This window comes from Thunnus thynnus, chromosome 22 (assembly GCF_963924715.1).
Source record: "Thunnus thynnus chromosome 22, fThuThy2.1, whole genome shotgun sequence".
Classification (NCBI taxonomy): Eukaryota; Metazoa; Chordata; class Actinopteri; order Scombriformes; family Scombridae; genus Thunnus; species Thunnus thynnus.
Window position 1 is genome coordinate 21409794 of NC_089538.1, and position 61162 is coordinate 21470955.

Sequence of the window (61162 nt, forward strand, 5' to 3'; positions counted from 1 at the left end):
ACACAGTTAGCTGTAGACTAGCACTAGTGCTGTGCATTGGTGGTGTGTTGGTTTTTTGAGGGAAAACTTTGTACACAACAAGTTCATTCCATAGTTAGAAACTTTTGAAAAAGCAAATGTGATTCAAAGCAGGTTTGCCATTATTTTGGGTGCTTATTGGGTTGCAACCAGTAGGGGGAAGAGGAAGAACAAGAAGAAGACAGTATGTGGTTGTAAATAGGCACAAATAGGAGGTTCCTTATTTGATTTGTGTTACTCCTCTGAAAACAAAATGCTGTTCAAGACACTGTTGCAAACTGTGAAATAAACAGCGTGACGATTGTATGATGTAGCATAAATGTAATGTCCATAAATGACTCAAATAAGTAAAAGTAAAGAAAGGTTCCCCCTATTGAAAAAAACAGCAGTGTAGATTTAACAGAGACTCACAGACCAGTTTGTTTTGATGCTTCAGCCTTTTACTTTTAAACAAGACAAGAAAGACAAGATCACTCTCTAGAATAAGGTGCTAAAAGCATTATTTCCAAAACACATTCAGTCTGCTCTTTAGGTACAAGACCTGACAGACAAACCAGCTCCTGTTTATGTCACTTGTCACTTCGTTAGCGTTACAGCGTTACAGCGATAGTAAAGAAATAAAGATATCAAAGCGACTTCAGGTTATACATGTTTATGAGACTGATAAAGCAAAGATGATTTTGCAAATATAAACACACATCCATCAGTGATTTTGAGTTACTTCATGCCTCAACGTTAATCCAGGAATCCATCGATATCCTTGCCACAGACAAACGGGAGATGACGGCTACACCTCGTGTCATCCCAGCAGTTGTTTTCTGTAAACACCATAAACACAGGAGCGTTTGTTCTTGTTCTGTATACCAACATCACCAGATAGAAAACTACTGAATGTTAAAACAACATTATGGTAACTGTGGAAAACATTCATAAGAGACCAATCTTTCTCTTACTTATTTATCAGAAACCATTTACAATGTAATTCTTATTTAATTAAACCAAGGAATATTTTATTCAGAGAGCTTTTGCAAAAAAATTAATCCTTTCGGCAAATTCCAAAACATTATGCTTTTTCCCCTGTTTTTTTCCTTTAACCCATTATAATTTATACCACTCATAAATTAAAGTTATAATCCTTAAGATTTTTATGAAATCAAAACCAGTTTTTGATCTAATCTATGGTCTGCATTTTCAGCACTTTATGTTTTTACATTCTGTAAATGCCTTTCTATGTAGTAGTTTTCATTGCCAGTGTCGGGATCCCACCCAGGATTCAGATTGCCTTCACAGGCTCGAGGGATTCACAGGACACGATGCAGCATCTAATCCAACATTACTGGTTTTAATTTCATTTTTATTGATATCAGCCTCATTGTTTACTGTTCAATCTGTTACAGTAGTATCAGAGCTCTCTGAGCCTCTTAACATGCACCCTTTTCTTTTTTTTTTTTTTTTTGTATTTTCGCCTATTTGGCATACCCAAATGGAAAAGCTTATAACAGAAGAACCATGAGGCCAAAATGCATGTATTATGCTTTATTTGAAAGGTAATATCTTCTAGTTTCTGGAAATGTGTTGTTTAGCATGTGGCTAAGACACAACCAAAACTACATCAGTTCAAATAAGGCTCAAAAAAGTGTTTTTGGTCCTCATCTATATTGAGTCATATTTTGAATAACAATAACTAGGACATGCTTTATGCTAGAACTATGCAAATCACCACATACCTTCTACATCTTGTCAAGCACTCATATATAAAATTCCAGACCTCTAGGTCTAACCTTATCAGATCTAGGGAGTTTTTAGTTTGTGGTGTCACTGGTGTCCCCAAACCTCTTCAAACGTCTCCAAGTGGCCAAATTGTGCCAATTGCTTTTACTCATTACTGTGATGCTAAGCTGCTTAAAACTGGCATAAGCGGGTTGCCAGTGACCCAGTGGATGTAAAGAGATCAAATTATTGCTAATAAAAAGACATTTCCTACTGCTCCAGCTTCACAATAAAACCATTCATCTGGTGGGACCTGGGGCGGCTTTAACTGTGAAGCAGTCACAGGAAACACAATTTGTTTGTTACTGAGGATAGCACTAAATGCTTCAAAATTGTTTATCGAAAGTGATTTGAGTCCAAAAAACTGAACATTTTCAATGTTTTTAGCAAAGAAAAACTAGCATAAAATAAGATTGCATTTGCAATTATTGTTGACTGACTTCTTTATTAAAACAACCTGAGTTTGTTTACCTGCACTGCTAATAGATACACAAGTTGCCCTTCTATTGTATTTCTGACAAAGTAGCTGTAACTTTACACTCTCACTGGAAATAATGTGCTTTGATTCACCTCCATGGTTCATCTGTAAACAGTCCTGGCCAAAATAGTTGTTGTCAGGCTGTCCAAAACACCAGTTCAGATATGTGAGACGTGAACCGTCACTCCACTGCCAATCGTCCTCCTAGACAAGAAAACAGAATAGAATATGAGACATGATTTTAAAAAATGAATTAAACAATGTGTTATAATGAATAAAACCTATACCATTTGTGCATCAGAGCCTCCAATCCATGCTTCTTTATACCCATGAGTGGCTGTCCGTATCAGCTGCTGAATCATACGGTACTCCCCTATGTTATGTACTGATGCGAGGTTTGCATTCATGGATTGGCACTCTTTCTACAATAAATAAAATGGAGAGAAACAAATAAATAGAGGATTTGAAGGAAACCAAATCAGAATATCAATGGCCAAAGTGCAAAACCTCCTATCTGCAGAATTTTCTGATTGGCGGATTTCACTTTAGATGATGAGAATAAGGAAGGCTGCTCATATTCAGTCTGTCTGCAAGATAATCTCGCCCTTTGTTGTGACAGAAAAGTCACCTGGTGAAAACCTCCAATCAGGTTCGCTGGGAACATGTTGAGGCACAAAACCTCTGGCCCTAGTATACTACAATGTATTACATTTACTACACTGGCCCATCTTTTTACCTGAAAACAAACTTAATTTTATTTTTAATTTAATTTGAATTATTAACTTAATTTAGAGCATTGTTATGTAGAACCTCTTCCAACTTGCACCAAGTGCAAAAGCTCCTGTCTGCAAAAAGATCCAGGAAAAGTGGGGAAAAACCTCCTATCTGCACTTTGCTAGGTACTAATACCTAGTCGGTATTGTTAACACATAATATATTATGTACTGAGCAACCTTGACAAATAGCATTCTGGAAGAAAAGTCTGGAAGAAGTTTTTTTTAGTTCTCTCAAAAAAGTGCATTGTTCAGATAGAAGGTTTTGCTCTTCGGCCATCGATATGTCAATTAACCATTTATCTTATATGCAAGCAAAATAAACAAGAAGACTGAGGTGAAATTATCCTGATTACCTCAGCTTCAGCCCATTTCATGGCTCTTGGCATGTACCGAAAACAGCGACCTCTGAACCGACTCCAACCACTGGGACAATATATTGGCCTTTTGACCAGCTGTCTCTGATCTGAGAACAAATAAGAGAATACTGGGGAATCTTAAATCATCAAAAAGACAAGACCCTATCACCCCTTTTCTGGTCTCTCTTTACTGGTCAGTTTTAGAGGTAATTTTAAAGAAATGGTTTGACATTTTGAAAAATACTCTTATTTGCTTTCTTGATACTTGGTATTTAAAGAGTGTGGCATGCTTTATTTTTACCCTTTCCAAAGCCAAAAATACAAAAGCAAAGGAGTAAGGAATGCACCAAATTATATGTTTATCTGCTCTTACGTAAGCTGTTATCGTTAGCATGTCTGGCCACCTAGCTTACTACCAACAACGTTACTTCTGAGGCCAAAGAGCACATCATTAACTAACTTAGTTTGTGAAGTTACAGATTTCATTTTAAAAAATGCCCTGTTCACAACTAGCACAACCACCGTGCAGTGTTTCCCACTGGTCCTGGATACTATCAGAGTTTAAGCTAACGTTAGTGGCTTTGTTCTGATCTTTATTTGATTTAGGGAAAGTTTACACTCCAGCATTTTCTGAGATAACGTTACGTTTGACAGACATATCCAGTCTGTTTAGTACTCAAACTAAAAATGGTTTCTCTTGTAACTAGGGTTGCAATGATTAGTCTATCAATCAATTAGCTGGTCACAAGAAAATTGATCTGCATCTATTTTAATAATCAGTTAATTGTTAAAGTCCTTTTTCAAGCAAAACTGCCAAACATGTACTCACCTTCTTAAATGAGAGAATTTGCTGCTTATTCTTGTCTTAACATCATAGTCACTTAAATATCTTTGGTTTTGTTGAACAAGACATTTGGTAATATCACCATGGCCTCTAGGAAATTGTGATGGACATTTTAGCAGCTTTTGAGAATCAAGAAATTAATCAGTAGTTGCATCCCTACTTGCAACTTTAAAAAGTGAAAACATACACTTTGAAAATACAAAGATGTATGTAAGCAAAGCAGCTAATTATCATAATATCAGAACTAACTTGCGCTACCCGCAAGCCTCTCCCTTTCTCAGGTAAAAACTGGTAAATTAACACGAAATCTTGGCGTGGTAAGGACAATGTTAAAGAGATATCTACAGGAATACACACTGACCTGTTTGATCCTTTGTAGCCTTTGCCTCTTGAACAGCTGCACAGTTTGACATAGAAGTTATTGACTTGGTTAATCTCTTCTTGTTATATATAGACAAATAAAATTCCCGTTCATCCTACATAACACCATTGCTATATAATATTTACCATCAGCTGTGGTCAGAGCCATCAAGGCACAAACAAGTGCAGACACAGTCAGAATCTTCATGTTGGAGATGTGATGGTGATGACGAGCTTCAATAATGTTGCTCAAGACAAGCAGCTCTTAGGTACAGTTACTTATCTTGACATCTCACACAAAACAGGGAACTCACGAACACTCATAAAGAAACACTATTACAAGGTAAAATATACTCACATTCTGTAACCTAAATGTAAACAAAAGGATATATTTAGTGTATCTTAAATGTTTGTTCTCATCAGTAATGTCTGTAAACTCAGGATTAGAACAAACCTTTATCATCAATTATAATCAGTTAACAAAATGTTCAATTCAAACTGCAATTTAAATTTGCTGTTTTTTACAGTGTAGGCTTGTAACCATTGTCTTTTGGTATTTGTCAAGAGATTGTATTTGCTGAGGACACAGGAATTTGTGCTACATTACTGTAGACAATTTCCTAAAAATTAAAGTTAGATGTGGTTTTAATTTATGTTGTATTGCCATGTTCTTGGTGCAATTTCAAACTCACTTCATAATTGTTCATAATTATAGCTAAGTTTAAAATATGCATACAAATATATGACAGAGAAATGTTGAAACAACTCAATACATAGATGTGACACCTGTTGTGGTGCATGTTAAATTACAACATTAAAAGTAATAATCTCAAAGTTTTACATTAAAATAAATGTTTGCTAAGTCAGTATCTATCACCTAATGAGGTAACACAATTGATTAGCCTATGGCCCACTGATGAAAGCTCTTGCATTTGCAGTATTACAAACTGGGTGTCGGTGGCGACATGCCTGGGAAAAATCATCACCCAGCAGTGGTTGGCTTACTTGAGTGTGAAGTGCCATACTGTTTTTCCAACTGCCAATATGTATGACATCACACTGGCAACACTGTTGGGATCTCTGGGAAGTGAACAACAGTCACACAGCAGCTATTTTTAGGAGTGTGTTGGTTTGTATGTCAAACAATATGTTAACATAATAGTTTTTTTCAGTAATTTCTTAAAAGTAGCTGCAGTAAGTATTAATTCTTAGGATGTTTCTTTGTAAGGGTTATGTCATTTGGTAGTATACGTGAAATGTATCTAACATGCTAATATGTAGTTTGACACAATAACTACACACTGAAAACTAAGTATTTTCTGTCCGTCAAAGAATTGTTAAGAATCTAATTTATTAAGAATTTTTGCTAATTAACAACTACATATGAATCTGCATATAATGAATTAGCACTTCCCAAATAAATCAACATAACACTTTTTTCTGTTCTTCTTATGATTTGTACCAAATTGCACCATCCACTCTGTAAGATGTTATACAAATTAATTGTTAAATACCAGAAATTACTCCAGGAAATTAGCATAATATTTAAGAACCTGTAATAGTAAAAACTTAAAAGTAAAAAAATAATACTACAAATTATGCACCATTTAAGCTTACATAGCTTGCAAAATGTTATGGTGACTTTTAACTAACTAGTAAATAATTTCAGCTGAGGACAAGAAAATTACACTGAAATGTCACAGTTATTACCTCCCTGAAGCAAGTAGAAACACATTTCAACATTATAGTATATTTCATGCACAGATTTAATTGACAAAACAAGCTGTATATTAGCCAATATAAATCAACAGTCCCTAAAACATTCAAATTACACCACATGGCCTGATTTTATATCTGTAATGTTTCTATATTCATGTAACATATTGTATTGTAAAACACAGACACTGGTATATTTTGGGGAGTTCTTCATACACTGATGTTGTGCAAAAGGCAAAGAAAGCCTTCACGGATGATTTAGCATTAAATGAGATGTTCCTCATTCCTCATCACTCTTAGTGCTACAGTGGAAATTCTGATGAAATAATTTCTCAACGTCTCTTTTGAATTTGTGGGAAAAATGTATTGTGGCGATGACATATCAGGGTTATTGGTGGCTGATAGTTTCTCATGAGTATGAGAGCATATACATATATATAAACTTATCATGTGGTTTTATTTAAATAAAACCACATGATAAGTTTAGGAGTGAAAAGTATCTTTAATGGAACTGCAAACAACTCATGACAAGGAGCTCCAGCTAGAGACTGCTTCTTTCTAAGAAATGAAATGTAGTGGAGTGGAAGTATGAAGTAGCATCAAATGGAAATGTTCAAGTAAAGTACAAGTACTTTAAATCAGTGGTTTTCAACCTTTTTTGGGTTTTGACGTCTTACAATAAGCAGTGTGTAGTAGGGGTCATACTTCAGATGTCTATGAGTTGTTAACAGCTTCATCAAACAGTGGTTTTTCCCTCTAAACTTCTGACATGGTTTCATTTCAATAAATGTTCAAATGATCCAATATTTCATCAAAAATCAAAGATTTGTGTATCAGAACTTTGTTTTTTCTTCTTTCCTCTCCCATTAATCATCTCACGACCCCTCAGATTTATCTGCTGACCCTTTGGAGGGACCCAACCCCTAGGTTGGGAACCACTAGACTAAACTAGCTAACTGTATATAAAGTAGTTGAAACTAGCTCCACCTCCAGCAGCTACAACAGTAACATGCTGCTCTAACACTGATGCTTCACTATTAATAATCTAATGATGTCATATATAATAATATATCAGTCAGAGGGACCAAACCACTACTTTTACTGCAATACTTTAACTACATCAAGCTACCAATATTTTTATTTAAGTAAGATTTTCTATGCATGACTTTTACTTGTAATATTTTTACATTGCTGTATTGGTACTTTTACTTCTTCTTCACTGGTTTCATCACTGGTTCAAAGTCTCTTGTAATGGAACAGAAATTGTATCTCTGACAATTGTTTCATATATTTTCAGGTATAATATTGGACCAGTCACTCTCCTGTAAGTCTGTTGCTGCTAAGATATTATCTAAGTGTGCCAGAAAACTCAAGTTCCTGTTTAGCAGAACGAGGCTTGGTAGTGTGGTTTGACAGCTAAATTTAGGAACAAACTGCAGGTGATGCAAGATAATATTATTCAGTATTTATTAAATGCATCTCCTCCAGCTCATGTTGGTAGTGATGAATTCAGAATGGTAGGACTGTACAATATTATCAGTGGGTATGCTCCACAGTGCTTGTGTACTCAGATAACAATGGTTCATACTCAGCATAACTATAATACCCGGGCCATTGTGTGTTCATGTTAAGTGTCTCAAGTAGATAATGAAGCCAGAAGTTCCTTTTTTCTTTGCACTGGTGCCATGTTGTGGAGCAGTCTTTTGCTACACATCCAGCTGTTAAAAATGAGAGGGGCTTATAGAAGTCAGGTAATAGGACTCATCTATGGAACAGGGTCACAGATTTATAATGAAATCTGCAATGACATTGTTACTTCAGCTATCAAATTGTCCTTGTACTTTGATGAAGGAGTTAACTTTTTATTTCTTAAATTGTGGTGATGTCTTTGCATTTCATGATTGTTTAGTTTTAATGTTAAATATCATGTGTTTCTTTGTTTCTTTGTCTTTTAACATCTTGGGACCATGGTGGAAATAAGTGTTTTCACTTTAACATGTTATCCCTCCGATTTTTGTTTTTGTATCCATTATCCACAAATAAATCATATCAACTTTCCATTTTAGCAAGGCTCATGAAAAGTTAAAGTCAGCTGTTAAACGTTAGCTTTAATACATTAAAGGTAGACTATGCAGGATTTTTCAGTTGGCGTTTGTAAACACACAGCATTCAAAGTTGGCCCCTCCTCCCCAGAGAGTGAATGAAGAGAGCGAACAAAGCTGTGAATCAGATAAATAAAGTGTTATTTTCTGATTGTTTCACATTGGTTACGTTCTAAAGTGCAAATAAACACACCCACACCTTCGCACAACCCTGCGGGAGGGAAGGAAAGCCAAGCCAAGTTGTTTTTGTACCAAAACCTAACCGGACCTTAACCACAGCGTTGTCACATCATAAAACATCATTATATTTTAATAATGATTTGTAACAGTTTTATAAAGCGCAGTCAAATTATGTTGTCCTGCCAATTACTGCTGATAGAGGCACCATATTAGAGAACGCTCCTAACGTACATGTGTGCACTTTTCAAACCTTGGCGAGGCAAAAATCAACACTGACATGGTGGACCAGCGGATGTGTTACACTCTTTCACGTGATACCGTGTTGCACACAGAGACAGAGAGCAGAGCGGAGCAGAGGAGAGAGACAGTGATGGCGATGTAACCTGGTCCCTACGCTACAAGTCCCGACCTCACACCCTGCACGCTGTTATTGTCTGGGGGCTACACACCCACTGCCCAAAGGTTGACGCCCAGAAGCGTCCCAAACACAGCAAAATAATAAGAACATACAGGCAGAAAGCAGGGTCTCTGCAGATAAACACACCATCGCACACTTCTAGTGAGTCATAAGTGATGATTGAGAGTCTATACATTGTTTTTCAGGAAAATCCTGCATAGTGTACCTTTAACCTACATGCTGGGACATTATAAAACACACACACAATGCCGCTGATAAATGTTTGATAGATGATTTATCTTTAAAAAAAAAGATAGATGCTGATATGAGATAACTGATGCAGTAACTTTTCAACTTCTATCTTCTTGTTCAAGTATTTTTGTAGCTATTTTGTCTTATTTGATAATGATTTGGTAAAGAATATGTTCCCTCCTTCGTCACTCATTTAATTCTTCCATCAGTACTCAACAAGAATCTTAATATTCATCAGGTTCCTGTTCAATCATTATTTTATCCATTAACCCTTCATACAGAAGTGAAGCTCTACAACACCAGGATGAATTGTAAACTTGTTCAAATGTATTTATCAGACTGTAGAATGAACCATGATCAGAAATCCTGTAACTTACTCAAGTTTTAATTAATATTTTATAGAAACAGAACAAAACAAAGTGCACAACAGAAATAAGTCAACATATTGGACCCTCGTTTAAGGAAACAGCACCCAACGACGCCCCTTAGTAAGAGAAATGTGAGTAATAAGACAATCAAAATAGTGACCTTTCTTTGTCTGCTACCATTTATGACTTTACCATGAATCAGTAACTCAAAATAATAGCTTGTTTTTGTAACACACACACACATTTTTTCCTTTAAAAAAAAACAAACATATTTGTTCTGACTCACTGCTGATTTATAATTACAGAGCAGTAAAAGTGGCATAGTCTGAATGCATGTGCAGAAACTGAAAAACAGCTGATTTTGTAGCATGAAAGATGCCATTTCACATACATTTTCAAAGTAAAGAAAAACATAACATAATCTATGATTTGTACTGACTTGACAGAAACAATAGGAAACTCTCTTCACATTGTCATCGACAGACAAGATTATATTACTCTCATAAAATTCTCATTATTCTTAACCTTGCTAATGCTCGTTAAGACACCTGATCTGACAGTGATGGAAATTTGCACTAGCAAAGCTAATAAAACTAGAGCAGTTAACAGTTTATTTATGACCTTTTTACATCATGTGCAAGATTAAATTGTGTTCATACAGCTTTAAAAAATAAAAGGGGTCCCGGAGTAACAGTTAATCTTTCTAAAGATGCTACATGTTGTATAACATCACATTATACTACTTTATGTAAATGAGATCAGGGCGAAGCTGATTGTCAGAGTCTGTTTCTCTACTTTGTGCAACGGATCACATTTCCCGTCAGTACCATCGCTTCCTCTTCTGGCATCTTTACTTCAAGAGGATGAACAAATAATTTCCCCCCAAGCTTTGTGCTGCCGTCAACAGACACTGAAGGCTGGAGCTCAGTTCGATGTGGAGGAACAGCGCCCTCTTCCTGTTTTGCGCCGTATAGCAAAGAAACACATCGATCACAGGCTATTAAAATGATGAAAATATTCATATATTCACAACATTTACATGAAAGAAGGCTCCAGACAGCAATCGGTCCGTCAAGCTGCAGACGTTTCACTTGCTCATCTTCACATTTTTAAATAAAAAAAAGGGGGAAAAAAATCAGTAGTTTGAGTCAAAATTAATCCGAAATGGAGCCGTGAGAGCTTTGTGTTGAATTTCTTGATGGTTTCCGTTGAAGCTTCTGGTAATGTGTCTGGGAAAAAAAACAGAGGAAAACACACAATATGATGTTAAAGTGTGTTTAGTTTTGTTATGTGTGTGTTTAGTATTGTGTGTGTGTGTGTGTACCTGCAGGTTGTTGTAGTGTTTCTGGCTGCTGCAGTGGAGATCCTTGGCTGTGGTCTCATTCAGGTAGAAAACAGAGCAGAGATTACAGAAATACCCCGATTTAGGGACGACAAACTCCTGACCTGAAGAGAGAGAGAGAGAGAAATAGGTAAAAAAAATATAACAAAACATTTTAATTTAAAATAATCAAACAAAACTACTGTGTCCTTGTCTTACCGAGCGGGTTGTTCGGTTTGAATGGCGGCAGTTTGAAGTCAGCGGCAACGCACGGAGACTGAGAACGAGATCGCTTCGCTTCAGGTCCGACGAGCTCGCTCTTCCGTTTACTCACAACTAGAGAAGAGGAGGAAAGAACAATCTGTAAATCATTTGAGCTCCATCAACACTGTAACTAGAGCTAAAAATATATCATTTGGTGATAGAGAAGTTAATGGGCTCATAGCCTTAATCCATCATTCTGTCTGCCCTGCTCCATCCTTCCTCCTCCTCCTCCTCCTCACCTGCTTCCAGGTTCTGGTTCTCAGGATGCTCCAGTTGCAGTTCCTGCCCAGCAGATGCAGCTTGGTTCGCTTCCTCCACGTCTGTCTTCTGAATCTCCACCTGGCTGTCGGTCGAGGACTGTTTGTCTGATGACGAGGAGGCGTCGAGTGAAGAGGGAGGCGGAGCATCAGTGCCAGCCGGTTCGTTTTCTTCCTCTTTCTCGCTGCTCTCTTTTTTCGCTCTGGTAGATTTTCTCACTGTGGTGAAACAAAACGAAGCAGATGAGGCAAAGGGAAGTAGAAAAATAACGCAGTAGATTAAATTTCATGTTTCTTTAAATATAAAGATGCGTGTATATGTGTGTTACCAGGAGTCTGTCTGGTTCTCTTCTTGGCTCTGCTTTGTGTCCTGGTTGTTACTGCTTCCTTTTCCTCCTCTTCAACTTCTCCCACCTCGTCCACTGTCACAAAGTGCATATTCTCTTCTAAAACATGACAAGACAAAAAAAGAACGATTCAGAAAATGATGTTGAAGGGATTCATTTTAAATTTTTAAAACTGTTCATTTTAAGTTGGAAAGTGGAAGGACCATCATCACCATCTGATATTGCATTTCAAGATCTTCTTTTTGTGTGTTTTGCACTGACATTGCTGAATAAAATTCATTAACTAGTGCTTTATAGAAACTACGATTCTACGTGATGAGTAAATAATATTAAACAGACCTTTTAAGCTGAGCTAAATCGTAAGCTAAATCTTTTTAAGCTAAGCATTTCAGAATTAATTCAGTCCCCCACTCATGTTTTCCCATTACAAATTATCCTTCAAACAAGAACCAGAGACAAGACCTATAACGATCCTACAGGTTTAAGTTATGGCCACCAGTTTTATTTTAACTGTTTCTGAAAAATCATGTTTTGTCCATCATTTTGGCAGATGGTTAAAAATACAACAAAAGTTGAAGAAGCCAGTCAGAGACGCAAATTCAAAATATAGCACTATAATTGTTGAATTCACACACAATTGACACAAAATTTGCGTGTGAATGTATTCAAGCTGCAGGTTATCTTTTCAGTTTTCTCAACATCATAATCTGTAGCTTCCAGCCACAGTTAGTGGTGGATCTGACAGAACTTTAAGCTCTTGATTGGATGTTTTTTTGCCAAAATGCACCTTGGAAGTCGTAGTTGACTTCTACCTCCCAAGTTTTTGTTCACAGTCTTGTACCTTTGACCCTTGTCAAAGAACCCGTTATGTTCTAACACACTTGTTTATCTTTTATACTGATGATTTAACCGGGCAATTTCACGTCAATCCAAGCAACAGAAAAGCTCCAACTGCGAGTCATGTAAAATGTTGTCTTCTGGAAAAATCAAAGACTTTTACTTCCAGCACCTCTATAAACACAGCATACACACCTGTGTCGTCATCGTGTTTGCGTTTAGCAGATCTTGATGTTTCCTCATCTTTCTCTTTGTCCGCCTTCTCCTCCTCATCATCGCCTGCTTCATCTAAAGTCACCAAAGTCTGACAGGAGAGATGAGAGATATTTAGCATCAATGTTTCTGTTTGCTTGTGTTTCTAACACATGAAAGAAATGGCTTTAAATCTTAACCTCACCTCTGGGTTTAAGGAGTCCACTGATTCGTCTTCCTGGTTGGCTGGAAGGGACGCCGGCGTGTTTTGCTCTGCCTTTCCCTCCTCCTCTTCCTCTACGATCTCATCCAGAGTGACCAGCGCCTGCAGCTCTGCCTCTGTGATCTCTCCGTCGCACTCTTGGCTCTCCGGTACTCTTTCCTCTACAGCCTCATCTGCTCCCACCTCATCCAGAGTTACCAGCTCTTTGGCGTCTACCTCCACAGTCTCCTCCTTTTCCCTCCCTTTCTCCTTCGTCCTCCTCGTGCTTCCTCCTCTGCTGCTGCTCCGGCTCCTTCGCTCCCTCTCCCTCTCCCTCTCCCTCTCCTCCGTCTCCCTGGTCTTCCTCTCTTTGCGGTGCTTGGCGAGCTGCTTCTCTTTTGCGGCCGCTTGCCTTTTCCTCACTTCTTCCTCCTCAGCTGTGTCATCAGGGTAATCCTCTTCTTCCTCGCTTACTTCGTCCAGGTTCACCAGAGCGCTGGCAGCAGCTGTTGCGCGGTATTTCTTGGGTGATTTTTGTTTGGTCTTCCCTTCCCCGTTTCTCTGGGACTTTGTTGGTGATTTGTCTTTTTTAGGTGAACTTTCCTGCTTCGCTTCCCCTTCTGCAGCAGATGGATCATTGTTCGCCTTTTCTAAATCATCAACTATCTGATATATAGTCTCTTGCTTGACAACCACCCTTTCAGACTCATCTGCTGCAGTGGTACTACATGTTGATATGTCATCTTTTGCAGGTTTTGCTTCCTCTTTAGGGCGAGTTTCATCTTCTGCCTTACTTCTGTGGTCTTCTGTGGTCGTCAGCTCCTCTTGAACTTGATCGTCTTCCAAAGAATCTACTATCTGATACATAGGTTCTTCCTCCTCGTCCTCATTCTTGGGAGATTTGCTGTTGTTTTCTGCAAGTGTCTCCTTTTTCACACTCTTGGACTGCTCTGTGGGGGGCTGATCATCACCCGCCTCGTCCTCCACAGAATCCAGAATTTCGTATGTTGCCTCTTCTTCTGATACTTTTTCAGAGGAGTCTTTGTCACCCTTCTTTGATGTTGCGCTGTCATTTTTGGCCGTTTTAACCTCTTTCTTTGGTCTTCCCCTTTTTCCTTTTCTTTCTGTAGCGGGTGGATCATCCTTAATGACCTCATCCTCTACAGAGTCTACAATTTCATAGGTAGCCTCCTCCTCACTTACCTCTTTTATGACAGTGTCACTCTTCTTTGTTGGCGTGCTCTCTTTTGGAGGTACTCTCTCTTGCTTCGTTGGTGTTCTTTCCTGGTTTCTTTCCTGTGAATCTCTGGCAGGAGTGTGCCTCCTTCTTGTTGGTGTGTCCTCTTTCTTAATTGTTCTTTCCCTTTTTCCTCTGGTAGATCTTGTTGTGATGGTCGGTTCGTCTTTGCCAGTCTCGTCCTCCACAGAATCTAAAATCTCGTATGTTACCTCCTCATCCCCGTCTGGTTTTTCAGACATTTCTGTGAGATTCAGTGTCAGTTTATCCTCTTTCTTTCCTCTTGCACTCCTTCTTCTACCAGGCCTTTCTGTGCTGGCAGCATCTTGAACCGGTTCATCTTCAACAGAATCTACAATCTCATACACCGTCTCCTCAGGGACTTCGCTGATCTCTTTGTCTTTTTTAGAAACTCCTGCAGTGGTGTCCTTCCTTGTTCTTGTCTCATATTTTCTAACTGTCTTATCATGTTTCTTTGGTGATTTCTCCTTCTCTTCACTTTTGGATGTTCTGGTTGCGGGACCACTCCTTGTTGGTTTCTCGTCTTTTCGAGCAGTTGTCTCCCCTTTCCTGGTTCTTCTGTCCTTGTCAGTCTCTGACTCCGTCTCAGTAGTCATTGGCTGATCTTCCACAGAATCAATTACCTGATATGCATCTTCCTCTTCTTCTATGTCTTCTTTAGATATCCGGTCACTGGGAGTTTCAGGCGTTTGGGTCACATGTGGGCTAAGTTTTTGACTGTCATCTTCTGTTGCAATTTGATCATCAATTGAATCCAATACCTCAAAGGTTTCTTGCTCAGTAACATCACTGTCAGGGTCTTTTAAAGTGTCTTTGTTGTCATGGTCTTCATTTATGATTTGGCCATCAGGACTTTCAACACCTTTGGAAACTTTCGAGATTTCCACTGAAAGCAGTTGGTCTTTGACCTCTTCCTCTTTCAGTTTTCTCTTTTGTCCATCTCCCCTGCCTTTTAGAGGTTGCTTGCTCTCTGTATCCAACACTTGGAAACTTCTATTGTCATTTGTCTCCTTCGCTTCATCTGCTGTATTTTCAACTGCAGATTTAACATCCAATTTGTTGACTACTGGAATCACATCTTCCTCAGAGAGCTGCTTTACTGTGGAATCGTCATCTTCAACCAGGTGACTGTCCTCTTGACCTTTAGCTGCTTGGTCTTCAGTAACGCTGTCTAACACTTGGAAAGAACCGTCCATTTCCATTTCGCTGTACTCCTCTGGGCAGACTTTCCCTTCATCGTTGACACTATCTAAGACCTGATAGCTTTCCTCGTGCAAAGTCTGGCCTTCCCCGGGGCCAGTTAGCTGGGTTTCAGAGCTGCCATCTTGGCCCACATCGTCCATCTGTTCGTCTGTTTGGTCATCGAGTGAATCAAGGATTTCGTAGTTTTCATCCTCCTCCTCTTCCTCTTCTGTATGTTTTTCAACATAACCTTCCTTCTCTCCCTCTTTGATTTTCTTCACGTCTTTCAGTGTGTCATCATTAAAATCAATCTCCAGACTTTGGGGATCCTTCCCCATGAAAGGTGAGCCTTTTTGGGTTTGGCTTGTCAAGTCTACCCCCTGTCCCTGTGGAGGTGGATGCATCTCTGATGATGTTTCTATTTTTATCTCTGACTCAACAGATTTTACAGGAATTCCCTCTGCTGACACTTTGTGGTCAGATTTTGCCACTGCGCTCTCTCCAGCTTTGGATTCTCTAAATGGCTCTATTGATGCCTCGACAGTTACTGCTGCTGTTATCTTTTCCCTTTCATGTGCAGTCGAGGACAACCGGGTCCTACAACTCGGGGATGCAGCGTTTGATGCTGCGGCTGGAGATTTTGCCTTGCTCTGTGTTTTCTGACTAGGGGAGGAAAGGGTTTCAGCAGACAGTGAAGAAGAGGAAGAGGGAGAGGCCTTACTGACACTGGCAGAAGATGAGGGTTTGGTAGGGGATTTGGTGGGCTCAGATGAGTCCTTTGACTTATTTGGTGACACAACGGGCAAGGTAGAGGATGGGCTGCTTTTCAAGGAGCCTCTAGTCGACCTGGATGAGTAGGATGAAGAGGATGAGGAATAGGCTGAGCTCTTAGAGTCTTTTGAGGACCTTGTTGAGGTATGTTTGGCAGCAGATGACACGTCAGAGATTTGTCTTTCACTTTTTTCTCTGGAGGACTGCTTGGATGTGGAGGCGGGCTCGGCTGAGATTTGTGGATCAGGGCTTGTGTCTCCGATGTCATCACCAACTTCATCAACAGTGACAAAGTCATCCATGTTGAAATTTTGCTCATCAAACAGGTAGGCATCTGAAGAAATGATATCATCTGTAAAATCATCTTGATCCTGGAAGAAGAACAAAGAAGAAATGAATCTCTGAAACAATGAATCAGCTCATTAATCAATATATAACTGACAGATGCACTAATTGCTTTTAACAAGAACTGGTGAAAAAAAGGACTGGAGAATTGTCCGTGGCAAATTCTGAGAAAATCATATCATCAGGGTTGAAGGTCTTATTTCCTGTTTAGATGAAAGGTTGAAGTATGGCACAAAGAGGGAATAAGAGGTTTGTGTGAATAAAAAACATGTTTACCTTTCCTTCCGATGTGTCTTCATCCTTTGAGCTTGTGATGCTTTTGCTTGGACTCTGCTTGGAAAACAAATACATATATTAAATCAAGTTTTTCCGGATTAGTAGAATAAACTGGAAGACACGTGAACAATTATAACCATTGTCTTTTCAAAATTTCATAGCAAATTTGCCTGACCATGTTATAACACAAAGCAACCCTTCTAAATGGCACAACACTAAACTTTCTCTTCTATTTGCAGACCTGCCGCTACGACTTTTTCGTCACATTTTTCTGATCTAATTCTGTTTACAGTAGTTTATAAAAAATATTTACTATTTGTAAATGTTTGATAGTTCGCAAAACACTTGTAGCACATTGTCATTTGTGTTCGTCTCCGTTTTGGACCCGCCTGCTGACAGCAATTGATTCCAGCAGTCAATTTGCCTGACATTAAGGTCCACACAACGCGTTGTTGAGATTTGGATGGTGTCTACACTGGCTCTTCTGCGAGCTACGGTTACCCATAACACCCTTCTCTTGGTAGGTTCATAGATCTTCCCAGAACCATAATTATTATGTACTATAATATCCAATATTATTCAAAAAGGCTTTTGATTGACTATATTCAGCTGTGGATTAATACACATTTTGTGCTCTAGTGATTTTTATGGCATCCATACGCTATTAGCTAAATGTATATGTTGAAAGAGATTTAAAGCTAAGCCTCACCTCTTTCCCCTTGCTCTCGAACCTGCTCCCTTGTGTGAGTCTGTGCTGCCGAACTGCTGCTGTAAGGGCCTTGAACATTTCTGCGCTAATCTGAGGAAGTCCTACGATGTTTTCTTCAGGCATGACCTCTGTGGCTGAGAGGGCGGGGCTGGAAGCAGCAGGGACTGCCTTTTCACTGCTGATTGCAGAGGTAGAGGTCACATCATCGGTAGTCACTGAAGTTGTCGGTGATCCCACCTCCTCCCCCCTCTTTTCCTCTGTTTTCTCTACTTCTTCATTTGACTTGGGACCAACAGCAGAGTCCATGGCAATCTCAGTTCCTGGATCCTTATCATCCTCCTTCATTGCAATGTCACTTACGGTGGTAGCGCTTGGTCCTTCTGTGACCAACGTGGAAATGGTGGATCCCGCAGGGTCATCTAGTTTAGCAGGAGCAGGGCTACTCGTTTGCAGAGCAAGGTGAGACTCATCATTCAAAAGTTCAGGAGGAGGAGGTTGGGTTTGACATGTCACAGTTGGTGACTTGGCTTCGACACTGTCGCTGTCCAATTTGAGGTCTATTGTGATCTCACTGGAATCTTCTAGACGCTGTTTTAGGCTCTTCAAACTAAAATGAAAAACAGAGATGGGCTCTTAATTGTCAATGTTCCCACAAAATGTGTGACAAAAGACCAGTGACACATTCCAAATACTGTAAATGTCAATGAATTTAGTGTTTTTGTATCAAAATCCCTCTTTTCTCCTGTAAAACCTTACAATATTTTGTCTTGAACCTGAGGGGCATGTACATACATTTATCTAATGAAATATGATTTGGGACCCCCAGCTAACCTCTGGCTATCATATAAAGTTGCAGTTGACTGTTAGCATGTGGGTCATAGCAGTCATCAAAATGATTCTTTTCTTGATTTTAGCACCAAAAATATGAATCTGTTCTTCTCTTAACCTGACGGGAATCAATTATAAAGTGATATACTTACGATTCAAAACGCTGAACTTTACTCCTGGGTAGAGAGAAAAAAAGTTGGTCAGTTTGGATGTGAAGATGAGGGATTAAAAAATAAAAAAAATACATAAATGTGTAGAGAGTAATTAACCTCTTTTTTTCCACCCCCAATTTTTCAAAGAAGCACACATACCAAACTGTGGGCCGAATCGGACGTGTTTGTGACATCGTGTTGTGTTTATTCAGCACCTGCGTTACACCGCCGGAGTCAGCCATCTCAACGCATATCTGAGGGAGAAGGAAAGTCATGGGCAAAGAGCAAAAAGACGGAGAGGGAGAGATGAGGACAGTGACAAAGACAAAAGCAGCAAACAGAAAGGGAACAACAACTAGCCGTAAGAACCCCTTGTATATGAAGTTTTAGTATATTCGAGCAAAAATGTTGACTATAACATTTTTTGCTTGACTGCTCTGTCCTATCGACTACACTGCTAATACATCTCAAACATTTTCCACAAAATTTTCGCAGGTCAACTTGCTGGAGAACTGAAAATTTTGCATCTCAAATCTCTGGTTTAGAGTCACTATATTCACTCACACAGTGTTTTTTTTTACTAAACAGTGTTGGTAACCTGTCATCCAAACATCCAGATTAAAAAAAACCCTAAAAGTCTTAAGTACATTTTTTCTTTGTTTATAAAAATACAAAAAGAACCCCATTGAGAAACATGTCAATATGACCATTAGGCTTAAGTATTAAACCTCAATACTTTCTAGGCACCGACCGAAATGTGTACAAAGCTGTCAAGTACTGAAAAACTGCAATGTGATGTCTAGCCAGATTCTTACATTTGTCAGATTTTGTCACATTTGCAACTTTAACTCTTAGTAGAAAACTATGTTTATGTTTCAGTATTAAAAAAACAACAACTTTAGGTAGATAAACTCAAGTATTATATTGGCACTAGTATCGAAAAATTATATATAACCGACCCTAATGAGCACCATTTGAAACTTCAGATTTTTGAGCTTGGCCTTCCAAACACAAGGAACTATTTGCTAGCAGAATGGCAACACCTGTGCCCTTCAACCAATAAACTTTGTCTTATTGTAACCAACATATATTCCATTTTCACTAATACATTATCAGGCAGTTCCCTCAGTTTTTAAATGTGAAAAGTGCAGATGTTTGTGTTCTTGTACCCTGTTGGCAAGTGGCAGGAAGCTGAGAAAAGTTGCACACGATGCCACCACTTCCACGACCGCTCTGACAACAAGAGTTGTCGTCTCAGAGATCTCCACACACAGCAACCGCTCCGCGAGAGACTCTGGGTCTGGACCACACTGAGAAACAAGAAACAGTTGTTGTTAAGTACCAGGAATCCAAAGAATGCTACTTAGACACTACATTTAAAGAAATACATTAATGACTTACAGCGTTGTTCAATTTCATCAGAGTTTGGTACATGGTCTCCTGTGAAAAGAGTCACAGATTGTCATAGATGTTGATAAAACACAACCCAGCCTGCCATTGGGTGCTTTCCCGTTGTGCGTACCTCTGTGGATTCAGGATACATGTGCTGCAGGAGGAAGTGGACGCAGAGTTTGTGGCCTTTGACAGAAACAGGATTTCTTAAGTGATCTTGGACAAAATCGCAGCACGCAGTCCAATCCTCAAAATACACAAACGCCTGGAGGTAAGCAGAGAAAACAAAAAAAACGTACATTTCAAATAACACAGCTACATTTGATTAACAAGAGTGTAACAGTCTGCAGTGTGTTGTCCTTACCCTCCTCTGTAGTGTTAAGACTGTCACGTTGTAGTAGAGGGAGTGAAGGTTCCGTTTTGTAAAATACGGCCAGACCAGCTTGGCGACGTCCTCCTGTGTGTAGCAGTCCACTGGCAAACCGGTCAACATGATTGTTGGGGACATGTCACCCTGATGGTTGGCCTTCTACAGGACACAAGACTTAAAGTTAAAAGTTTCACTCATGCTTGCATTTTGAGATTAAGTGACCAGAAAAGCCCCAATACCTTGCTGACACTGTGTCAGACAGATGTTGATCCAACTTTATGGTACATTTGGAATTTTTCACGTCAAATATAGTACGTTTTTTATGTTGTTGGACAGATGCATGAAGGTGGAGACTACCACTCCTGCTCTAAATTTCTACAGTATGTTATTTTGGATTAATGACAATCAAATGTAAATAAAAACTAGCAGCAAATAAAAGCAGCAAAATTGTGTGTGGCTATGAGGAGAAATGGGCTTACCTCAATGTCTTCCTTTTCTTTGACTGTCAGGTAATCTAGGAGTTAAAAATAATAATAATAATAAGCAAACACGCTTTTATTTACATATGTTAAATTTGGCAATTTCAAACTATTAAATCTCATTTCGACCCTAAACTCATCGATATGACGATTTCTTACCCGGGATGGTGAACCAGGGAGACATGGTAGGGAACAGGAAGGGATAAGTTGTCAAAGGGACCCAAAATGGTGAAATGCTACCCTGTGGAACGCCAAATTTTATTGATGGGATAGACAAAACAGCATCGCTGCTGTCCGGCAGAGCTTTCTCAGGAAGTCTTGGCGCTGCAGAAAAAAAGCAAGCAACGGTCAGTGCGTCTTGTCTATATATTTACAAAGGCTTCATGTTTTCTTTTTAGGATTTTATGTTGTTGTATCTGTATGCAAATAAAAAGAAAAATTCTCAGAGACTTACGTAGTGATGTACAGCCGCTGTGTGGTACTTTCAGCCTGTGGATTTCATAGCCAGGAGGTTGTTTCAGGAGGCTGTACCAAATTCCTATCCGATCTGCATCACGAATGGACTCAAATTCTACAAATACCTGGAAAACACACACACACGGGTGTGTTCTGTTATTTATATACCGATGATGCTGGATATCTATGATAAAGATGGTCAAAGTCAGGAGGCGAACGTGGGTGTCAGCGTCATCGTTTCTCAGTCTCCGTTTCCGCCTGTCCAGACTAAAACGCAATCCCAGAGTTTTCAAACTAAAACGGGGTCAGCAGCCTTTTCAAAAGTCTCCATTTCCGAAACCGTACTGACTATGTAGGGTGAATGAGGAGTTTTCTGAACTGTAAATCATGTAAAGATATTCCAGTAGAGACCCAGATTAAAAATAGCCTCAACAAACACTCTTTTTTAGAGTCACTAACACATATCTATTGTGTGTGTGTGTGTTTATACCTTGTTGAGAAGAGGCAGGTAGTTTATGACAAAATCCATTTTTTTCAAAGCTTCTCTGAGTTTCCGGGCCTCAACTGGTGAAATGTTCTTGATGAAGACTGTTCTCGCTCCGTCATCAAACGAAGGCTGCATAAAGAACAGAGGGTGAAAATCCAGAGCAAAAGTTAACAAGAGGATAGAGAGACACTCATAAAATGTACTGCATGGCTGCAATTAATACATTTGGGAAAAAAGTGAATCATTTAGCATCACTGTTGATTGTTCACAGACTTTAATCACATTATTGATATATTTTTAAGATAATAGCACAGAAGATGACCCCTAAAACTCAAACTGAGACGAGGGGGAGCTTTGACTTTGCTATGTATCTAAAACAGTTAAATGAAGGACTGTATTTAAAGTGAAAATTGAGATAAATTACATTTACCAACAAAATGAAAAGCCACTGAGTCCTTTAAAGAATGATGAGTAATTAAATGTGTGTGTTACTTACAGAATTCATCAGCTTCATCAATGATTTATAAAATCCAATCTGAAACAGAAACATCAGAGAAGCCAGTGTCAAAAATACTTCACCAGTACAACATACTCACACATATTAAAATCTGAGTGAAAATCAGTTTAAGTCTCAGGGAAATCAGGCAGCCACTGCAGTAAACTGGCTACTGTAAATCACTAAGTGTAATGATCTCGATGTCATACACATACTCAGATGTAAAAGCCAATTAGAAACCCAGTTATACATTCTTCAGGAACAAGAAAGTCTGGTTTCTGGTTTCTAATCTCCTACCCTGATTTACATAACGAGGAAGAAATCAGCATCCAGGAGAAAGCCTTTGAAAGCCTTTTCCTCCCTTGTTTCCTACTGTGCAAGAAACACACTTAATTTTGGTTTTATCATATTATAATTTTGTTTTCTATTTTTAACAGTGTAACTTTGTTTTTTTCTTTCATATTTATGTGTGTATATGATTTAGGTAATCGATAAGGCCCTCTTGGTTTTATTCCTCTCCCTGCACATTTATTTTCTTCTTGCTTGTCTGTTTGATTCTTATTTGTGCAACAATAAATTAACTCATACAATAAAACAACTACGATAAAAATGTAGGTTTGTGTACGTGCTTACCCTTGTCGTCGTGATGCCACTGTCCACGACATACAGACGGATTGCACATCGCTTGAAAATGAAAGGCTTCCCTCTGGTGGCTTTCATAATGTTTTGCACGTTCTCCGCTGATGGCATGGCGATAAAGGCCTGAAAGGAAACCCAGAAACACATTTATTAGTGCCATTTATACTAATTGCTATTGGACAGCAGTAGTACTGTTACTGTGTTAATGGTCAAATATTTTTAGTTTCAGTAGAAATTATTTTGCCATTAGAATTTCACATCTTTTCACGTGGTAAAAATAATAATGGTACTCATATAGCCATCCCAATATGTATGGAAAAATGTAATGTCATGTCTAAAATGAGCCAATGAATGTTTACCACATTGAACTGCAAGTTACGAGTTTGGTGGGATTTTCCATATTAGCCTCAAAAAATGTCTCAAAATTTTTTTAAATTAAAAAAAAAATGAAAAAAAAAATGCATTAGACACTGAACTTTGGAAAAAGTGATCCCCACAAGGAAGGACTGAAGAGCAAAAGCAGAAACATGGGATTCATAAACACAACTGATGCAGATTTTTAACCCTGGTGCCTACCATGCGCGTCTGAGGAACAATATAGATGTTGGGTTCTTTATATTGAAATCCATAAGGCATGAGTACTTTGGCGAGGTCTTCCTCCGTGTAGCAGCCATCGTAATATTTAGGCAGGTTGGTTATGAACAACTGCTTCTTTGAAAGTGAGAGAAACTACACAAATAGAGAGAGACAGAAAGAGAAAACAATGAGAGGCATGGTTGATTTAAGTTGATTATGTTCATTATCGATTACTTTGTTGTTTATATCCTTGATTCACTGTTGCTTGATCAAAATGTAAGAAAATTGAAAAATGTCCATCACAATATCTTGAAGCCAAAGGTGACATCTTCAAATTGGTTGTTTTGTTTAACCAACAGTCCGAAGCCTAAACATTTCCAGTTTACTATCACATAAGTCAAAGAAACACTGCAAATCCTCACAATCCAGGTGATGGAACTAGGAAATGTATTGACATTTTTGCTTAAAATCTGTCAAATAATTAATCTATTATCAAAATACTGGCAATTATCTTTGTGGCGGCCCTACATGATCTTAAACAAATATGTCTATAATTTGTTTAATTCATTCTAGGAATCCATAGTCAGGAAATGACTGATCCAAGTGTTTCAAAGAGCCACTTTTTAAGCCAAAATTCACTTTTCTACAACAAAACCTACCTCCAAGTTTAATTTATGCCTTTGGTAAAAATGAATGACTACATTTTAGGTCATGCAGGTGATTTTAAGAAACCTACATTTGGTGAGAAGCAGGTATCTTTCTTGAGGCAATCTGCAAAAGAGAGAAAAAGAAAAGTAGGTGTTGAGATCACATGCGGACATTTTTAATGTACTGTAAATTAAGTTGATGCGATAGTCAGACAGACAGACACACTGTTACTCGGATATATTTACGTATTCTTTTTTGATGCAGGTGTTTTTCCACCATCTCCCCGACAGTCAGAGGTGTAACTGCAGCTGTACAAGGTGTGGACGTTGTCGGTCGCTGTTCTTTCGCCGCCGCAGCTGTTGATGCAGTTGGGACAGATGTGTCCTCCTCAGTCAAGGTACTGGAGGCATCCTCGACTGGAGTAGCATTCGTTTGTGTCTTCACTGCAGTCACAGGATCTTCAAAGGATGAAAGTGAATAAAGATGAATATCTGTATGGCATGTACTGTTGTGGTGTGGCGCACACCTAGTTGCTGCGGGCGTTGGGGTTGAACGCAGAAAACAATTGGGGTGGTTGTTTTGACGAGCGCTGTTCGGCAGCAGTGCGTTTTGGCCTTAACATATTGTTGGTTTTGGTCTTTTTGTAAGATTTCTTGCCAGTAACAAAAATCTAAAATACCGCAGCCTTACTCCTTAAATATTTCCTACAAAACACCATCTACAGTACATTACATCTACATTCCACATTTTAACATACTTAACAATCCATCCATTAATTGGTATCCAACATACCTTTTTCCTTTGTTTTTGTCTCCACCCCTCCTTCCGTTAGCTTTGTCTCCATAGCAGCTTCAACTGGGCTTCCTGCCACCTGCTCTTCCATGTGTGAACTATCTGTCTTTGTCTCAGGTTCTTGTCCACAGGACTCTGGTGTTGGCAGGGTGTTTTGCTGGACCTGTGGAGAAGCTGTGACAGAGGTTTCTGGACTTTTGATGTCAGTTTGTGGGGTCTGAGTATTGGTGTCTCCAGATGATTCAGGAGTAGCATCCGTGCTCTGAGTTGGAATAGTAAGAGGTTTTGGTAGAGAAACATCTGGCTGAGTCTCAACTGTACTGGTGAGTGGTGGACTCTCATTGGGTTTGGCTGCTGAAATTTCAGGTACAGCCTCTGTAGTTGTTGGTTTTTCCCTGTTGCCCTCAGTACATCTCTCAACTTCCATGGGCTCTGCCACTTCCACTCCTGTTTCCCCATGCTTCATAGGTTCAGCGTTTTTAATACCATGCTCCATAGGTTCAGCGTCTTTAATACCATGCTCCATAGGTTCAGCGTCTTTAACACCATGCTCCATAGGTTCAGCGTCTTTACCACCATGCTCCATAGGTTCAGTGTCTTTACCATCATGCTCCATAGGTTCAGCGTCTTTAACACCAGGCTCCACAGGTTCAGTGTCTTCAACCTCTTTTGCTTCAACATCAGCTTTGGCAAGTTCTGCTTGGTGTTTAGGTTCAGAAACTGTCACATTTGCTGTTTCAACAACCTCTGCTGCATGATTCTGCACCATTACAGATTCCTGAATCTTGGTATCAGAATCTTCCAGCTTCGAAGTCTGTACATCATGGTGATTTTCTGAAGTTGTAGATTTGGGTGGCATACTTTCAGTCTTTGTAGGCTTTCCTTCTACCTTTTCTTGTGTCATGGCTCCTGCTGCATCCAATGTGCCTGCTGGAGTCGTGGGTTTCTGCATAGCTGAGGCTGTTTCCGCTTTGGAAGCAGAGGCCTTTTCTTCAATGACGATCTCTGTGCCTTTACTTGATTCAGCAACAGATGTGTTTGTTGACTTATCAACCTCGTCTGTCTCTTTCAGAACAACCACTGTTTCTTCAACATTGGTTTCAGATTTTTCAGGTGCAAGGTTCTGCTTAGAGACACCACCATCAGGTGGATTTTCTGGAGCCGTGGGCTTTTGTTCTATCAAAACTTTTGCCACAGCTCCCTTTGCAGCCACCTTGCCCGTTTTTACCGTTTTGGCACTCTGCTTTGTTGAAACATTTTTCGCCCTGGAAACCAAGACTTTTGCCTTAGTGACAGTTGCCTGACCCTTGGTAACACTTTTCTTATTAGGCACTGTAAGCGGAGGCATATTAGGTGTAGCGAGGAGAGTTTTTCTGGTGGTGCTGGTGGTGGATTTGGTGGTTTGAGGTGTGGAGACACTGGATGTGGCAGGTTTTCTGTAAAAACAAAACAAAACAAAAAAAGAACAGGCTTTACAGGCTTTTTAGCAGAGTTACTACATGACAGAATAAGTTTCTGAATACATTGGGGAACCCAGAAATGCCACAAAAAAAAAACAAAGAGCATCTTTTGTCTATAAATTCAAATTAGATATATAGACACTGATCGATGATAGACATTGGGGATGTTGATATATCAATATATGTATCATGTCTATGTATTCAGATTTGATTGAGTAATAATTTCAATAAGATGAGGTGCAAATATTTAAAAATTGTTATCAATCAGGTGCAAGGGGTTAATTTTTTATACATGGCGTTAATCATAAGATAGAACTGTCCTTAAAGAGTTGAATTCCTTGGATAACACATATTCCATGTATTAGCCTTCAAATATTGGTGAACAGGACATGAACAATGAATGATATTTGTCATACAGGGAGTAGACACCATCATGTACAAAATTACTGCACAGTGCATAAAAATAAACTCTTCCTTTCATAACGGTATAACATTTCTTTTTTTGTTGGGACTGTGCAATTTATCTTTAAAATTACTTTAATGGCAAGTAATCAACACACAAATATACAGATTTTTTTGTCATGAAATTAATCTCAGTGAAGTTAATACTATGTGTATGTCTAAAAAGATCCCGACGTGAAAGAAATTTTGAAAAAACTTCATTAAATAAGCAATAAATGAACTAAAATGTGTATGATAAGATAAAACAATCTACAGCCCTGCTCAAAAAAGAGGTCCGTATGAAATATGTTACCTCTGAGGGGGCTTCTTTTGCTCCTTAGAAACAGTCACCTGTAAACAGTAAAAAGATCGGACAAATTTTAATCTGAATATTAACATGACTAAACTACAGTAGACAAATGTTAATATATTTAAGTCTCAGGAGCAGACAAAAAAGTTTAGTACCCTCTCTTTGACAACAGTGATTGGAAATCCTTTCATGGTGAGGTCTTTTTTGCTCTTCAATTTCTTTGCATCTTCCTCTTTCTCGAAACACACAATTGCCTACATGAGGTGATGACGTGATGGTGTTGGGGTTAGATTCACATGTTTATGAACATCCTACAGACACTCTTTGGATAAAAGTGTCATACCAAATAGCAAAATACAAACTAACTAAGCTAAAACTACTATATTTTGCATTATTAAGAAAGTTGAAGCATTAAAAAATATACGATTGGCTGGCAGAAACACACACACACACACAGTATTTTCTCTTTAAATACACATACCTGCTGCATTTTACGAAACAGTACAACTGATTTCGTTTTTCCAAAGCGCTCCACATTAGCGACTACATCATCGTGAGAGATAGTACTATGAACCCCATCTAGCTTCACCATAGTCGGAGGAGAGGATTTACCAGCCTGAAAAAGAGAGAGAGAAGCAACTTTAACCACATGAAGATCTGGTCACCATAAACTTACAACTGAAACTCCTTTATGACTCATCTTTGTGTCATTTGAGAGTGACTTCAGTCATTCATGGAGAAAGATATTATTCACAAGATGATAGACTGATTGTTGCTAAATTTCACCAGTAAATTAATAGACTAATGTGTGCACATACCTTAGTCTTTGCAGAGGGACTTGTCTCGCTCTTCTGCAGACTGGGCTTCGCTTTAGTCGGCTCCTTCTTCTTTGCTATAGAAGGGGAGGATGAAGAAGCAGCAGCAGCAGAGGACAATTTCTTTCCACTTGTAGAGTGTGGAGGTAAGGAGCGTTTTCCTCCTTTGGAAGAGGAAGTGGAGGACTTAATCTTTGCCAGCTCAGCTAGTAAGGCAGGAGCCAGAGTTTTAACCACAGCCTCCAGATCAGACTGGTTTGACAGGGACTGGACAGCTAGACGGACAGAGACAAAAGTAGAGTTACCATTTATCTAAAATCATTATCATTTTATCTAAAAGTGTTACTTATATTTGCATTCAGTATCTCATAATTGCCGTAAGTATTGTTCATTCAGTCTTTACAACCCCCACAAAACAGCATTAACAGTTTGTTTGGGAGAAAGGAGATGCATGATTTGCCTACAATAATACTGATTGAATAATAAGGTAATATTGAACAATAAGGTAATATTGAAACGAAAGCAATTTTAGCTTCTACTCTTTGGTTGAGGATCATCCAGAGCTGGCTGACATGTAATTTTGGAGTGGAAGAGACAGTTATGCATTATTAAAGCCTACAATAAAAAACTATGGATATTACATTACACTACATTTTAGCAGCATATAGCTTTATAACGTTGTAAGTCAATTTACATTTGATGAACAGAATCATTATTTAAGTCCTGATCTTAAAAAGGTTTGCAATTTCTCAAACCTGATGTTTCCAGCAGTTTCTTAGCCAGTCTCTCTGCACTGCTCGACTTCTTTTGTTGGGTAGATGACCTGTCAGGGGTGATGAGAGATGGTTTTTTCTCATGTGTCCTTGTTGGGGACGATCGCTCTTCCTGACCCCTCCGAGTTGACAACCATCTCTCCTGGCTCCTACTTGGTGACGATCGTCTGTCGTCACTCCTCAGTGGTGGTGATCGTCTCTCTTGGCTCCTCCTTGGTGACAAACGCCTGTCGTCACTCCTCCGTGGTGACAATCGTCTCTCTTGGCTCCTTGGTGATGGTCGCCTGTTGTGACTTCTTGTAGGCGACGATCGTCTTTCACGGCTTCTCCCTGGTGACAATCGTCTCTCGTCACTCCTCCGTGGCGATCGTCTTTCGTAGCCCCTTCGTGGTGATGATCGTTTCTCGTAGCTTCGTGAACGTGAGCGATGGCGGTGGGATGAAGAGATAGGGGAGCTCGAGCGAGAACGATGGCGAGAACGAGATCTGAAGGAAGTGCGGATGAATGATGCAATTAATCTACTGATAGTTTAAAAACTGGCAAAAACTTTTCTAGGTTTCTCAAGGGGTAACGATGTTCCGTTGTTCTGTATAAACATTTCATGATCTTCACCAACGCTACTGCTTATGTCAGAATTTATTTTCAGTAGAACCTGATGTTCCATTTTTGTGTCATTTATGTCTCACAGACCTGTGAGTGTATCTAGAGCTGTGTGGTGATTGTGATCGGCTCCTGCGTTTCTCCCTTCTACCCTCTGAGCCGTGGTGACGTCGTGGACTGGGCGAGCGGGAATGGGAGTGGCTGCCATGCCTGCTTTTCTGGTGACGATGATGGGTAGCCTGTGCAGAAGTTGAGGGGGAGGGCTTGATATCCTTGCCTACAACACTGGAGAGAACAGTGTATAAAAAAGGTTATATGAATGATGAGACAAAGTCAGTCAAAATCAGCAGGTTACTGGTTCACAGATGGTGTGGCTGCTACATCTCCACAAACTGAGAAATGTACCTTGGCCCGAATGCTACCTCACCATCCCACTGTGGATATCTGAAAAGAAAAAAAAAAATTCAAACATGCCTATTAACATAGCAAATAAGTCACATTTTGACACAAAAAACAAAAGCCAGGCAGTATTAAAGTGCTTCTAAATGGGCAACAATCTTTAAGTTAAAAGGTATTGAGGAATTACGAGGTTTCTTGAGATAACAACCACTAAAAGATTCCTTGAAGAGCCCTATCATAAAAAATTTATTAACACAAGGGTAGTGCCACCAAACTTCAAAGAACAGAGGTTCTTCAAGGAATGTTTTTTGCCAATGAGAGACCTTACAGTGGTTGGGAGTCATTAGCAAAGACCTATGAAAGCTGCTCCACTATGAGAGAGACGTTGTACCAAAAGCAAAAGTTCATCATCATAAACTCTCCCCCAAGATATGTAAAATTTATCTGCCAAAAATCTTATGTTGTGGTCTGATGTCCAAATTCTAATACAGAAGTGACAAACAGTCCTGGAGAAGAGGATCAAGTCTCAAATATTGTGGTGCACCCCCAATAATCACTGCCAACCAATATTCTGACGAAAGCAATCATCACTAAACAATAATTAATGAACAAGACCTTTATAGGAGGAAAAGAAGAAATAATAAAGACTGACTGTCTGCGGAGGAGTTTGCAGCTCTCAAGGTGGAGGCTGGTGTTCTGGTGAGAGATCCAATCCTAGTAGTCAAAACAACAAAGACAGCATTTAGACAGGCCTCAACATCATCACGACTGCTATCAGCTTCATTATCATAGTTGCCATTTTGTGATTGTCTGACTATATAGATGTTTTTATTAAACACATTACAGTAGCCTTAAGAAAAAGTTTTAAGTCCCTCGCTGTCTGTTGGGTCTGTCAAGTCCTTGAGTACTCAATCCCATTGTCCGCTGTTGTGTGGTGTATGTATGAAATAACTGTAGACTAATGTTGATGCTGAACAGCAGGTCCACAAAAACAACAGATTTCATTTTTCCATAATGTCTTTGGTACAGTCAAACCATGGTGAGAGTGACTGTATATAGACAAATTATAATGGGAAACAAATCTTTACAACTAGGGACACTTTTTTTCCTCTAGCTGGCTTATCAGCCAGAGTTCCAGGCTAACAAATCTTTAACATGAAACGCAACAAACACAGGAATCACAGCAATCACGACAAAAACCAATATAAAAAACTTCTTCTTGGGGTCTTGATTCTGTGGTGGCTGGTTCTTCAGTTGATGTCTTGTGTGGTGTCAAAGTTGCATGAGGTTACGTGAAGGTCCTCCTGGCAGGGTTCAGGATCAAGTATGAATCAGGACAACACACAAGCTGAGGCAATTACATCTGGAGAAGGGGCAGGAAGATGTGGACACTGGGGGAACGAGGAAGCGGGTGTGTCTGTGTTGAGTAGCCAAAATGTTGAGTCTTTTGTGTGTGCCAAAGGAGGTAAATAATTAATGACAAGTGGCCAAAAACAGGAAAAAGAAATGAAATAATATTTCTGCAGACTGTGTGGTTTCTGAAATATTATGGTGGTGGACTTCAGGTTCACTGTATATGCTCAATGTCCAATTCTCAATTGGACTTCCTTTCTGGGATGCAATAATATTTAAAAAATGGAGAGCACGGCTCCATAACGATGGCCACCACTGCCAAAAGTAGGTTACTACTATTAGATCAACTGCTTACATCTCAGTAAAATTATAACTATGAGTTTTGTTTGTGTGTTTAAAAAAAAAGAAAAAAAAGAAGTGATTTACATGATCATAGAAATGAAATGTGATTGCATATTGGAAAAATAAACACAAACAGTTTTTAAAAAAATGCATTAATAATAACCCCAATTGTGAAAGAAAACACTGATACATTGACTAGCAAATGTAAAAAGAAAAAGCCAAAACTGAATATACCATGTGGGACAGCATTTAAAAAACACTTCTCATTATTTTACATAAAATTGTCCAACAAATATCACTCCTTGTGAGTCTGACAATGGCCATTACACACTTGTTTAAATCAGACAACAATGATCTAACAAACATTTCAACTTATTTAAATGAAATATAGATCAGAAACTGTAAAACCAAATTACAGATAACAGCACATTGTTAGCTGTGACAGGCCTCATGGAAACATTATGATACACATAATTTAGTTGGGAGTACATCAAAATCCAGGGTTACCAGAGTTTTGAACAATAAAAAATGTATTGTTCAATCTCTCTTGAAGTTTGCAGTTACACAGAACAATATGCCTCCATGTCATGCAATGATCTATTAAAATTCTAAGACAATGTTAAATAAGTCTTTAAAATAGGCTTGAAAGTGTTGCCCTTGGACTTTCAATTATTCAAGATTAAAGCCCTTGAATGCTTCCCACAAACAAATTAATCTTTTTCTTAAGGTTGAAATTAACATCCCAAAAATCCCCATAGGGAGAAAGAACAGAGTGCAGTCTTTCACTCACCTTCATATGAGTACAATCTTTGTTACACAGAACACAGGTATGTGGAAAGATTCTGGGCGTGGCTGCTGCGTAGTCATACATCATGGCTGGCGTCGGTAAACCCTTGCAGACTGCAACCTTTGCTGGGAGCTGTGTGTTGGAGGGTGGCAGCGTTGTATGAAGAAAGTTCATCGGGATTGGCTGAGGTGGTCCTGGAGGAATCATAATGGTTCGATGGTGATCACCAGGGATGAACATTGGATGGCTCCTCACATCAGTGATGCTGGGGATGTGAGAAGCAAGGGGGATTGGTGGAACTGGTTTCGCTGCAGAGAAAACTGGGGGCCAGATTGTCTGCCCCATCTGTGAATGTGATATTGCTGGCTTCTGTGCTGGCTGTTGCTGCTGTTTCTGCGCCTGCTGCTGGTGCTGCACCTGCTGCTTCTGCGCCTGCTGTTGGTGCTGCGCCTGCTGCTTCTGCGCCTGTTGTTGGTGCTGCGCCTTCTGCTTCTGTGTCTGCTGCTGCTGTTGAGTCTGTGCCTGCTGTTGCTGCTGCATTGGCTGCTTCTGTATCTGATGCTGCTTTGTTATTGGTTCAGAAACCGTTGAACCTTGTCCTTGAGTTTTACTCTGATCCTTAGTGCCGCTGCTGTCATTATTGCCAATGACTACAAGACCAGGTCGGCTGGGATGCACACCACGGAATAGAGTGTAGGATGTTTGAGCTTTTGGGTTAGGGTGGCGGTTGACTTCCGTTTCTTTCAGAGAAATAGGTTTGGAAGCTTCACACTTGAGCATTCTGATGTCTGTGTCTTTCTTTGGCAGAGAGAATGAGCTGAGGAGTTCTTGGGGAGTCTGGTTTTGTTTGGTCTGCAGTCGTTTGGTTGGGTCATTGCTTGAGGGGACCACGGAGCTCAATACTGAACTGTATGAAGAGCTGAGACTGGTAGAAGAACTCGCCTGGTCATGGGAAGAACCCAAGGTACTGCTTCTTCCTATTGCTGTATTTTTTTGTAGTGGGTCCCGGCTGTGACTGTGACTATCACAATTATCCTTCATCCCACCACTGTTAGGTCTACTGCCACTGGTTCTTCCAATCTCATCCCCAACCCCTCCAGCATATTTGCCTATATGTCCATAGTCAATCACTTTACTTGGCTGTAGAATAGAAGATGACGTGTCCTCCTGGCGCATTCCTGTCCCTCCAGAACTACTAAAACTGTCCATTCCACTCATGCTTCTGGTGGGTTGAGGTTCAGGGTATGGTTTTGACTGAACTGCACTTGTAGCCCTTTTGGCCTTCTGAATGCGGATTTGGCGCAAAATAAATGGCAGGTTAGCAGGAGTGATCTGGTCTTCAGGGTAGGCGATGAGATGTTCCAAGTCCTCTTTTTCAAGTCCAAAGTGCAGAAGGATGTTGGCAGCTGATTCTGAGGTGTATTTAGGACGACTGGACTCTGTAGGGGCTGCAGGTTTGTCTGGCACTGGATAGTCATAATCTCCTAAACCTGGAATGGACGACGTATCATGTTCTCTTCCACTGGAGGAACTAAACCTACAGTCCCCACCATCTGCATAGCTAGACGAAGCAGGTGATGAATAAAATTTAGAGGGGTCATCAGCAGTGGGCCTCTTGTAGTCCGATAACCAGTCCAAAGAACCACTGCCACTTTCAACTTTCGGGTGTCTAGCCAAATGTCCGAGAGAGGCAGAGGTTGAAGATGTGGGGTAGGAGGTCATCCCTGTGCTTGAGGAGAGCAACTCATCCCTTTGACTACTGGTTAAGTAATTGCCCTGACCTGGTGGCTGATGCATCGGTGTGCCAAGAAGCCTCACATTTTCTCTGGCTCTGCTAATATGCATGTCTATGGACCTCTCTATATCCTCATCAATTGCAGGCCTACCACGTTCAGGCCTGTAGTTCATTGAGTGAGGTACCAGTGATGGGAGCATCCCCCCAGAGTTTGCAGGAGTCCCAGAAGAGAGTCCAGAAGAGCTGAGGCCAGGTCCCACATGAGATGCCCTTCGAGGGTCTATCTCTGCCTGTACACTGGGGAGTCCATATTGCCCCTGGGTGGATCTTTGGTTCCCAGAAGAATAGGGATTATACAGGGGATGGGACATGGTGTTTGCAATCTTCAGAAGGTTGAGGAGATTGATGGCCGCAGCAGTAGGGCAGGGGGGTGTCGAGGGTATGTAGGGAGTAGATGTGTTGGAGTTGGTTATCAAGGTAGCGGCTCGGCCACCAACAGAGAAAGCGTTGTTTATCTGTGTGAGAGCAAGCTGGGCTTTGAGCTGAGCCAGCCGCAAGGAGGCAGCCTGTTGGCCAATCAGAAGCGAGCTCCCAGGGAGCCCTCCAATTAGGGGGCTCCTGAGGGGCCCTGTAGCAGGAGAGGGGGCACAACGCTCCAATTGCAACGCAATGCTGAAAAGGTTAAAAAAAAAAAAAAAAAACAAACAAAAGAAGGGATTATTGATTGAGACAGGACCTTGGCATCTTGGATGGGTACAATTCATCATGTGGAAGTTCTTGTCTTGAGATGCCCACTCCTGCTGGATACACACTCATTCAGCCTATTTCACTTCCTGGGGCCACATGTATAAACAATGCGTATGCACAAAAACCATGCATATGCCATGCACATAAACTGGTATTTGTAAAAACACAATCTGCGCACCTTACGCATAATTTAGACCATACGTGCATATTTTTCTAGAGCTATCTGAGGGAGATGTGATGGGGTGAGATGAAATATAAAGTAAGAGACAGCATATTTTAGTAAAACATTGTTTGTTTAGGTTGATAACCAGCTGCATTGATGGTGTGATATATATATATTTTTTTGCATTTACAAATATTTGTAAAATGCCAATCAAATGTACATTTATTAAGGTAAATCTGATAAATTACTTTTGTGAGATTAATTTTATCACTTTTAATTTACATTAAGTCTGAGTCAACATTTTAACCAGCTGTTAATATTCTTTTATTTTATCCTTAGTTGTGAAGTCAGTTTAGATATGAGCACAACAAACTGATCACTGATTACATTTCATCGTCGGCAGATGGTTTACAGGTCTATGTGAGGAAACAATCATATGGACGATATTTAAGAGCCGCACAGCTGTGCGTAATGACAGCTGTTCTGGCTGTTGGAGAACCTCGCCGGTGCAACACAATCGGTGAAACAGCAGTTTTCATTTCCTGTTTGTTTCATTGACAGGTGTAAAGACCGGTGGAGCAGGTGGCAGATTAATATGAAAAAGACTGGTTCGGGGCGGGTCTTCATCCATTCATGGCTAACTGTGGGAGTGGAAATGAGGCTTGTGCGCGTGTGCCAAGTTCCTCAATGACTGAGATTTATAAAACAGAAGCATGTGTACGAAAAGCTTTATAAATCTGATGAAAAGAATGAGTATGCATATTTCTGGCTTTGTGCATACATATAGTTTTAGTTATGAATCTGCAGAGAGTTTTATGCATGTGGCCCCTGGTCATTTGCAATAAAGAACAGAGGAAGCAAAAGCAACAAAGCACAGATAAAGAGAGAGCAACAGTTAACAAGAAACATCAGGAACAGACACAAACTCATCATGTCCTTTCCATGCTAATCTCTGGTTGAAACAGTTAAAAGAGTACTCCACCAATTTATTTATTCCTACATTACCAGTTTTATCAGACTCACAATGATCAGTTTTTCTTTAAATGATCAAAATCAATGCAGTAGACTGACAAATGTCTAATTTTTTATTCCACATGTTCTTCTCCCCTGTCAAAACCTGGCACCTACATTATCCACAAAGCAACTTGATCACCAGCAGTTTGGTGGGACATGCTGCTAGCCTCAACCAGAGATGAGGAGCGAACTACATCGGTCTGGTAACCTCATTTCTAACTCTACATTAGGGAATGTCTGTGGAGCCACCAAAGGCTTCATAGAACTTTTTTCACATATGCAGTAGTATTCCCCGATACCTGTAGACAGATCTTGATGTGTAAAATAGGTGGAGTTCCCCTTTAAGACTGGAACCAGCAAGCAGACAAAGCACATTTAACATCTGCCGTTTTAATTTCAGAATGTCACAATCGACCATACTGAAAGACTTGGGCCAGCCTGAAAAAAGTAGCTAGTAGTAAGTGAGCGTTTAACTAACCATCAGATTAAGCTAAAGGGTCTGGTATATTCCTTCTGATATGCCTGTCAGATGGTTAAATAGCTTTGGAAACCTCCTCCTGCACCTTTCTGACCGGACATTGGGGTGGGGAGGTAGGGTGACTTTTTGAACTGACATTGACACCCACTTCACACAGTGACTAGTCAGCTGTGTGGTGGTGAGAAAGGAACCAGGGTTTGAACATCTCTCTCCGGCTCTCCTTTTTCATTCTTGACAAAGCTATTTCTGTCACTTTTTATGTGAACAAACGAGTGCAACACTGCAAATGTCTTCCAGGAGAGACTGACCAAAAGAATACACCATTATCTCCGTAATTTAATATTATCAACCCCTCCCACCTCTCTATGAAGGTCAGCTTTTCACTCTGTCTTCGAACGTGGCCATACGGAACAATAATAACCATGTTTGATTTCTGATATGGCCAGACAACACGTCATAAGAACCAGTTCTGATCGACCCAAAGACTCTAGATCATAATTTATTGAGTTAAAGGTTAGGTAATGTAACAAGATGGAATACAGACTGAATCATCATCAGGATTCAGGATCCTCATGATTTATAACGTGACAACCTAAAAATGAAAAGTTCATTCAACTGGAACAGCAGTGGAAAGATAAAAGTCACAAAAATCCACATGGCCCAGTAGTCATGGGGGGAACCTTTTGAGTTTTGCCTTCTGATAAAAAAACAAAAAAACAAAAAAACACACATGCACAATATTGGACATAAAGGCGGACAGAGAGATCATTTTTTAGATGACAAATCCAAGATCAGTGTCTCATGAGGACCACCCTGACAGTAGCTTACTAGAGTTACTCCAAGTGGAGTAACTCTTACATTTCCAGTAGACAGCTATTTTCCCACTATGTAGTAGGGTAACACCACCAAACACTACATTTTTTTTTTGCTCTCAAGGTGAAAAAAGTTCAGAAATATGACTGCACTGCATTCCAGAGTCTGTTGCTCCACCATAGGTTTGCGGCCGGCACCGGATGAGCTGGGAATGAGCCTGCGTTGGTCAAGGAAGACGCATTTAGCAGTAGAGAGCAGGTGGCTCAGCTGGGTCGGGACCTCTCACTCTGCTCCAATCTGTCAACCTCTTAATTCAGATGGGGCCAACCAGTCGTACCACAACACATTAAGAACATACAACCAGTGAAGGAAGGAGATTCTATACCATTCATTTACCAGTGGGTGTGTACAGAACTCCGCTGCTCTGGTCTTACAACCAGATTAATTTATGTAGCACAGTAAGGGGGTGGTCAAACCAACATTAGCGCCCAATTAAAAAAAAACAAAAACAAACAAAAAAAACCCACAGCCCTTTCATTCATTTGAATGGGGGCAACGCCTTGAAGCAGCATGAGTGCCAAAACACTGCAGCGGTCACCCGGCAAAAAAGTTGAACCGGGCTCAACTTTTGCCACAATGCGTTGAGGGCGTCATCCAACAAGGCGCTGTGTTGGCCAGTCATACATACATGCAAGCAAACATACCTGGTAGATTACTTTATGACTTTGTGAATGCCGTATTCAACTGTTTACCTAATGATTGTAGTGACGAAAGATAAAACACCCACAGCTGTGATAACTTACCAGAGTTGTAAAATCCTATCTGTGTGTATTACAAACAAATGTGCAGTGTATTGGCGTCTGATAAGCTCCAATTTGACTTCTTGGATTGTATTTGCCTTACACTGTTTTTAAGCAGGGCTGATTTCAGTCTGAACACTGCCTAAATTCAGAATAACTTAAAATAAATTTTGAATGTTTAATAGCATTAATATGTTAAGTTACTTTTTATGAGTGGCTTATAGTGTAGTTTTCTACTTTCAGCAAAGGTTTAGTGTTTCTGATAAGTAGCAATTTGCAGTTTCACTGTCTATAATTTCAAAGCAGCTTCCCCAACGCAGCAGACATGGTGTTATGAATTCAATATCATACCAATATTGTGTCCAAAGTCCTCCCGGATTGTTGTGCCAGGCTCCAAAACTAAAAGGGAGCAAGGAGGAGTTTGGCTCCTCTTACAACATGAGTCTGTGGCTTTTGTTTGATATCTAGTGTCGGCAAAAAAATGTTGCTGACGCTAGATATCACCTGCTAAAAATCGTTATAAAAGAAAGTCTGCAGTTATTGATTCAGGACACAGTTTGAGACAGGATTAAGCACTTCTAATTTAACTATATTCATAAATAAATAACTTGAATCTTTTCACATCTGTTCATGTCATGTCTTGTTGTGTTTGTTGAGTTTTGCACCAAATTATGGAAAGTAGTGTCAATAAGAGTAAAAATAAGCATCAGTACCTATATTGGTATGGATAAAATCCTAATGATACCCTTCCCTAGTTATAGGCTGGTGTGACTTTCGCTTTTGATGTCTTAATTGTATTGATAATAGTGCTCATCTGTATGTGATGGGTTGTTGATGAGGACTCAATCCCTTGAAGGCAGCTCTGTTTTTGATTTAAGCCCATATATTTGTGGGTTGTATCACACTGTGATGTTTGAGTTTTGATACCCGTGTGGAGGTGTCATTAACTGATTAGTATATATCAGATGTGCTGACATAAAGCAAGTAGGCCAACATGCTTGCAGCTACGAGTGTTTCTTTCCAAACAGAGTCATAGCCAAACCTCCGTTTAAGGTAGGCTCAAGCACCCCAAAAAGTAACTGTTTCCAGCTCACACAGTGTCACGTCAACGGGACACTTACCGACAATTACGGATGTTTACGTTTTCACCAACTTTCAAGGCACACATTATACACATTCAAGACGTTGTCCGACGGGTTTTTACATTTCTAACGTGTAAAACTGTGATAAAAAACGAGCTTAAACTAAAATGGCGTGCTCCTGGTAGCAAGTATGAACGTTAGCCTTTAACAGGGCTAAACAACAAACGGCCAGCGGTTGACAAACCGAGTACAGGTTCGGTAAATACCTAGGTTTGGTTCCGTGGTTTTTCTAAATAACGCTTCTGTTGCATACCTTTCGTTATTTGTGGTGTATCTTGCGGCTTTGGTTTGCTCAAACTTGTCTTCGACCTGTTAGTGAGCAGGAAATCACAGCAAGCTGAAAGTAATACTTCCGGCAAAGCGCGTCGAGACTTCAGAATAAAAGCTTCAAAAAATATATTAATTATTGTACAAATTTTAATTAAATGTTTTTAATTAAAGAGCTTTATTGTCATTCTCTCCAGCTAAATGAATTGCAGTTGAACATACAATCAGGTGTCAAGTCTTACTAACAATGAATTTATTGTCAATTAATCTGCAGATTAGTTTCTCAGTTTTTTACTATTTTTACTTATTAGTTTTTTACTCCATAAAATGTCAGAAAATTGTAGAAAAAATGCTTATCACAACTTCCTAAAGCCCAAGCTGACGTTTTAAAATGTCTTTCTAAAAATATATATTCTGTTTACAATGATATAAAACAAAGAACAGCAGACATTCTTCATATTTGAGAACCTGGAACAAGAGCATACTTGTCATTTTTGATTGAAAATATAAATTGATAATTGAAATATTATACCATTATCGAAACATTATTCGATAATATACTAGCCTAGAGCTCATGTTTTATTTGCTCTGACAGATGCATCTGGTCCCCTCCTGTTCAAACAGATAGATGAGAGCAGCACATCTGAATATTTTGCTCTTGCGTCATGCTCCAGCCCCTTTTTGAGTGAAAAAATTTGACTGGCAAAAAATTTGGCTGTGATTTGACTGGCAGTAAATCCAAATTGCAAATTTCTAATCTGAAGCACCAGATGGTTTGTTACACAGGACTGTCTGAGAAGTCGTCCATGAAAACTGTTTGGAAAAGGGTGGGCAGTTTCAAAAAAAATACTTGGCAAAACTTCATGCTGTGGTGGAAACTCATAATAAGGGTAAATAGAGCCAGAGGGTAAAATGAGCCACCCCCTTTATCTCGGTAACCATAAACAAAAGTATTCATGTGATCACAACTTAAGAAAGTACATTACTCAATCCATCTTGGACTCAAGCACATGGAGAGAGTGGTCAGCAAAACAGAGCGAAAAAAAAGATTTTTGTCATGTCAAGTGATTTCATCATGTTGCTAAAGTTATCAGTCTTGTATCTTAATTAAAAAAGATACATTTTGTATATTATTACATGTTAATTTAAGTCAATGTAACCTACAAAATAAGGTCATAAATTTAGCATAACTGTGGATCTGAGACACTGTGTGAAACAGTTTTGTCAAAATGGAGGTAAAACGTGCCAGTGATGTGGGGGCAAGATGAATCAATGGCTCAATTTACCCCCCAAAATTATTTTCTGATATTCTAAAGAGTAGAGATCCTGTTCGTGTTAATGTTTGATCACTGTTACAAGTGTTACAATGTTGATGAATAAATACCTAATTGTTGACTGATGTTAAGTTTAAGCCACACACAAACATGCTGTACATACAGACGGGTGGCAAATTAAAGGAAAAGCCGACATAAAGTGTCTTAGTAAGGTGTTGGGCCACCAGAACAGCATCAATACACCTTGGCATTGATTCTACAGTCTCTGAACTCTTCCAGAGGGATGAACACCATTCATTCAAAAGATATTCCCTCATTTGGTGTTTTGATGATGGTGGTGGAGAGCAATGTCTAATACGTAGGTTCAAAATCTCCCATAGGTGTTCAAATAGGTTGAGATCTGGTGACTGTGAAGGCCATAGAATATGATTCACATCATTTTCATACTCATCAAACCATTCAGTGACCCCTCGTGCCCTGTGAATTGGGGCATTGTCATTGAAATGGAAACATATACACTTATGTTATTGTCTTAAGATTATGTTACACTGCCTTATAGTCAAAAGCTCATTGTAAGACTTTATGATCTATGCTTCCCGTGTGAAAATGTTCCTAACAGGTACAATCAAAGGGGAGGTGTGGGACTCGGTCACTGTAACTTTAGAGGGAATGTCCAGGGAGGAAAGGCAGATAAGGATTTGGCCTTCAACTCTTAATTCTCAGCAGATACCGAAAGAAACTCCCTAGAGATACAGTGCATTAATTGAAAATAACTGTTAGGTTGATGAATATGGGATGATTGTGATGCATGTGGCTGTATATGCAAGTACCAACACTGAACTTCATTCAATATCTCTTCAGCCTAGCAAACTGGGAGATCTGGACTTGCAAATATGTATTCTGGATATTGCAATAAAACTCTGAAAGACAACGTGCTCTCTGTGAATTCATCTTAAATTTCCACTACAGTCATCCTGGAAGAAACAACTCCCATCAAGGTAGAAATGTTTGATCATAGGATAAAGGAGATCACTCACAACAACTTTGTATTGATTTGCAGTGACCCTTCCCTCTAAGGCGACAAGTGGACCCAAACCATGCCAGCAAAATGCCCCCCAAAGCATAACAGAGCCACCAGATCCCCTCACTGTAGGGGTCAAGCATTCACCCTTGGACCAGTTTTTCCTTTAATTTGTCACTTGTCTGTATACACAAAAGCACATTTACACACACATTCTTGTAGTGTTGTGCCATAGGACTAACTTTTTTTGATGGGTCATTGTTCTAAAACCATAATAATTAGATAACTTGATTTAATTTCCATGGGCACACAACAACCTGAGGTATATATAGTAACTATTATTTGAAACAAATACACTTTCATTTTGCAGTAAAATCATCAAATGTAAAAAGTGGCCCATGTCAACCCCGTTCTCCCCTACAATACATATATATTCTTCTACTCTATTGCCTTATTGTCTCACATAGCCTTTGTATGAATTGAATATTATGTAACCACTTGTTACTGCCAGATGAGAGTGCAACCTGATGCTTCCCATGTCATGTACACCCAGTTGGTTCAGAGCAGGACATAAAATAAATAACCTGTCAAACATAAGTAAATAGTGGCTACTCACATAGCCACTACCCAAATTTGTCTGTGACCAATAACAAAGTGGGAAGGCACCATGACAACACTAAAGACCAATAAAATTGACGGGGAGGGTCAAGGGATGTATTGTATATATGACACTGTACTGTCAGTCATTTTTCAGTTGCTCTGCGCAGAATAACTTAGGTCTTTTCCACATTGTTAATTCAATAAAGACCTCATATTGAAGACTTTACCTCTGATAATTTATTTCCACTACAATGCCAATGCCACTTAAATAGTTGAAGATGTTTGAAGATACAGTTAGACACAGACATGATTTCTGTTTATTTAATCCCTATAAGATATGTGATATAGCACTTTACCATTTCTCTAAGAGCAATTGCAAGGCTGGTGGAGAGATGGACCAATGGTGGAACAATGACCAGGGCTGTGGATTTTGGATTATTAAAGTATTTAATTCTGGTGTCCTTGTGATACTCCATGGACCTACAAACAGTCCTCTACAGTGTCATGCTCAATAGACCAATACTCAAAAACACAGTTTATGGCTTATCTGATCTTTGTAAGAATGAAATTTGCTCTTGTTTCTGTTAGAGCTCATACACCCATCTTTACACAAATCCTTTTAAGACATCCAAATCCTTTTTTTAACCAAACAACAGAAAAAAATCTGATAGAGGAGTAAGATTTATGCCTCTCTATAAAGAAAAGCACTGCTCCTGAACCTGTGTCCATATTTTTCATTTTTATGAATGCCCATTTAGGTTGTACACCACTACCTTCATGGCCACTAGATGGAGGCAGCACAGCATATTTGCATGAGATGTATTTGATAACCGTATAGATTGCTGATTCAGTCTTTGCACAAAAATACATTTGTACACTTATGACAATATGTGTTAAGCTGTGTATGTGTGTGTCCAGTCTGAGGTTTGTGAGCGGCAGTCGTGACAGCAAGGCCCAGACAACAGGTGTGGAAGACCATGGTTAGGGGAACAGCCTGGACCTTTTACCCTCTCCCTGGAGATATTATATCATAAAATGTTTTGTTGAATGCAGTTGGTTTTCTTGTATATTTTGTACTATTGACCAAATTTCTTTGTTGGCTTTAATTGAGCAGTTGCTGGTATGATTAATATTTAGTTTAGATTTAACTTTATTGTCATTGCACAAGTACTGAAACAACAAAATGCAGTTTAGCATCTAACCAGAAGTGCAAAGAAGCAATAACAGATTGACAGATCAATTTTTTGTTTTGTTTATGATGATGGTTATAATTTAGTATGTTGAAGATTAACACAATTCTTTTATTCTGAAAGAAACGCAACATAATTGTTGTTCCTGTTAATGTTTTGTGACTGTATTAATTTCTGTGAGGTATGAGATCATTGTCTTAAGTCATGTTTTTAGACCCTAACATCATAATCATCATATATGTCATTAAAAACGGACGTCATCACTGTAAGTTTGTAATGTACAACCTATATGGGGTAATATTTGTCAAGTTAAGGAAATGGAAATGAAGTATCCTTCAGTAATGAATAGAAATGACCAAGCTCATTTAATTTAGCATCAAATTCAATGAACCAAAAACAAAAATGCAGAAGAACAGGGGTCTTTTATCACTATTCTACCACATAGAAGCACTTTTCTCAAATAAATTTAGTTAATATATTGCTAATATATAATTCCCATAAGTGACGACCGGTCTATTTCCCTTACTCACCATTGCATTACACATGCTGATGTGGAGGAGGTTGGTTAGAATATAACAGAGAAGTTAGAAGTTAGAATAAATATTCAGAATTGACGGAGTTGGAGAGAAGAGTGCCGGGAGGAGTTTGTTGTGTTGAAGTACAGAAAGCGTAACTTAGTGTTATCTAAAAGATTTTCAAAATAATGGCTGAATATTTAGCTGATTTCAACAACAACTCAGCTCACGTGAGATTTCAGAATAAGACTTCTCCTTGAGCAAGACTTGGTTAAACACAATAACAAACAGAATGGACCAAGCAAAAGGTTTTATTTCTCTGTATGGTCCTTTCCATAATTTTGTCAGACACTTATAATAACAATCTGAGCCTGTCAGTAGCAAAAACAAGCACTTTTAGTGGACGTACATTGACAGGGCACTATTGCCCCGTCGGTTGACATTGCAGCCTGTTTAGCGGCTGCTGGCTGCAGCGCTCTCACTCAGTACTGGACCAATTTAAAAATTGTTGTCCCAATTAGTCACTTAGACAGAAAAAGATGGGAATATAGGGTCCAGGTCGAAAAATACCTAACTTTCCCTTTAATCAATCACATTCCGGAACTCTTCTGGATTCAGATCAGATTTATACTCACCGCAAGACTATGAGCTTGAAGCCTTGATAATGAATGGCTATTGACTGTATAGACTGTTGAATCAACAATTTATCAAAAGGTGACGATGAATAGTTTAATTAAAGGATCATTCCTATTGGGTATTGCACCAAATTACTAATATATCCCTTTTATCCCCTCCCCCGGACCACAGGGCTTAACGCCTGACCACGACACGACAGCTGACTGGCATCCCTCTGGCTGTGTGTGTTTGTGTGTGCCAAAAGAGGCTCGGTTTTATTTTCGGCTGTCATCGCAACCCTGTCAGAGAACCCAGTCTCATGGTGGTGAGCTCACCATTACACACACACCCCATATCCCCATGAGGACTACTGGTCCCAACAAGGTTGGTGTTTATATCGGAAAAGGAGCCAAAGAATTAACAAAAGCACGCACACATATTTATGGAGACACGAGGGTAGATTTAGACATAAAAAGGCCTTTGTGACGAAACTGTTTTGTTTGTAAATTTGATTTAATTCAACACAGACACACGTTTGCACTACACACACTCCTTCAACCATCTAAGACATCTTGAAATAGCATCATTACTATAATTTCCTGTGTGACAACTACAATTACAAGCCGAAGTTCAAATCATATTTCCTCATGTCGACTGAAAACAAGATCCTTTTCTAAACAAACTAATGTGCCCCAACTCTTCAGGGCCAAGGAATATGTCACCCAGTGCAATGGTGTGGCTCTTTGACATGTTTTTAAAGCGGATATATCATGCTTTTTATTGATTTTCTGTTATTTATATATGATTATGATGCTGGATATCTATGTTAAACATGGTCAAAGTTCCAAAAGTTCAGCTTAATGTATGTAGAAATGCTCCCTACCAGTCAAAAGCCAGGGCTGCAACCTGTTCTGAACACTTCATTTGCAATGTTTTTTTTCTAGCTTGCGCGAGGGCATGAACAAAAAGCATGTGCTGCCCATGGATGTATTATAAGGGCTGGATACTGGACCAAAAATGGAGCCCATTTAGTACGATAGGAATTACTTGGCTGACACATACGCCAAAAAAAGTTTCTAGCTTCTGGGTTTGCTTCCATGTTGTGTTTTTAGACTGCTTTTGTTGGCTCGAGGAAATGTTTACAAATATAAAACCTCCATGGATCAAAAATTCGTAATGGAAAGAGTCATGATTGACATTGTTTGCAGTTTGATATGTCCTGTCAACAGTTTTACAGACGTCTCTTTTACAATGGTGGCCTATAGGGAAAATGCTTTTTTTTTGCTGCAGTACCACCAGTGACCACTGGGAATAATTGGCTGCAAGGCTGAGCAGCAACACCCTATCCAGCTCTTGTAATACATCTATGATGCAGCCTCAGCTCATTGTGCATGTCCATAAACGGCTGTCTGTTCAGTAGTCTTTGTGGCTAAGGTTGTTGCTAAGGTTTTTCCATGTGTTCATGTTTTCCACTCTCATATTTCGGATCGGATACCAGCCCGAACACTTAAGGATGTATTTGAGAAGGTGACATTTCGAGTAATGAACGAGAGAAAGTAGTGAAATCCTACTACTATAGTTTATTTCATGGTTTGTTGATGTAGCCTCCAGAGTTGGCAGAAGTCTCCCGAGGGGCAGCTTCTGGAAGCTGCCAATCAGAACAGAGTGGACTCATCAGGAGGGGGGTCTTAAAGAGACAGGACTTAAAACAGCCTGTTTCAGACAGAGGCTGAACTGAGGGGCGGCATAAAGGGCGTGTATAAGATAAATATAGAGTTTTTTGAATTGTAAATCATACAAAGATATTTCAGTAGAGCCCAAGAATATAAATATAGACCTGGGAATGTATATAATACATCCCTGTTAATAGTTTTTGGACAATGGTGGAGGTCTACAGGTCTATGGCGTTGGATACACACACAATACTTGTAAATAGATCAATTCATTGTTGGTTTGGCTCTGCAGATAAGATTTGTTGACAATAAGAAAAATATAGAAAATCACCAGTTATATCCTTTAAAGAGCAGCCCACAGCAGCTTCCCTAAGACATCTCTTCAGGATAAACTGGTACTATTATAACATGCATTAAACTTTCTTTCTTCCCTCCACATGAACATACACACATTTATCTGTGTCGCCACATGCATCTATAGCATCTACCTCTCCTGCCCAATAACACAGGGTCAGATCCTCTCTAATGATCTCAACAATTCTGGCTGGAGGTAACCTGACCCCAGATCAGTGACGACGGACGGTGACTGCCCCCAGGATTGAATGTGAAATCTGCCAAAAGGGAATGCGAAATCTCAAATTACTATCTGTCTTCAACTTGGATGGATATTTCTAGAAAGAATAAATGGCTCCTATTTCCTTGTCTAGGCAAAAGTGAAAATTTGGGCAGGGAAGATCACTGAGGAATGTTTTCCCTCCAGACATGACAAGGTACCGCTGAGCAAGGCACTTATATTTAGCGTGCAGACGTGAGAGTGGTATCGATCTTCTCATCTAACTTTCAGCAAGAAAACAAACACGTGTGTTTCCCAAAATGTCACACTATTCTTGAAGGATTTAACTGAACAGGTGTCAGTTTGTACTGCAGTAATGGGCAAAAGTTTGAGGCATTTTAGATGTTTAGATTCTTGTCCGTTCAGCAATACCATCAGGGAGGCATCTGATCAATTCCAATTTTATTCTGCAGCATGAGAGTGACCCCAAACATACAGTCAGAGTCATAAAAAACTACCTACAGCAACAAGAAGAACAAGGAGTCCTGCAATGGATGGTATGGCCCCCACAGAGCCCTGATCTCAACATCAACTCTTGCATGAAGAGACAGAAGTAACTGAGATGCCGAAATCCACAGAAGAACTGTGGCTAATTCTCCAAGATGCAGGAACAACCAACCCTGCTAAGTACCTTGAAAAACTGTGTGCAGGTGTACCAAGGCCTCTGTTTTAAAGGCAAAGCTGCTCACACCAAATATTGATTTCATTTAGGTTTCTTCTGTTTAATGAACTTTAATGAAGCTAATTGATAGTAAAAAATATTCATGGCATTATTTTTGAAAGCATCCTCACTTTACTTTTAGTACCTAACACTTTTGCACTTAAATGTAAGATAAAACTTGTTTCCCCTCATGGGATTACTACAGTTATCTATCTATTGACGCTGTGCAGATATTTTTGTAGTCATTATAAGCTGCCGGACTGTGAAAACCCTAATTGTCACCCCTTTTATCTGGTCAATCTCACCCAACATGCCCTCCCAGTCTCTAATGCCTAACAGGTCATGTGACATGGGTGTGTGGTTACCTCAGTGAGTCCTGGGAGTCCCCGTACCGTCAGCGACGCACCCAGCGACAGACAGATGGGTTTAAATCATCGTGCAGTGGGGACACAGAGTGCACACAGTAACTTACACCAGGCAAACCTTGCTGCTACACATGTCAGAGTTATAAATCTCTCTGCAGCGCTGGCGGTTTAATACACTTTGATGTTTTTGACGATGATTGATGATTCGAGGGAGGCGGATGAAGAGTCTAACATGTTGAAATGACATTTTTCCTAAAGTTTCACAGAAAATTTGAACTTTTTGTTTTATAATTTTTCTTTCTTACATAATGTTTTGCCCCCCTCCCCCCTTCAGTTTATATCCATTATTTTTATATTGTTATTCTGTTATTATTCTGTTAACATGTAAATGTTGTACTTTGTCAATTATCTGGTAGTATCTTTAGTTTGTCTATATGTGTTTTTGGGTTTATTTATTTATGATATAGATATATATTTATACTTTATATATCAATAAAAAGTTGATCACAAAAAAAAATAAATTATGTTTGTATGTTTGTATTTTTAACCTCTGCAAGTAAACCCGATCTCATATCCTTAAAAGACTAAATGGATAGGAAAGTATGTTCTGAAAAAAGAAAAAACTAAACCAAAATATCTTTTTTAATATGTGTGGAAAAGAAAAGAAAAGAAGTTTGGAGGTAACATGAAAATTTAGAAACGTACAGAGCGTTTCTTTTTATTTTCATTAATTTGTGCACAGTTCTACATACTGTGTCTGCTGTGTATGTGTGTCTCTGTGTGTGTGTGTGTGTGGATTCTGCGAGAGCCACTGCCATCCTCTGAGGAGCAGTTAGCAGAGGGTCTAATGAGCGCTGATGAAAATAAATCAACGCTGGCTCAAACAGAGAGTTGCAATCACTCAGCACCACAAGATCTCCTGGTAAATGGTGCACACACACACACATACAAACACACACACACAGTCACACAAGTCTTTACAGTGCAAAATAGTTTATTTGTCCTTGGACTGTGTGTGCGGAGATGTAATGAAGTATTTATAGTGGTGGCATCGACGTATCACAATTTCGTGTATGGTTCAGTGCACTCCAGTATGCGCATGTGGTGTGTTGGTGATAAATACTTAACATTTATTACATAGAGCTGTTTTTAAGTCTTTTGGGGCAAGTTCAAGTCAAGCGTTGAGGCAATCGAGAAAGGTCAAAGACAAGTCCAAAGAGGTCTCACAACAGTCGAGTGTCAAGGCCTCTGTGATTTACTGTAAGTAACATTCAAAAATGTTCGCACAACTAAAGCCAAAAATACATAAAATGTTGTGTGTTGGTCATGATATGTAAAGTACTACTTCTCCTAAATAACTTATACATATACATATATTTTTCTAAGAACAATATTCAATACCTATCATTACCTATATATATACAGACGGGTGACATATTAATGGAAAAACCAACATACAGTGTCTTAGTAAGGTGTTGGGCCACCACTTGCTGCTAGAACAGCTTCAATGCACCTTGGTGTTGATTCTACAGTCTTTGAACTCTACTGGAGGGATGAACACCATCCTCCAAAAGATATTCCCTCGTTTGGTGTTTTGATGATGGTGGTGCTGTCTAACACATCGGTCCAAATCTCCCATAGGTGTTCGACTGGGTTGACATCTTGTGACTGTGAAGGCCATAGCATATGATTTATATCATTTTCATACTCATCAAACCATTCAGTGACCTCTTGTACCCTGTGGATGGAGGCATTGTCATCCCGGAGGAGACCACTCCCATCAAGATGAAAATGGAATAAAGGTGATCAATCAGAACAACTTTTATTGATTTACAGTGACCCTTCCCTCTAAGGGCACAAGTGGACCCAAACTATGCCAGCAAAATGCCCCCCACATCATAACAGAGCCACCAGATCTCCTCACTGTAGGGTTCAAGCATTCAGACCTGTACCGGTTATTCCTTTAATTTATCACTTGTCTGTATAAATTATGATATCACATTATTATATAACAAAAAATTAGATATTCTATCAAACCTCTACTTGAAAAAGACCTTACACTTTGATATATAATATAGCTAGAAATACTATACTTATCTTTACTGCCTTTCTTACTATCTTACATATTGTCATTGCCATATTGGCATTAAAAAATATGTTTTTATCCCAAAAACATACAGAAAAGCTATTATACATTTTAAGCCCTGAGTAGTGTCTGCAGGCTTCCTTTGCAGTGCAGTCTGTATGTAGGACTGCCTTTTTCACCAACCTAACATTGCTAAAATCAGGCACGCCCTGTCTCAAAAAGATGCAGAAAACTAGTCAACACATTTATTACTTCTAGGCTGGATTATTGCAATTCCTTATTATCAGGCAGCCGTAACAAGTCTCTAAAGACTCTCCAGCTGGACCAGAATGCAGCTGCACGTGTACTGACAAGAACTAGGAAAAGAGATCACATTTCTCCCATTTTAGCTTCGCTGCATTGGCTTCCTGTAAAATCCAGAATAGAATTTAAAATCCTTCTCCTCACTTACAAAGCCCTTAACGGTTAGGCACCATCATATCTTAAAGAGCTCATAGTACCCTATTACCCACTAGAACACTGCGCTCCAAGACTGCAGGCATACTTGTGGTTCCAGTCTCCAAAAGTAGAACAGGAAGCAGAGCCTTCAACTATCAGGCTCCTCTCCTGTGGAACCATCTTCCAGATTCGGTCCAGGGGGGCAGACACACTCTTTACGTTTAAGAGTAGGCTTAAAACTTTCCTTTTTGATAAAGATTATAGTTAGGGCCTTGGACCAGCCCTTAGTTATGCTGCTATAGGCCTAGACTGCCACTGCTACGGGACTTCCCATGATGCACTGAGCTCCTCTCTCCTCCTCCACCTCTTTATCTGTATGCATTCATGTACCATTAATGCATGTTACTAACTTGGCTTCTTCCCCGGAGTTTTTGTGCTTTCTCGTCTCACAGGTTCATATGGATCATGGTCATGGACCCCCTAGTTACGGACGGTGGGCTTCTGAGGACCTGCTTGACGACCATGCCTGCTATTATTGTTATGAGTCATATTTCTATTATTATTTTCATTATTGTTGTTATTAAGCCTCTCTGTGTCTCTCTCTCGCCCTCCCTCCTCCCTTTCTCTCTCAACCCAACCAGATTGCTGCCCACCTAGAACCCGGTTCTGCTTGAGGTTTCTGCCTTGCCACTGTCCCCAAGTGCTTCCTCATGGGGGAATGTTAGGTCTCTGTAAAATAAAGAGTACGGCCTAGAGATAACTTCTGTTGTGATTTGGTGCTATATAAATAAAATTGAATAGAATGGAACTACTGCAAATAAAGCCAGAAAGAAGAAGAAAAACAAGCTATTTGGATAGCCACTTGGACAGTTACTGGAAACACTAAGTGTGAGCTCAGGGTCAGACTGACGTCAGTTTGAAATCTCTCATGTATAATCTTTATATTTTCTCTCCGACTTCACAGGGAGCTTGAACAGGATGGGACAGCAGAAAATTATACTGCATCATGTGGCACGAGCATAGTGTGAATGTGTGTGTGTGTGTGTCTAGTTCGAGTTACATCATCAGCTGAGGAAAGTTTTCATCACCATCGAAGAACAGTATGTGTCATCCTGTCTTATACATTTGACACCATAACAAGTGATACGGTAAGATAGCTTCAGGGATTTTACTATTTTAGGAGACTAAAAAAATATAAACCGAGCCAAAGAGAGTAAAACAGAGATTAGAGGGATATATCAAGATTTATTTCATATTTTAATATGAAATAAATCAGATCATAAGAAAAAATACAATCAATTTAAAAGTATAAATGTATGTTTTATGATTTGAACCTGTGAAAATAACCTCTAAACTTGCTTCATGCTTACTCGTTTTAGGAATGGATCCTTTTTAAAGGCACAATCCATAATCTAAATGTAAACACAACAGTAGTTTATCCTTTTCTCTCACTCTCTAGCATCTCCATCGTCTTCCTTTTATTCTCATACACATGCAATGTTAAAATCATGTCAGTGAGTCGTGGCTGTGTACGGTGATGTCCTGTCCACAGTTATCACAGTTGATAACTGTTTCTGTGCCTGGACTGGCTGGTTGACCCAGAAACTCTTTTCACAACTGGATGAACTAATTGAGTCCAACACAAAGTGACCTGATCACCACACTACACCAAGGCTAACAGTGCCAAGTTGATATCTTTGCATGGGTTTAGAATCTAAGGGAGGGAGTTCTTGATAAAAATGATCAGTTTCTTTCTGAACTTAATTTTACAACCTCATGTTTGTCAAAATGATGACCAGTAAACTCATCAACTGATCTCAAAACAGACAAAAACATATCTCTGGATCTCAGCTGTGATACCAGCAAGACTGGATGAAGACTGCGTGGAACGTTGTGTTAAAGTGTTAATGGTCAACAGGTGGGAGAGAGCACAGCGGGAGGACAACAGGACGCTGAAAGACAAGGGTGTAAACTTAAGTACGTCCAGTACGTTTGACAAAGAGACAGTAAGAGAGAGATGGACGGAAGCAATGAAAAGAATGTAAGATATGGTGAAAAAGGAAACAAAATGTAGGAAATGCAGCAGCTGCACTTTTAAATCCACCTGTTCTCTCTTTGTAACACGCACACAGTGACAATGACACCCATTGCATTCCTAAAACTGAAACCTTCCCAAATATTTATGAGGTGTTTGGTCATATGGTGAGTGTGTAGGCTAAATGTGTGTGCGACTGAGACAACGGTGTTACAGAGGCCACAATACAAGGTCTGTGTGTTTTTGAGCTTTTTGTTGCATCAATGTGTTCTTTTCAAAGTTTTATTTCAGTTCAGGTTGCAGCTGAGCTCGACTTGATCTTGACTTTCCTGATTGAAACTCAGTCTTTTACTGCTGCAAAACCAGCCTTAACACTCATATCCACTAAAGTGAAAAACAGGGGCCGGGGAGAGCAGCACGTGAGCTAACGGCAGACACATAGACTGTAAAAAGTATGGATGTAGCCACTGTGACGTCACCCATTGGTTTCTGAAGAGCGATTTTGAAGCTCAAAGTGGGCGGCTCAGGCCGTCGCCATCTTGGCAGTGCCTGACACTGCCTAACTCCCAGTTAATCCAAAATGGGCAAAGAGGTGGAGCTGAGGCGAGACAAATGAAGCCTGGTTGCTGAAACAAGCCACCTAGCAGCTAGCGACTTGTCACTCAAAGCAGCCACGTCCTTAATTATGTATAACTTTATGGCTTAGTAAAATTTAAACGGGTGAGTTATAAAAAAGTTCAACCCCCATACTGTTGTCATGAAAGGGGATATTAGCTATAGAGCAAAACCGTTTTTTGTACTAGATTGTAAACATGTTTATTTGTGCTGTAAAGTTTGGCATTTTAACATGGGGGCCTATGGGGATTGACTCGCTTTTGGAGCCAAATGTCTGTTTGAGGAACTGCAGTTTTGCCAGTTTTTGGCACTTCTGCATTGGTTTCATTTTTCAGCTCTGGACGTTGCCACTTGGGCAGACATCAAAGCTACTATAAGTCTTCAAATCTATTTACGGAGCAATCATTTCCAAAATGATTACCAGAACACTTAGTAAATGACCCAAATTTAGCGATTGAGACCATAATGACTTGTTGAAATAAATAATTGGGGAGTCTATTGGAGCCAGCATCTAGCGTCCATCAGTGGCATTGCATTTTGCAATTCAAGCTGTTGTACTTGCCACTAGGTTGGCGTCCTAGGTGACCACATAGCTCGCCTGTGCCTACAAGCGATCCTGCACATAACTAGCTGTTGGCTAGGTGTGACCGCCACAGTAGTGTATCTACTGACACTATCTCAAAATGACTTCATAAGTGCAACCTTTGCCACCAATGCATGCACATGCATCTGTGTGTGTGTGTGTGTGTGTGTGTGTGTGTAATGGAGAGGTGATGACCCGGGATCCAAATGAAAGACTCAAATATAGACGACAGCCTGTCACACAGTTATAAATCAGAGAGTGCTAAGAAGGAATAGAAACACCTCAAAACCCTGTATGTGTGTGTTGGTGTGTGTGTGTATGTGTGCACATGTGGCTGTAAATCAGGCTTTATATAAAGTGTGATACAAGCATCAGATGACAGAGCTGTTATAAACCTGAAAATATAGACCAGGAGGACACAGATGTAAATCAAATTTACTTATGTGTACAGACACACACACACACACACACACACACACACACACACACACACACACACACACACACACACACACACACATGCATAAACACTCCTAAATCCATCTGTCTAAATCCTCAGCAACAGAGAGCTCAGAGCAAAGCCTTGCTTCAGACCGAAGCTATTTCACACCTTACGTAAAAACATCTCTCCTTCCCGCAGACACACATACACACACACGCACACACACACACACACTCTTACTCTTATCTTTTCTTCTATCCATCTTTGCCATCTCTGTTTACTGCTTGAATCTTGTACCCACCCTTGTTTTTTTCTATTCCCTTTCCTCAACTTTAGCTCATGTAACATTCACTCACACACCGGGGAGTATCTTCTGGTATTTAGTTCCCTTTTTACTATCATACCATCAGAGACCAGCCAAACCCATAATGGCCTCGAGGCAAGCGATTGTAACACACACATACACAAGCACACACACACACACGCACACAAAAACAGAGCAATAAATGCCTCTCGAGTGGCTCCGATATCTGAGGAAAGGTTTTTTTAAATTAATGCTTCTGCTGTTAGTATTTTGTAACTGTGTGAAACTGAAAAAGAGGGGTTGAAGTTAGGTTTATTAAAAATCAAACAAACATAACAGATATAAAGTGATGGAGAGTAGTAATACTGGTGCTTTTTTTAAAGGTAGTTGGCAAGTTGAATTCTTGAATGACAGTTAAATACCAACAATTTTAAATTAATAATTCATATGTTGTTCTGCTTTCTGATTGTTGGAAAGTCACTGAATGTGTTTTGGAGAAGAGATTATGAGATTAACTGTATTTGTTCTTGGTTTCCTCCATTTTTTGTAAATTTTCATTTTGCATTTATTCAAAATATAATTTAAAAGCAAAAAAAATGTAGAAAACCTTCTTTGGACACTAAGTTTAAATTACTCTCCAAAGTCTGTGGTGAATACATTACTGTATGCAAGAACGAATGAACGAATAAATATATGAATTGATAAATCAATGAGTGAATGATTGGGTTTTCTTGTTTATTCATAACAAATGATGAATTAATGCCTGTATGTAGCAGTGACTGCAAGTGGAGGATGAATGAATGAATGAAAAACAGATGAATTAATCTCTAGAGTTTACTCTGAACTGAGTAAACTAAAATAAAATGCACGAAAGCAGCACATGCGGATAAATGAGACTGATGGCAAAGTTAAGCCAACTGAGGACTGATTTGACCTGAAGAGTAAAGGTCAGACTATAAAAAGCTGTCATGGTGACAATGAAGTTGTCACAAGGTTTTAAAATTTTTGGCTCTGGTGACAATTGACAAACTGTCCTGGATTTCTGTTAGAAAACTTAACTTAACCTATTCAGTTATTGCCAAAATATTGGACTGTTATCTGTCAATGGACTTTTGAGCTTTGCTTTCTAATTGCAAACTAAATCCTGAATTATTCACTCTAGCCAAGTCTTACACTCATCTCTAACCAAAAGCACTTAATTGGTAGAATTTGTTTACCACTGTGTACAGCCAATGTTTGTGAGGTTGAATTCAGGGCATAAAAATCCCAATTTCTAAACAAGACTGATTGAATAACTTGAAGAAAACATCTCTTTGGGGTTTCTTTTTTTCTAATTTGACATTAATGTCCAAGAAAATATGCAATTACAGCTACAGTTTGTATTCCTTGGTCCATTATTTAACTATTTAAATTTTAGTTTGTTTGTGTTTATAATATCCAATCACAAATTCAAGTTTTTGTAATAAAGCCTAGCATGACTGATCGGTCTGGGCTCTTAAAATTCTCTGTTTATACCACTTGAAGAAGTAGCTGAAAATAATAATCTACTCTTGTGCTTTTGGTCCTTTGCTGTACTTGGTTTGGATCACATACAACTGGAGCAGTTGTTTCGTTTCTGGTGTAAAACCCATTCAAATGCAAAGCTAAAGCTTAAAACACTTGAATACATTTCTTGAAACCTGTTTTCATCATGTTCTGCTCTGCGGCTGAAACTGACCAACACGTTTGGTGATACTTTGTGTCTGGGCAGTATGTGTGACATGCATAGCAGATGAAAACTTTTAAAGCCTTGGATTTAGACAGATGAGACGCCCGCGTATACATGCATAACTGAGTCACATACAGTTGTCCTCTTGTTTTAGCTATAAGGTCAGCTGGGGTAGCCAGGGTAATACCAGATGACTATTTCACACTTGCTAATTGCTTCATAAGCACACATGGCCATAGAAGAATGAGGGCGCTTCAAACCCACTGTGTCTAAAAGTCAACATATTACCCAACATGGCTGAGACTGTTTGATCCTGTTACTAACGCCACACAAATGTGATGGAGGTTGAATCACTTGGGATACTTTCTGAAGCCCAATAACACCTGTCTTTTTTTCCCAATTGATAGAAAATGTATTCACAATGTATTTTTGTGGTGCATTTCCTTCTCAAGTGGGATGGAAATAACCAGCCTGAATCAAGGAATTTGAAAATTTGTAATATTTGAATGAGGTGTAAAAGTTTGAAGTCATACCTAAATAAACATGATTCTTTGCCTTTTAGCGTAACTCTACAACATCACTAACAATTATATGACGACTGATGCAACAATAAAAGACAAAAGTCACTAAATTAAAATGTAATTCCCTTCATCCTTCCCATCAAACTGCCTTTCTCTACCCTAAAAACATACTGGTTTACGAACCTACACAAGTAAAATTATCTCTGAAAGATAGAGACAGAAGATGCTTGGCTAACATTTGTATGCTAGCTAGCTAATTCACCAAACTCTTTTTTGTTTTAGTAAATTTAGCATAACTACCATTTAGTTATTTTCAGGCCTGAATTGGCACTTTGTCATGTTTCTGGTGTTTTCTTATAGAGAATAAACATTTAACTAAAGATGTGTCATTATAAAGAGCAGGAGAAGCTAAAAATGTTAGCTAATGTAGAGGTAGAATTTACAACCATAACTGTTCAGTTCAGTTCAAAGATTTGTTGTCACAACTACATAATTTTGCTTTTTATCACTTTTTAACCCCATTATTCAACTAGCTGCACTTCAGTACTACAGCAGCAAGTGAACACATCAACGTTAATACCGCCATATTCTTCAGCGCTGATTCTGTCAGTTCAGTAGTATTTTCTGTTGTGGGTTCAAGCTAATGTAACATTGAGTTAAGTACAAAACTAGGCCTATACAAGCACTGTTTTAAGGTTAATAGCTCAGGAGCTTTTTGTGGCTTTCACACTCTTTTGATAAGCTAGCAATTATTAGACAGCTAGCATAACCTGGCTGTCTTCATTAGGTTGTTTTGGCTATTATGTATGATAAACTCATCTCTTTGTAGAAAAGAATGGGATTGTGAATGTTTTCACATTTTTTTTCAAATATTACATGCAGTTTAATATATTATAAGCAATGGTTTATTTTATTTATTCATTTTTAATTTATCTTTTACAAGGAATGCACTTTTATCAATATCACTGTAAATATGTTAGCTAGATGTTAGATTAGCCATGAAAAGCTCAACTGTTGACTGTAACTATAGTTTAAGATGTTCACTTTGACCCTGTGCTGTAATGTTACCAGATTTTATGTCAGTTGCATTGCCACCTTTTTGAATTGCTCCACAAAATCTGTGAAAGCAAGGTGATGAGATACAAGCTAGGTTAAGATAAAATCTAGCTTTCTAAATCCTGAACTTTCTCTACAGCAGTTCTGTTTTTTTCTTTACTTACAATAATGGTCATACATCTCCTGCTGGACTTGAATGTGAGTGAAGACATATGTAGAACAAAGTGACAAATTTTGCACAAACTTGGTATTGCTCTCTTTTACACAGAAAAAAAAACATATCTGTTCTCACCGGCGTGCAGGGTCGATGGCGTTGCTGCTGTGCAAGATCTGGTTGGTAGTTTTGCCAGTGGTCGAGTTATGGTTGTTGATCTTTGACGCCTTTTGGTGACCAACATCCGCTGAGCTCTGCTGCTGGGAACCGCTGGCCTTCTTTCCTTCCAGCATGGCCAAACACACACATACACATATATGTGCCCAAACACACACTCACAAGTAAACCCTTCTGTAACGCTTCTAATATACTTCTTTTTCACTAACCACACATATGCATACACGTTCACAAAGGCCGCCTTTTGATGCAGATTTTTGGGCGAGAAGCACACTTCCAGATATGAGGTTAAATCCCAAAAACATGAAAAAGAGGACCTTTCTCTTTCTATTTAGTTTGAATTATTTCCATATATACAAAAAAAATTTGTTCAATTTCTTTATAAAAAGTTTAATCCAGAAGAAAGAATTCCTGAACGCAGCTTACAAATCCTCACATAGTTCCACAATATTAAGGCAACTTATCCGCTTTCACAGGGTGCTTGCAAAGATCATCACCAACCACCTTTAATACTGGATAAAAAGTTAAAAAAACAAATAAACCAATGCAAAAAAAGGGTCAGTAAATCTTCTTAGCTCCCCAAAAGTCCACCAATATTTGTATATTCCAAAATTTCAGGTATTCCAGACCTCAAGCATTTTGGATTTCTGAGGGCTTAAGCCATTAGTGGCTCAGAGGGATTTGAGCTGCGAGAGACTGAAAAGCGAATCAGGAGGAACGCTGCTCTGCTCTACGCTCGTCCCACTGAGCCAGCAGCTGGAGGAAGAGAGAGAGAGACGAAAGAGAGAGAGAGAGAGAGAGAGACGGGGATATAAGTTGTACTAAAAAAAAAAGGGTCACAATCCTTCACTTACTACCGAGTTTTACCAGCGTTATTTCCCTAGAATACATCTGTTATTAATCAAACTGTATTGTGACCATTTTTAATCATACAAGTGTGGTTGAAACATCAGCTGTACAATCAAATAACTGGAATAACAGTGTGCTGTCATCTTCTCTTCAATACAGCTCACTAATCACAACAGAACATCAGTATTGAGGTTCCTGCAAGGTTTAGGATCACCTAGTTACGCTCCTTGACACGTGGATGATATTATTGGTAAGACTCTTCTGTAGTCGCATTAAGACATTTATTTATTTTTTGAAAGTGTAAAACATTTTAATATTTTTGGCTCCTGTTCTTACCTTACAGTATCTCTATTTCAATAAGAGAAGAAATAATAATTTAACAATGGATTAAATAAATTGTATTTTGATAGTAGCAACCAAACAGAGGCCAAACTTCATATAAATGAAATGTATTTGGTCTGTGTGCGTTTTTTGTTGGTTCAGTTGCTTCTGACAACTGAGGCCATTAAAATGAACGTGCGATAACAGGTGGTCTGAGGAGGTTTTAAAGCAAAAAAGTATTTGTTCATTCGGTGCCAGAAAATTACCAAACAGGTGCAGACGCAAAAAATTAGATACTAGTGCCTGGGTAAAAATAAAAAAAAAAAAACTGGGTAAAAGTGTGTTTGCCCAGTAAAATAGAGCCTAATGTGGAAAAGACACATGTGCCATGAATGGAGATATGACTATAAACCATAAGATGCAACAGCAAAAAGGTTGACACCAGTGTCTAATTCCCTCACTGTCTGGTTGAATAGTGACCTCATGTGGTACTCTGTGACAAGTACATGAAAATGTATTGCCTGTGTTTATATGTGACATTTAAACCACATATGTTCTATATCTATTGTTTTACACAGGTGGAGCTAACTGCATCCGACTTTTATGACAGTGTCTTGTAAATTCTGTGATGGAGGAAAATTTACATATATTTTTACACTGAAGTGACTCTGAGATTGAATGTCTGAAACTTCAGATGTGTAAACGATGTGTATATGATGAAGCGAAGGTGGAAAAATGAGAATCTAAATATAATGAAACACTGAAGAAGAGCGGAAGAATTATGACCAAAAAAATGGCATAAAAATAAAAGGTCTTTATTTCAGTGGACCAGAGGCATTAAAAAACACACCAACACGTGTCGGCTTGTGCCCTCTTCAGAGTGTAAAGAATTTTATTTTTCTAACCTACCTTGAGTGTCCGGACTAGATTTTTTACGCCATTTTTTGGTCATAATTCTGCTCCTTTCATATTATTTCCTTCCATGAGCACTGGTGGTTCGAGGGAAACCAGCAGCGCACCTGTTACTTCTCTATTAGTTTAGGTTGATAATCAACTGCCCTGATGTGTGATTTATATATACATATATATATACATAGATCTGTAAAAATGTCATAGGCACACTTATAAACTTAACGTAATAGTGATTAATTACTTTCGAAGAATCTGTTTTATACTGTTTCATAATTTTATTACGCTGTTAATATCCTTTATTGTGACACATTCTGAACTGTCGCTTTCAATATGGGCGCTACAAACTGAGCACTGATGACATTTCTGACGTTTAATAACAGGCCTATATAATGATTTAATGATATGGACGCTATAAACAGCTGCGTAGCCGTGTGCAATGACAATTGTTCTGGCGCTGTTGGGGGAACCTCCTTAGTTTCTTCCCCATTTGTTTCCATAACAGGTGTAAATACTGGTGGAGCAGGAAGTGTATTAGTATGAAAACGGCTCTGTTTATGGCTAATTGGTAGAGTGGATATGAGGCTTGCGCACATGCGTCTAATTCCACAATGACAGATTTATAGAAGTGGTTTTAAAGAACCATATAAACACAAACAGTTTCAGTCATGAATTTTTAAATATACTTCCACATTTAATCTAAAAATGAAAACATATTAACTGAAGTAATCAATGATTTGCTTATAATTAACATGTGACTTATTTTAAGGACATAACTGTTGGTAATCTTTGGTGAGTTGTGAAACATTAGACTTAAATGATAAAATATTGAAAGGTCAATTCACTATTTATTACTGAGGTCCTATTAAAATAAAAAATAGGATATACTCTTTATAATCTAAAAAATGTTGGAATTATCCTCCACAATTACTGTTTCTTATGTATTATTACTGTTATTAGCGCTATCCGAAACACTAGATCTACAAAAAAATCATCTACACCTGTCACGCATGATTAATAGTATAAAATAAGACAATTCAGTATTTATTACTGAGGTTCTATTACAATAAATAATAAGATATACTCTTTATAATCTAAAAAATGG

At 39.1% G+C, this 61162-nt stretch overlaps 2 protein-coding genes across 4 annotated transcripts; both read right to left on the reverse strand.

Moving 5' to 3' along the window:
• Positions 1-241: 241 nt before the first annotated feature.
• On the reverse strand, positions 242-4962 carry LOC137174703 (ladderlectin-like). The gene is made up of 6 exons (XM_067580153.1): positions 4750-4962; positions 4604-4639; positions 3396-3505; positions 2554-2688; positions 2359-2470; positions 242-836 (listed from the first exon to the last, which is right to left on the reverse strand). Exons 1-6 carry the CDS (start codon positions 4808-4810, stop codon positions 754-756), a joined length of 537 nt encoding a protein of 178 aa, XP_067436254.1. The 5' UTR covers positions 4811-4962; the 3' UTR covers positions 242-753.
• A 5672-nt stretch (positions 4963-10634) lies between these two features.
• LOC137174707 (microtubule-associated protein futsch-like) lies at positions 10635-58801 on the reverse strand. 3 transcript variants are annotated; one of them, XM_067580161.1, is made up of 35 exons: positions 57940-58801; positions 32177-34580; positions 30344-30405; positions 29698-29736; positions 29383-29577; positions 28675-29177; positions 27923-28194; positions 27586-27720; positions 27260-27358; positions 27108-27145; positions 24894-26329; positions 24347-24559; positions 24190-24224; positions 23454-23606; positions 22872-23000; positions 22239-22277; positions 21746-21871; positions 21254-21380; positions 20959-21123; positions 20800-20834; positions 20315-20479; positions 20081-20215; positions 19960-19998; positions 19728-19868; positions 18718-18812; positions 18559-18582; positions 17579-18185; positions 16870-16923; positions 13041-16619; positions 12839-12947; positions 11789-11905; positions 11442-11678; positions 11158-11274; positions 10942-11063; positions 10635-10846 (listed from the first exon to the last, which is right to left on the reverse strand). In XM_067580161.1, exons 1-35 carry the CDS (start codon positions 58092-58094, stop codon positions 10772-10774), a joined length of 11976 nt encoding a protein of 3991 aa, XP_067436262.1. In that variant the 5' UTR covers positions 58095-58801; the 3' UTR covers positions 10635-10771. The 3 variants fall into 3 exon arrangements, with proteins under 3 accessions (XP_067436262.1, XP_067436261.1, XP_067436263.1); XM_067580160.1 differs by having other exon boundaries at positions 16870-16926; XM_067580162.1 differs by lacking the exon at positions 57940-58801 and adding an exon at positions 39319-39498 and having other exon boundaries at positions 16870-16926; positions 32177-37430.
• Positions 58802-61162: the final 2361 nt, after the last annotated feature.

Bases quoted from the DNA above. Each gene is read 5' to 3' on its own strand.
- LOC137174707 (XM_067580160.1), bottom strand. From the start codon at position 58,094: ATGCTGGAAGGAAAGAAGGCCAGCGGTTCCCAGCAGCAGAGCTCAGCG. The intron at 29,737-30,343 runs GTCAGTCTTTAT...TTTTCTTTTCAG, and splicing joins TGCAAACTCCTCCGCAGACA to ATATCCACAGTGGGATGGTG. The intron at 19,999-20,080 runs GTACGCACAACG...CTCTTTTCACAG, and splicing joins TGTATCCTGAATCCACAGAG to GAGACCATGTACCAAACTCT.
- LOC137174703 (XM_067580153.1), bottom strand. From the start codon at position 4,810: ATGAAGATTCTGACTGTGTCTGCACTTGTTTGTGCCTTGATGGCTCTG. The intron at 3,506-4,603 runs GTCAGTGTGTAT...ATTTGTTCTCAG, and splicing joins GGCTACAAAGGATCAAACAG to ATCAGAGACAGCTGGTCAAA. The intron at 2,471-2,553 runs GTATAGGTTTTA...TTTCTTGTCTAG, and splicing joins GAGGCTCTGATGCACAAATG to GAGGACGATTGGCAGTGGAG.